The following is a 70705-nucleotide window of genomic DNA, read 5'->3' on the forward strand; positions in this document are numbered from 1 at the left end:
AATAAAAGGTCTGGACGTCTGTCCCCTGGTCCCCAGGAGGAATCCAACACTCACATTTATGCTCCTACATCTTCCCCACCTTGAATGGGAAAATTTGACCGCGTCAGGGGGCGATACCAAAACTGAGCCAAGACTTGCCGTGAGCCAAACCGAGCCTATTTAACCGAACGGAGCTCGGGGTAGCAGGGCCGGGAGTCCCAGGGCACCGGGCAGAGAAGAGCGGCCTCTGACCTCCCCACCAGTCCGGGTCCTGCGCTGGGCCGTGCGGCAGAGCTCCGGCACCAGCACCCGCAGCCCGACGGCAGTGAAGCACCGACCGCGGGCCCCGGTACGCGGGAGCGCCCGCATTCCAGAAGGCTGCGGTGAGGGCGGGGGTGACCCTGCGGCTGCTGGGGCCGCAGTCTCAGCTGTCGCCTGTTCCGGAGCTGGGCAGCTTCACTGCCAGCGATGACCGCCGGCGATGGGTGACTTGTATCAGGATTTTCTGCAGTCACGTACCCATCAGTCATCGCAGCTTCACGTTCTGCACCTGGAGCTCCCTGTCCCCATCAGGTAACGCTGCGCGTCCCGCTCCTCCCCTTCAGGCAGTGCCCCTCGCTCTCTCATCTACCTCCCGCCTTTCCCGAATCCCCGTGCAGCACCCGGAGCCTCACCTCGGCGGGCAGGCGAGAGCGCTTCCCAACCCCGGCCAGTCCGGGGGGAGCGCAGCCGCCAGCCGGGGTACGCACGGCTGCCCCCGCGGGCCGACCCCCATCGCCATCCCCGAGATCCTTACTCCCTCCCGCCTGTGGGCCAGAGGCGGAGGAGACCATGAGGGCGAAGACGAGGGGGGGTACGACACAAGGTTAAATATGCGTCTCTCACAGCGCCAAGGTGTAGTCGCTTGCACCGCCGGCAGACGCGCAGGCGGCTGCTCTCACACACCGTGAGAAGCCGCAGCGGGAGCACGGTCGCCGCCGCCAGGCCGCCCCGCGTCTCCCCCCTGCCGGCCGCCAGAGTTGGTGCCGGCCGGCGGTGCTGAGGAAGCGGGGGGCGGTGGGGGCGCAGGTGAGCCCACGGCGCGACACCCTCCCCCCGCGCGCCGTGTCTGCTTCCGGCGCGCTGGCGTCCCCGCTCCGCCGCGGCCGGGGGAGGCGACGCAGGCGGGCGCCGCGCAGGTAACGGGCCGGGAGCGCGGGCCGAGCCGCCGCAAGTCCCCTCTGCCCCCACTGCCGGGTGCCCCCGCACCGCCGGCCTTCGCAGGCGCTGTGGGAGAGAACGGGTCCGCCCTCCCGCCGAGCCGCGGGCCTTTCCCGCAACCCGACGCTGTTCACTCTGGAAGCGACTGTCGGCGGCGCGGGGGGCGGGCCCACGGAGCCGCGCCGAGGTCTCGATTGGCGGCGCCTCAGCCCTCCCGCCCCTCCCCGGTGCTAGGCCCGGGTGTCCCGCACCCCGTGGGCAGCTGCGCGGGTTCCCTGGTGGGTGAATCCCCACGGAGATGGGGAGAGCAGGTTGTGCCGGGGCTGGGCGCCGTTGGGCTGTGTTCATTGCCAGCAGCTGCGGAGTACGTGCGTGTGTTTTGGTATTGCCTTGTAACCTTTCAAGTAGAGTCCTGCTTGGGTTTGGTCGCAAGACGCGCTCTGGCAGAGACACGCGCCGTTGGTTCGTGTTCCGTGACCAGAAGTCGGTGTCGCAGGATTCTGCTCCTCAGTGAAACTCCTGCCTCCGGCGTGCCAGGTTTCCCATCTGCTGTGTGTGTCTTCACGCCGCAGACGTGCAAGCTGCTGAGATGACGGATAATGAGTACTGTCAATTTGCTTTTTTTTAAAAAAAACACTGAAAGCAAGCCAGCCTTTTAAGTTTGTTTTTGGTAATTCTTAGCAACTATAAACAAAATCTGATGCTTTGCTTTCTCACATCTTGAAGAATTGGAGGCGCATAAAAATAAAAGGGAACGCTTAACAGCCATATGAGGACAGGAGTGGAACAGATTGAGGGTAGTAGTGTCAGTTTACAGTCAACAGAGGTAATAGTTACTGTAATTTTCTGTAAGCTTGAACTTCACTTTCAGCAAACATGCAGGATTCTTCAGAATGAAGTGATTTTAGGTTGCTGTCTCTCTGATTTATTAATTTGCGTGGATTAGTTTGTGCTCCACATATGCAAAGTGTTGTGGCTATAAGGAAATAAGAGTAGTCAACCACAGCTATGTAAATGTAGGAAAGTTTGTGATTTAGTTTTGTTTTTCTTTTTACTCCTGTATTGCTTCACAAGTGTAATCACTCATGTTGTATTCACTGTCGCTACCACTATCATGTGGTATCACTGTGGTGTATGCTGTGGGCACCTCACACCTCTTAAGCATGTCTAGAATTCTACAAAGACACGGTGTGTGTTGTGATGTATCTGTAGAGGTATTTCAGCTTTTATTGTATATGAGTTCATAGATAAGCTTTCTGTATCTTTTATATTGATTGAGACACTTGTATTAACTTGTCATTTTCTTTCAGGTACCTTATCAATAGATTGCAGAGGCAATGGAGGCAATGATGCAAACTCTGTTGTAATTAAAACATAAAGAAAAAAAATATTCTTAGCTGTACCATACTCTTTTCAGTATCATTCAATGCCTACCATTTCAGAAGATGAAAAGGAGAATGGTTCTGGAAATAATGGGAACACTGAAAACAAACCTGGGAAAGCATCCCCAGAAGCTTCTCTTCATGATCCCTTGAAGCCATACTGCACATCAGACGCCTCCACTGCATCCTTGGTGTCCAGGGGAGATGGTCATTATCCATGGGGATGTCCTGTGACTCATACACGAGAGAAATTTTATACCATCTGCTCAGACTATGCTTTTTTAAACAGAGTACCATCTATTTGTAAAAGCCCAAGTGCTTCAGTTAGTGCCTGTCTGTCAGGCAGTGCTGCCTTAAATGCTGGAAATAACACACCTGGCTTACTCGGCATTCAAACCGGTGCTTCAGAAATAATATACAGGGAAGATGCTGACTTGGAAAGCTTGCCTGGCGGTCTTGGGAAGCTTCCCTTGGCATGGGAAATCGACAAATCAGAGTTCAATGGCGTGACCACAAATCTGAAGAATAAAGCAGGTGAGGTGGTGAAGATTTTATGTTGTGATACGAAAAGGCGTTGTGTTTACAGCTTCATTGTGGAGGGGGCTGGTCAGGACAGGTATCTCTTGAGGAATTGCTATAGAAGAGCCTGTATGTCATTTCAAACAATTTGCTTGTCAGGAAAGGAGAGGGTGAGGTAGGAGGAGTACAAGCCAAGTGTAGCTTCTGGGGAAGTGGCTCTAAACCAAGGCTGGCCTTTGCTTAACTGTCTGGGTTTTTTTGGGGGTATTGCTTGTGGTGGCTTTTGGTTTGGGTTTGTTTTCCTTTTTTTTCCTTGGATTTTTGGGGTGTTTTTTCTTTCATAGAGTGTGGCACGTTGTGCAGTGATTACTATTACATGTTAAGTACAGGTTTGTCACTTGCACAGATGTTTCAAGTACTTCAGACATGTATTTTGAAATTAAAGACATGGTTTACTTATGACATGTAAATGAAATAATTATAGTTATTTAGGAAAGCAGTTGTTTTCTGTAGTGAAAACGTATGTATTTTGATTTGATATATGTATACAGTGCTAGGGAGCCCATTTCTTCAAAACTGTCTTCTTTGCTGTTTCCTATGTTTTTTTCTCTGCCTGGTCACAAATTGCAACTGTGAATCAGGCACGTTCATATGCATTTGTGTTTTGTGTGGTGGGCTTTTTCGGTGTGTTTGTTTTTTGTTTTTGTTTTTTTTGTCTTTTCTCCGTAATCCCTTTTCTTATCTACAGCTGGCTGTAGCTGTTTTCCTTAATGGGTTGCCTAGCTAGTCAAGTTCCTGTTTTGTCTACTAGCCTGAAACCAGTTTAGCAGAACTTAAATACCATTAGTAAATTGCCATTGCCTTTTGATGTGTACATGTAGTGTCTTTAAAAATAAGAAATAAATGATAATATTTTACAGGATGATAAATTTTGCTAAATATTTGTGGTATATTTCATTTGGATATGATGGCTTTAAAATGGAACAGAAATATTCCTACTTTAGCATGTGGCCCAACTCTTTTAATTTTTCACTGTCTCAGTGACTTACAAAAAGGAAAAGACCTCGCGAGTATATTATTCTCACTTGATTTGCATTTAAGTTTTCATCAGGAAGTGTATCTGGTTACAGGACTTGGCTATGAAAAACAAGTGCTTCATTATATCTCCTTGTGCATTTAATGTTAGGAGATGGGAAGTCCATGAGGCCTGAGAGTCTATTTTTGGGATGGATGATTTAACGCATTAGAATAATGAGATTTACTGCTCTATCTGAACAGTTGGGCAGGTCACCATTAATTCTATTCAGAAAAACAAGATGTTGTTTATAGAGCTAATGGCAGCCTTACAAACCTGTTGACAATCTTGACTATGCATCTGAAATTTTTCATTCAATTAATGTTTAGTCCAAGTTTGGACATACTGACACAACCAGTGTCTCTATTGAGGTTCATGCTGTAAGTAAAAAATATTTAAGAAGATAGATACAAAAGGTAAACTAGGTATTCATTTGTTTCTGAAATCTGTTTTGCAGGCAACATGAAGAAGCAAGTGACAAAGAAAAAATCCGTAGACAAAAAAAGCAGACAATACAGGGAGTGTTCTCAGCGTTCTGCTCTTGAAGATGTGAAGGAGAGGAAAGTGTTGGACCTTCGGAGATGGTACTATTTATGAATTTTATTTAAGATTATCACCATACAGTTTGTTGGTAATCACTCTTGCTGGTTATCTGATTTCAAACTTCTTAGTAATGTCTTAATGCTTTTCTTTAAATTAGAAATGGGGATATGTTAAACACGTAAACTAAATCTCATACTTTCTACAAGAAGAATGAAAACTTTCCTCCCATTTTTTTAAATGCTAAAAACATTTTTCTTTCTAAACATTTTTTTTCTTTCAGTAATGGGGATTAATTGCTAAAAAACCCCAAGTTCATTAGCATGGTCAAGCAAAAAGTAACCTTAAACATGGTACTGATATGTGTTACTCCTAATTTTTCTTTTGACAAGGAAATACTTGATCAGAATCTGTCAGTTCTATACAAAATACATCAAATGAATATAGTTCACTAAATTAACTTAGTTTAATGAATCGGTCTGGTTCTTACTATATATCTGCGACATCAGAAAGTTTGTTAGCTTAGAAAATCTGCAACCTGGGATGACATTCATTAGTAAACTGATAGAGATGCGACTTACTACAAGTTCATGTGTTAGAAGAGAGTGCATCAAACTGTACATTATGTTAGTACAGAACCATTTTTTCCTACAGGATCTCTTGTACAGAACTCCCATGGGGCTGTTAGAAATTTGCCTGATTTACATGAAATAGGGTGGTGGTATTTGACAAACTTAAAGAAATTGTTAACGTATTTGCTCTTTTTTAATTGTTGTTAAGAATGTACTATTATTTCTTTCTCTTTTTTTTTAATACTGGCAAAGTAAAAACATTTAATATAACATGGCACTTCAATGGCATGACACACAGAAAAGTAGTTCAGGTTGCTCCTCTTATTAAATCAAGAATTCTTTCTAATGTGTTTGGGTTCTTGTTTGGTTTAGGTATTGTGTTAGCCGACCTCAATACAAGACTTCCTGTGGAATTTCATCCTTAGTGTCTTGCTGGAACTTCTTATATAGTACACTGGGAGCTGGAAGGTAAGTCACACACAGACCACTTTGTCTTTAGAGAGTCCAAAATATATTGCTAATCACTTCATAAAACAACTTCTTTTTGTTTTTTTGTTTTGTTTTGTTTTGTTTTGTTTTGTTTTGTTTGTTTTTGTTTTAGTTTACCACCTATTACTCAAGAAGAAGCTTTGCATATACTGGGCTTTCAGCCCCCATTTGAGGAGATTAGGTTTGGTCCCTTCACTGGAAATACAACTTTAATGAGGTATGTCTGGTGCTTTTGATGTAGCTTGATTGTTAATGTATGCAAAAATAACATAAAGCTAAGAGACAGAACCTTTATAGTAATAGTTCATTTATTTAAAAAAAAAAAAAAACAAACAAGTGGCTGACATGAGTTAGTCCTCTTAAGCTTTAGAATAATGAAGCATACCTGGGTATTCTGACAGTGTCCAAAGAAACCTTTCAAAGAGTTTTTTGTGCTAGCTGTTTTGCGTAGTGCGATGTGGCTACACAGATCAGGTGAACATGAAATTCTGTTGGATTTTTGGTTCAGTTTGTGTAATGGCTATATAATAGTCTAATGAATCCACTCTCGTGGTTAGGACATTTTTTCTTCACCCTCGTTTTCCTGTTTCAGAAAATGCACATTGAATGTTTGTTAATGTCACTGAAACAGCCTGAAAAGGTGATTGATATACTGGTAGCTTTATGTAAAACTTAATTTAAGTATTAAAAATGACATAGTGAATGCTGCACCTTTGCTGCTATGGAGCTGTTCAGGAAGAAGAGGGGAAAAAAAAAAGAAGATATGGGGCTGGAGTCACAGAAGACTTGGACTTTCAAATTCTGTTTCAGTTCTGCTCTGCTGTTTCCTGATCTTGATGAGTTGGGTCTAAAATCTTTGTCCTTATTTTTCTGTTTTATTAAACTCATAAAGAATTTTAGGATTAAATGGGGCTAGGAGCATATTGTACTTGAGTGCTGAACATCTAGACAGGGCTTTGGTGTGTTACCTTCTGTGAGATTCCAGAATTTTGCGGTGTTCTTGCCTGTTTCATGATTTGCATTTGATATATTTAGTATTTTTGAAGGCAATATATAAGGTTTGGCGCAGAACATGGGTGCCGGATTTGAAAATGTGGCAGCAGTCTGTACTTTCATGGTAGCATACTGGTTAGATCATTGCAGAGTGTTACAAAAACTTCCTTCTCTGCCTTAGGAGACTTGGATCCAGATTTTGTATCTCTTTAGGAGTATGTCAGTGTATAGCAACCCTTACAGACTAAACTGATAAAATGTTCTGTCTCTTTATGTCAGTAGTCTATGCAGATAAAAGTTAAACTTGGAATTCTTCTTCCTTTTTCCCTGTGAGTGCCTTAAGTGCTGCAGAAAAGTTACCCTTCATAGGTGGTGTTCTTGTTTTTGTGTTTGTTTCTGCCTGGTTAAATTATTTTTAAGTACTTGGCAGAGTGGAAAACAGGAGGGCTGAGAGCCAACACCATCACCCAATGTGGCTTTGTGATTGAGGTATCATCTTCAGAGATGTGAATGTGAATCTTCTAATGTGGAAAAGTGAATATTTGAGGAAAAGCCTTCTTTGCCGACCTGTCCTCACTCCCTCCTGCTGTGAGGTGCTGCAGAATGGGACTCCTGTAATGCCTTGGCGTTGTGAAGCTCATGTGATAGAAGCCCAACATGATTTGCAGAAAGTCTTACTTGAAGGGTCCTGCCTTCTGGTGTCTTAGATTCCCTTGGTGTAGCTTACAAATTATGGTTGAAGCTTGGCACTTCAGAATTTGAGTGTAATTTGAAAAGCTGAGTAACTGAAAATTAGAAGTGACTGGATGGAGCACAATAGGAACTTTTCACATCCAGTCCTTTCGTTGTTATGGATATATGTTGGGTCTGAAAAAGCAAAGTGAAGAAAAAGCCTTTGCGTATTTACTTGTGTCTCTAGGATATGCTGAGTTTTGCTTGCGTGATGGTCCTCTACAATTTATATATCAATGTGGTAGGTACTTAGTAGGAGACTGAGACTTTTTTCCTAAACTGTCAAGAAGGGGATAAGTGAGAGAAAATTGCATTTAATAACTCTTGAGTTACTACAATCTCTAAGCTTATTGTTTCAGATGGTTTAGACAAATAAATGATCACTTCCATATCAAGGGATGCTCGTATGTTCTGTATAAACCTCATGGGAAGAACAAGACAGCTGGAGAAACTGGTATGTAGCTAATCCTAAAGCATTCACCTTACAGTGTATAAACTGAAAAATCCTGCAATATGTAGCATTTGACTGGACAAATTCTTCAAGTGGTATTTTCAGTTTGAGATAAGCTATCAAATAACGCCAAGTTGCCTGATTTTTCTGGTTTTACTCTTTCTCTTATTTTGCTAAAACTTAAATTTGTAGTTTTATTTTGATAAAATATATTCTGTGCTGTAAATTCTGCTATCGCAGAACTAGAATTTTAAGGTATCTAAGAGGACACGGCCCTTCCAGTTCTGTGTTGGTGTCCTGGAAGATGTGTTTGCTGTTATACATTGGAGGAAAAACACATTTTTATTTCAGCATTTTAGAAATCTATGTTGTATAAAAACTTAGAATGTACAGCATGAAAAATATTAATATCTTTAATAAAAGTTTTGTACTTTTAAAAATTTATTTTTTGAAGTTAGTGAACTCATAAATTCTGCTTGACTTCAGCAGCTGTATCTAAAAGTTAGGTGATTATTCTAAATTAGTTTATGAAGCTGCATTTTTATGTATACTTTTAAGTGTGTTGCCTAAAGAAAGTTTATATTTTGATACATGGTTTATTAGCCTTTGGTATAGTCTTGGTAATTATCTTCTAACTGGAGAGTTTTTAAAAGGATAAAATAATGCTGAAAATTTTGGGGGGAGATTGTTAAAGGGGAAATCTTTGTTGTTCTTGGTATCCCATTTGAGAATTCTGTCATGTTTCAGTGCCTTTTCTAGTCTTTTCCTGAAACTGAGCACTGCAGTCACATTACAAAATACTGTATGCCCGAAAGCGGGAGGTGTTCCTGAGATGGAAAGCTCCAAGAAGCTCACGATATCAATAAGTTTGAAAGCTTTCAGAGGTTCCAGCAGTATCATTGATGTGTGCTACATTTGACTTGGGGCAGTGGGACTGCTTTGTGTTGCAGTGTGTATTTCCTAGGTTGAGAGATGCCTTTTCCTTTTTTTTTTCCCCTCAGAGCAAATAACTTTTATGAAATCTTTGATCTAGATACAATGCACACTTTATATTGCATTTCCCTAGTACAGACTGTGTGGCAGATGTTAATTTTCTTGTACCGGGCAGGAAATTAAATACTAAGAAGTTTGAAATCAAAACTGTATTTTGTGCATGCCTGTCAGGTCATGTCCTCATAGTTTAAAAAACAGTGTAACTATTTTATATTATCAATCAGGATCCAGAGCACTCTGGGCTGTAACCTCATCTTTCTTTGTAGCTGCAGGGGCACTTGCAAAGCTAACACGTGGACTGAAAGATGAAACAATGGCCTACATCTACCATTGCCAAAACCATTATTTTTGCCCAATTGGATTTGAAGCAACCCCAGTAAAAGCTAGTAAAGCCTATAGGTAAGATACTGTGTTTATGCTTATTTTAGTGAAGGAAACATACAGAAAAATTTACTGGAAGTTAATAACCATTTTTCTCCCTAAATACCATTTCAGTGTATGTTGTAAAAGCATTTATGTCTGAACTAGCAAAACGCTACTGTGTAATTTGAAAGGACTTAAACACAACTAAGCAGACTAGATTGAAAGAATGTAAACAGAAAACTATGAATGGTTGGAAGGAATTGTTTAAAAACATTGTAGCCATATATAGAGAGGGTAGTTATTTACTTGAAGGACAAGTGAAGGTAACTAGTCTGACAAATAAAACCAAATGGGCTGAGAAATCCCAGGTATTTTTTAAGAAAAAAAAAAAAAAATTAAAAGCCAGCTAATTATGGCGGGAGTCTGTTTCCAGAGAGTTTGGGAGAAACAAAAGAAGTGTTTGTGTCCATTGACATGTTTCTTCATAAACTATAAGCAAGAGGCCTACAGTTATATTAATCCATTACGACATGGATGTGAGAAAAATCTGCATTTTCAGAAACCCATGTTTGTGTACAGTGAGAACAGGGGACGTGTAGGTATTGCAGGATGGTAGTTATATACTTTTTTGCAGTGTTGACTAATGATGATAAACTGCAACTACTGGAGTGCAGGACTTTAAAAAAGTAAAGATATCTGAGTAATTTGTTACCAAGAATTGTCGGCGGGCTGGAGGAGAGAGAACCTCTGGACTACCACAGTATGATTGGAATGCTGGAACACTTCTCAAGGATCAGGAGAAAAGTTAATGTGCCAGTTGTTTTAGAATAAAACTACAGTTACCTAAATAATTTCAGATTTGTCAGGGTGACATTACTCATGATAAAATAATGGAATAGTTTATATAGGTGTCAATTTAATGTAGGTTTTAAAAGAGGATAATAGCGTTGATATTCATACTGAGTTTAGGGAAAGTCTTGTAATAAAACCACAACATTTTGTGGTTTGAAAAAATTTGTAATCTTGAGGCAGTGTATCTTAGCTTTTGTAAGGCCTTTAACTTGCTGCTATATGATATGCTGAGAGTAGTTTGTTTTACCTCATTCACACAATCGTATTAAATTAAACTGTGTTTCCTCCCTCAAAGTATTAATAGTTACAAACACAATATGTGTTGGAGGTTTCTGTTGGACCTTCTCAAGGTTCAGCTGTTGGTCAGTATTTGTTTTTACTATCATTGAGCATAAGAAGACAATCCCTGACAAAACTAGCAGATACCAATAGCAGGGAGTGCTAAACAATGAAAAGAGTAGGTCACTGGTGTAAGGTGAGCCTCAGTCTTGCACTTCTCTTCCCAAGCAGTCTACCTTTGGCTGTGTTGAAGATGTAGAGTCACATTAAGCAATGGAGAATTCTAGCTCTATTTTAGAGTTCAAAATGGTAATTGTTTGGAGGGAATAAAGCGTAACATCGGGATCTCATTTGTTCCCAGTGTGAGTCTGACCATAGGGTTAATGAAAGCTTTTAATAGATGAACAAAAGAATACAGAAGGTGTTTTAAGATTGCATTGACTGATATGCCAGGTGAGTGATAAGGATGTGGAAACTATGCCCCAAACAGAAGTCCAACACATCAGGCTGCTTAAGTTTACCAAAAGGTTCATGGCTTGCTTGCTTACTTCATAAGTTACTAAGAATCTGCACTGAAAGAGCAAAGTGGGAAAAAAAAAAGTTCACTAGATCAGAAATGCAGTTTGATAAATAATACAGCCCAATGTGTGGAAACTTAACATGCCTTATATCTAGTTTGAATTTATATTGTTTAGTAATGAGCAAGAGCAACAATTTAAATACTTTACCCGTGGTTGAAATGGATTCTCAGTCACTAGTGATTATATTTCTAAGTCAGTATCAGATTTTCTTCCTAACAACAAATCTCTTCTAACAATCTAACATGAAGTAATGACTTCAAGGAGCTTTTATAGCCTTATTGTAGGCTGGAGGCCAGACCAGAAGAACACCCTGTTCTCTTCATATCTTTTAATAAATTACTGGGAAAAAATATGCTTAGGTTCCAGAAGCACTATCAATAAATTCTGCAGCAGTTCTTGTTTACCTGTTTTTGCATTCTAGTTACAAAGGCAAGCTTTTTTTAAAAAAATGAATCTAAGAAATGTAGTAAATTCCAAAAGAAATGGGTAGATAGGTTGCTAGGCTAAGTTTAGGAGGCAGTTCTTAGGTCACCCACAGACTTCCTGTATGATCTTAGGTTGCTGGATTTGGACTCGGGAGACCTGGGTTCAGTTCCCAGTTCAACCACAGACTTCCAGTGTGACTTTAGGTAAGTCAATCTATCCTGTGTCTTGGTTTCCCATCTGTACAATGATGGCATACATTGTTATTTTACAGGGAATTATAACTAAACAAATTATGGCAAGCAGTAAGACCTTATGCTGTCTAATTCCCTAGGCAGAAAAATCTTGGGTTTTGTTACAGTTGAAACTGAAGTACTTTTTCATAGGATAATTATACACAGGAAGTCATAGAACAATCATCTCTATCTCATTATTCTGCCCTGATGATGGTCACAAATTTTCCCTGACAAGGTTACTGCAGGCTTTGAATTTCTTGGAAGCTGCTCACAAACCTGAACTAGCATTGGTTGAGGGTTTTGTTTTTCATAGGTGATAATGGATGCTTAGGAATTGTTTCATGCAGGTTACAGCTGTCTGTAACCATGGTCAGCTGAGGCATAGCTTAAAAATAGCAGAAGAGACTCTTTTGTGACTGTGTGGGACATCGGAGATGGGGAGGAAGATGTTTGTTCCACGTTTATGTGGCTTTCCACGGCTCTTATTTCCATTGTTATGTTTATATTTGGATCTTACAGTAAACTGCCTTTCATCCAAGTAACGCTGTTTTTCATGAAGATCTTTTTTTCCCAAATAATAAGCAATAGCTTGTGTCTTGCTTCCAGGCCTTGTGAAACAAAATGTTTCCCTGTATGCAATTGCAAACACTATTTATAGCATAGGAGCTCTTTTCTAGTTTGGCTGAGGAGACAATTTTAAATGTTAGAAAATCCTAAAAAGAACAATAGAATGTTAATCTCTCTTTTTCTTTTTAGTATGCACAATAAATCTTACTAGGATTGTATCTTCTATTGAACAGAGGTCGTGTCTTGCAGCAAGAAGTAGAATATTGGATCTTAATTGGAGAGCCAAGCAGAAAACATCCAACAATACACTGTAAACGGTACGTTACTTAGTAAGGATATAAACCAGTATGTTTTCTTTCAAAACCATTTGTATTTCTTTACTAAGGGTCACCAAGTGACTTCTTAATTCTTTTGAATGAATATACTAAGATATGCTGGGCTTGGATAGGTGTAATCTTAGATGGGTAAAAAAGTGGCTGGATGGCTGGGCCCAAAGAGTTGTGGTGAACAGAGTAAAATCCAGTTGGCAGCCAGTCATGAGTGGTGTTCCCCAGGATTCAGAATTTGGGCCAGTTCTGTTTAATCTCTGTATCAGTGATCTGCATGAGGGGATTGAGTGCACCCTCGGTAAGACTGCAGACAACACCAAGTTGGGTAAGAGTGTTGATCTGCTGGAGGGTAGGAAGGCCATACAGAGGGATCTGGACCATCTGGATTGTTGGGCTGAGGCCAGTTGTATGAGGTTCAACAAGGCCAAGTGCTGGGTCCTGCACTTGTGTCATAACAACCCCAGGCAGTGCTACAGGCTTGGGGAAGAGTGGCTGGAAAGCTGCCCAGCAGAAAAGGACCTGGGGGTGGATTGACAGCAAGCTGAACATGAGCCAGCAGTGTGCCCAGGTGGTCAAGAAGGCCAACAGCATCCCGGCTTCTATCAGGAATTGTGTGACCAGCAGTACCCAGGGAACAGATCATTCCTCCTGTACTCAGCGCTGGTGAGGCCCCACCTTGAATCCTGTGTTCAGTTTTGGGTCCCTCACTGTAGGAAAGACATTGAGATGCTGGAGAGAGTTCAAAGAATGGCAGTGAAGTTGGTGAGGGGTCTGTAGCACAAGTCTGATGAGGAGCAGCTGAGGGAACTGGGGCTGTTTAGCCTGGAGAAAAGGAGGCTGAGGGGAGACCTTATCACTGTCTACAACTGCCTGAAAGGAGGTTGTAGCATGGAGGGTGTTGGTCTCTTCTCCCAAGTTGCAAGTGATAGGACAAGACAAAATGCTTTCAAGTTGTGCCAGGGAAGGTTCAGATAGGATATTAGGAAAAAAAATTCTTCACTAGAAGGGTTGTCAGGCATTGGAACAGACTGCCCAGGGAAGTGGTTGAGTCACCATCCTTGAAGATGTTTAAAAGACGTATAGATGAGGTTCTCAGGGACATGGTTTAGTGGTGGACTTGGCAGTGTTAGGTAGCAGTTGGACTCAGTTACCTTAAAGTTCTTTTCCAACTTAAATGATTCTATGATTCTATGGTATAAAGTTGGTATGCAAATTAGACCTACAGACTAGGAGGGCTACAGGGCACTATGTAGAAATTTCATTTATTAGTTATATTTGCCATGATAAATTAATAAAATAGTTTTCTGAGCTTTACTTTACATGCTAGTTCATAATGCTCAATATTAATTTCTTAAATGATGCAACACTACAAAAGAACAGCATTTCTTGATAAACTAATTCCATGACCAAAACATAAGTTTTAGCAAATAGATTCTCTGCCACCTCCTGAGTTTATTATAGAGTGATTTTTCTTGATATATTAGGAAAAGACCTGGCGGGGCGGGGGGGGGAAATAACACAACTTCTTTGTTCTTCTCTACTTTCTAATTATTTTGAAAAATTGTTTGAAAGTGCTTATCTGGCAGTTTCATAGCCACTCAGATCTATCCCAGTACGTTAAACTCAAAAGTTTTTTTGTTTGTTTGTTTTGTCAGTGGTGTGACTATGTCAATAACTGTAAATATCTGGATATTTTTGGCTAATGAGATTAAATGCAACAAAATAAAAATCACATTATGCATGCGGTTGCTGTGCTGAGAAATGGCACACTATACATCCCACTGGCAGAGTTTTGTTCTGTGGTATATGGGCTACAAATGGCACAGGAAAAGATCTCTGGATGTAGAATCCAAACCTTTGTAATACTATTTTTGATTGTAGAGACATTATTTTTCACAAAATTTTGTGCTTAAGGTAGGAGGGCAAAAGTTGGGCTAGAAATGGATTTTCTGAACTTATAGAGCGGTGTTAGAGATAAGCAAGTAATTAAACATTAAAAGAACTGAAAAGGCTATATGTAGGCTTAAAGAGGTCTGGAGTATGGGGATATTGGTTTCACTGGGGCTAGAAGGAGCTATGAAACTCTGAAGAGATGAGTGAGTGGGGAATGACTGAATTAGTAGTTTATTACAGAAGGGAATTAAACAGAATGGAGGAGTGAGTTATGATGAGACCTGTCTGATAAAACTGGATATACTGGGTGAGAAAAACAGACAAGAGTTCAAACAAAATAATGTAAAAGGGTAAGAGAGGATTAAATAAAGTAAAAAATAATTTTTCTCCTTGCTTAAACCACACTTTGGTTCTTCCTTTCACAAATGGATGAATTGGTATGGGTAAACAATGCAACTAACGACTCGTGGTGCTCTTACTTGAGCACCTGAGAAGGGAACATCTTACCTGAGAAGATGAATAATCACTGTGAATGCTTTGATTAAAAATGATGCTTTTATATCTATCTGGATGTATCTAATACTGAGGGGTTTATATCTTTACGCTTTCGTTTATCTTTAAATCACTGCTAAGAGTATTTAAAGCTGCAAATCTGTATTTGCATGTGTATGTACGTGAGTCTTAGTGGTGCTGAGGTTTAATAAATATCAGCTGAGTAGTAATAATCTTATTCTGTAGGTGGGCAGATATTGTCACTGACCTAAACACCCAAAATCCAGAATATCTAGACATTCGACACCTAGAGAGAGGATTGCAGCATCGGAAGACAAAGAAGGTAAGGTAAACTTACTAAGATGGGAGGAAATTCACTGTAGACTTTTGGCAAACTTATTCATACTTCAGCAGTTTAAGATCACTAAAAGAAATTTGTTATGAGCTACTGTTGAAGACAAAAGTCAAATATGGGGGTACTTACATATCAGTCATTTATATTTGCTTGCAGGACAAGATAATATACAGCTGTAGCCTGGCATATACTAGGATGAACCAGGGTATCTGTGTATACAATATGTTTCGTCACAGTATTTAATCTTGTTGGCCTAAAATGTAGCTGTAGCAAGTATAGAAGTACTGTACAAATTACCTTTTGGTGCGTGGCCTTCTAGCTACATGTAAGCAGGAAAGTACAGTCAAGTAGGATCAAATTTAAAAGAATGCCTGTGTCTCTGTTGCATGGACTTACTGCCAATTCACATAGCTTTCTTTCCTATAGATAGGGCTATATCTCGTGATTGGGGGATGGATTTTTGATTTGCAGATTGAAATTCTGTGAGAAATAATAGGCTGAAGAGAGAATATTTGAAATGTGGAGACCTATGAAAGAGCATCAGCAAGCTGAGAAGATGCCAGAAGAGATAACTTGAGTGAAAGTGGCAGGAGAGTAAAAAAGACCGACAGAAAAGTTACACAAGCCGTGAAAGATTGAAAGGATAACTTTAAAAGATGAGAAAGAAGGCAGTAATTGAACCTGGGAAACAATCAAAATGTATTGAGCAGAGTTGTTTGTTTGTTGATATGGTTTTGTGGAGGGTATTTTGTTTGCTGGTGTGTTGATTTTGGGGTTTTTTTTGTGTTGTGCTTTTTTTTGTTTGTTTGTTTGTTTTTTAAATTCTTTTACCTGCCGAGATGTTAATTTCAAATATTGATGTATGTTAGAAATGCGTCTGTGTGCATTTAACAAAGAACCTTTTTACTTTGATTAGGTTGGAGGAAATCTTCATTGCATCATTGCCTTTCAGAGACTTAACTGGCAAAGATTTGGTCCTTGGAATTTTCCACTTGGAAATGTTAGACAGGATAAACAATCCCAAACACAAGGACATGGAATTTCCAAATCTGAAAGTGAAGACAATATCTCTAAGAAACAACATGGACGACTGGGACGATCTTTCAGTGCGGGCTTTCATCAAGAATCAACGTGGAAGAAATCTAATCTTCGTGAGAGGAGGAACAGTGGGTATCAGAGTTATAATGATTATGATGGGAATGATTAAAATTAACTTTAGAGAATGGAGTTGATATATTAAAGTTAGTTTTAATCAAGACATATTAGGGATTATTAGTCCTAGAATGCATATGAATAGAAATTATGGTATAAGATACAGCTTCATAATTGTTAAATATAACTGATGATACGGTTGCAATGGATGAGATCTGTATAAATTCACAGAAAAGCACAGATTATTGTAGTTTTGCAATCAAAAGTATGACAGAAAAATCAATCATTTCTTCTGAAATAATTGTACTGTGTCCTTATCCATGAAAACAAAAGAGCAGATTGAAATTAGTCAAAGTAATAAACAGACTTCATTGAAAATACTTGGTATTCAAAAGCATGAAAATTTATTACATGACTTTATAAAAAGGGTTATTCTTCAAATGATGTAAGGATAAAGAAAACATTGCCTTCCAACACTCCATTTTATTAAGGCTGCCCATATCCAGTGAAAATTTAAAAATCACATAGGTTAGAAAACCTCATCAGATTTCTGAAGTGAATGTACATTCTCCATTTAGTTCCCAGTAGACTTCTGTCAGATAATCATATTTTGTCAAGTAGATCTCAGTTACTTTTCCGGTAGCTAGATGACTGTTTTAGACGGAGACGAATTGCCTGTAGCAGGGAAAGTCTGAGGACAGACCTTCTTTCTTGCTTTTGTTCTGTGGGTACAGTGGCTGAATTCTTATCATGGAGTCTCTTGAGAGCAGAGACTCGCTTAACACAAGCTCGTGAAATTTGGTATTAAAAAGCTGCGTTTACCATTAACCAAATGAGCTAGCTGAACACTGTGTTCTGTTGGCAGTTCTTTTCCTTGTACGGTCTTAAAACCTGTTGTCATTTTTTTCCTGCTCTTTTAATTGTGTATGAAGAGGGATGCAAGTGCCGAAAACTGCTGGCAGCCCTAATGATATACCTCTCAGCCAGCAAACAATTCAAGCTTTTTCAGTCTCTTTCTTATTTTCACCCTCCTCCCCCAGTTTGAAATTCATTCAGTTGTTTGCCCAAACACATCTCAACAGTTGTAGCTTTATGCGTACAGATGTTCATTCATACTTGCTCAACTATTAATTTTTTGACATTAAAAGATTTGTCATGGAATGTGGGGGTTTTGTAGGTTGCTGCTTTTGTTAACCAAAAATGGGAAACTTTTAGACTTTTGTTCATTCAATAAAAATTGTTTTCTATTTTGTTGTTTGCTTTTCATTTGTCTTGGGAATGGTGACCATATGTTTAGTGAAGGTTTTCAGGAAAGCAGGTAAACAAAGGATCAGATTTGCAAACTCTGCTTAGCAAAGTAATTCTGGAGATAGGATCTCTTTGCACGTAAGCCTGTGGAGCTTTCATGACTTAACCTCTGATATTTAACTTCCCAAAGTCTACAGGCTGACAATTGAATAAAACCCACGGGTTTTGAAGATGTAGATATTTTCCAGATAAACTATTTTCAGGCTTCATTTTTGCAAGCTGAGGAGTCAGATCTTTTTAGAATATTTCAGTGGTGTTCTTTAGGGTACTTCAGGCTTAGATGAGTTGCATAAATGTCTCCTACTTTTCCTTAATAATGATAGCCGCATTTAGGAACAGAGCGTTGTGTCTCTAGTATCAGCCTGCTGCTGTTCTTTAATAGGTGTGTTGTGAGGAACTTAATCTTTACCATCACTTTGTTTTGCTCTTAGGTTGGGGACTCACACTTCATTAAGCAGGTGGCACTGATAAGAAGAACAAAAATCTTTTAGAAACCCCTAGGCATAAGCTAGCAAGACTAGGCCTAATGTAGCGAGAACAGGCATAATGTTAAGAAACCTAACAGAACAACAATAGCTCTATAGAGACTGGACATGAGGCAAAGCGGGATGTCCTCGGTTTGCAAGCTGGGAAGTGTAATGTTCTTTTAAATGAAGAAAGAGTTACATGGCTTTTGCTGAGTAGCAGCACAAAATGGCAATATGCATGCTCAGGAAATCAGGTCAAGAAGCTGATGCTGGGCGCGGGTACCAGGCTGTGACGACACCGGGGACCACTAGAGACCCCCCATGAAGACCCTCGAATACCAAAGAAGGTCTTCCGGCAAAGGGTGGGGTTATGTAAATAATTTATGTTTAATGCATTAACTGAGCAGTAGAAACATGAATAGGTGTATGCAATAAATACCAAGAAGTGTGAATCACACGCATGCTCGATTAGAGGAGTAATCTCCGAATGTCTGGTGCGCTGCAATGAAAGCGCCTGCTTTTTAATGTTTTCAAAACAGCATTATAGAGTCTTTTTGCTGACTTTTTGATATCAGCATCTCTAACAAATGAAAGATGTGTATCCTTGGGGACATGCTGCTGGCACCCGGCAGACTGCCTTTCCATAGGGACTCCTGGGTGGGAGAAGCGGGTGCAGTGAGGCGCACGGGGGAGGTGCTGGGAGGGGAGTGGGAAGAAGGTTGGGCTGCAGGGTGTGTATCCTTGGCATCCTTCTGGTGAATCTTATGAGAACCATGCAGCAGCATTGCCAAAAAACCCAAAACCAACCAACCAAGTGTGTTTTTTTTCTTTTTGCAACGTTGTGTTTGGTACCTCACCTCTGTGCAGGTGAGGATTGGGGTGTATTAGAATGGGGGTGGTTAGTATGTCGAGAGAGGTTCTCCTTCCTTTCTACTCTGCCCTGGTGAGACCACACCTGGAATATTGTGTCCAGTTCTGGGCCCCTCAGTTCCAGAAGGACAGGGAACTGCTGGAGAGAGTCCAGCGCAGAGCCACGAAGATGATGGAGTGGAGCATCTCCCTTATGAGGAAAGGCTGAGGGAGCTGGGTCTCTTTAGCTTGGAGGAGACTGAGGGGTGACCTCATTAATGTTTACAAATATATAAAGGGTGAGTGTCACGAGGATGAAGCCAGGCTCTTCTCAGTGACAACCAATTATAAGACAAAGGGTGATGGGTTCAAACTGGAACACAAGGGTGATGGAGCACTGGAACAGGCTGCCCAGGGGGGTTGTAGAGTCTCCTTCCCTGGAGATACTCAAAACCCACCTGGATACATTCCTGTGTAACCTCATCTGGGTGTTCCTGCTCCAGCAGGGGTATTAGACTGGATGATCTTTCGAGGTCCCTTCCAATCCCTCACATTCTGTGATTCTGAGGACCTGGCGGGCAGCCGCCGGTCTCCTCACTGTGGCCCCTCCGCCTGCGGTGTCCCACAGGCAGCCACGGGGGTCCCCCGGGGAGGGCAGATGGAGCCGCGGGAGGGGTGGCTCCGGGGCGTCTGAGAACTCAGCTCCCCGCCCGCTCGGCAGCGCGCCCGCCATGACAGCCCCGGCCCCGCCCCGCGAACTGCGCTTCCCGGCGGGCTGCGGGGCAGCGTTGGGAAGGCGCATGCGCACACCGCGTGGGGACGGGCCGGTGAGTCTCCGCGGCCTCCCCTGCCCTCCCCTCCCCTCCCCTCCTCTCATCCCCTCCGGGACGGGCCCCTCGTTCCGCCGCTCCGCAAAGCGCCTCAGCGTGTCCCCGGGGCGGGGAGCGGTTGTCCCGGGACCGTGGCGGTCCCTGGAGAGGGCGAAGCCGAGGCTCCTCTGGAGCTGTCGGCCGGCCAGCAGCTGTAACGCTGCGCTTGACGGGATTTTTTAATCGATTTTTCAGGTACCGGAAGGTGCGGGGATCGTCCGGAGCCGGCCCGAGCGGCTGCCGGGGCGTCCTCAGCAGCCCAGCTCGCCTCGGTATTCTCGTTAGCAGTGGTACTGCGTTCTCGTTAATAATGCATAAGTGGATTATCTAATCATTGGGATATTCTTTCTTTTCTTTCTCATAGACCACTCTTCTCTCAGAGTGGCTGAAGAAGGACAATGGGAGTCCAAGGACTTTGGAAACTGCTTGAATGTGCTGGGAGACCTATAAACCCAGAAACGCTGGAAGGAAAAATTCTTGCTGTTGGTATCCTTTAACAGTATAGCTGAGGAAACAGATTTCTGACGGAGATTACTTTAACTCTTTCCCTTATTTCTACACAATCTATTGTGTGTAGTTGTTTTTTTTTTTTTTTTTAAATTAAATCATGGCAATATTTTGATTAGCTTTAATGCTTTATAGTATGTGGAAGATACATTTTTTATAGCTTACTTACACAAATGTTGGGCTGTAGGGTATTGCGCTTTAAAAATAAATGTGCTGCTTTCAGTAGGATTATAAGATGAAAACGTTTAAATAATTTTGCATCAACTTTCCTGTCATATGTACTTGGTTAAATGCTGGAAAGCTGTGGAAAGGGGTTACCCTTCACTTATTTGTGAAAATAACTGGGGAGGTACTGCTTGCTGCACAGTTGTTTCAATTCTGCTTTTCTTGTTGAGGATAATAGTGGCAATAATTTTTCTCTGAAGTTTACAAGTGTTTGGATAACTTTGGCTTTGATAAGCCAAGTCTGGAACAGTGGGCAAAAGCCAATCAGTCAAGTATGTACACTTTATGGAAACTATTAATATGGCATATGCAGAAGATAGCACGTTTTTTTCCTCTTAATGGTTCTTTAAGATATCAGTATTTGGTTGAACCAGGCAATAAAGGGAGCCAGAGATCGTGGTGGTAATTCCGTACGAAGTGCTCACCTCCTCACTCTGTTTCATCGACTCTGCAAGTTACTGTTTTTCCGAATTCGGCCTGTCTTTGTTTTTGATGGAGAGGCACCGCTTCTGAAGAGACAAACCTTGGTAAGTACCTTTGCTGAGTCATTGCAATACAAAATAGGATGCGTGTCTGCTGATACTAAGTAGCCGTTTTCAGTTTCCTTCTTATTCTGCTTGTGATTGATTCTGAGCCACAAGGATGGAGGGTTTGAAGTGCGCTGCTGTGCAAGTGTTCTTTGCAATCCTAGTCTTGGTCAGCTGTTGGAGATGCGGCAGCTCCTTTTTGATATATTGAGAGTTAATTTGCCCAGAAAACAAATTGCAGAGAGGTAGACGATGGCATAAGCCTGAGTCTTGCTTCATAATGGACTTGAACACAACTTTCATGACAATTTGTACTCAGAAGCTGAAAACTGCTCCCAAGTCCCAGAGAGGAAACCGACATAAAGAGATTTGGAGGATCCGAAGGCTGTGTCCCCATTGATGTAGGATGAGTTAGGAGTTGTTCGTAGACACAGCGTACAGAACTATATCATAATTCACTGGATATGTATCTTCAGCGTTCAGCAAAATCTTGTTCGTGTTAATCTTATTTTCACAGGCTAAGCGAAGACAAAGGAAGGAAATTGCCATCAGTGATTCTAGGAAAACTACAGAGAAACTCCTGAAAACGTTTTTGAAGAGACAAGTTATCAAAACTGCACTTAAAGGCAAAAGGCAAGAATAAAAATTATTTTCCCCTTGTTTGTAGGTGGCAGGTGAGTTTTTACGTAGCTGTTAATCAACATTGTATTTTTTTTTTCTTTTTCTTGCCATAAGCAATGAAGCTTTTCCTAGTATTACACAAGTTCGAAGAGAAGAGATTGATGACATGTATGTATTGCCTTCTTTAGAGGATGAAGAGAAGGACAGGTAGGTAGAATTAAGAAAAATAACTGAAACAGTTATAATAAACTCAGGTAAAAGTATAAGCCTCAGGTTTATATTCTGCTGAAAGGCCTTTGACCCATGAAACTCCATAATATATAAAGTATATCTCTTTAATTTATGTTTTCTTTTGGTTTCTTTTTGGATGGTTTGGCTTATAGCTCTGAAAACAGAAGCCTTCTGGTTATATATGGGAGGGTTACAGAAGAAGCTTTCAGCCCACAGATTAAATTTCTACACTGGATTCATGTTTAAGGATGAAAGTGCTACCTCAGTCTCTGTGGCCGTATTTATATGGCTGCATGGAACTGATTTATGCAAGCTTGGGTAGCTGGTCTGGAAATGCAGAGCTATCCATTAGATTACTCTTTGCACAACTTGTAAATACTTTTCTATACTTCATGTGCTGACCATGTAAGAATCAGTTAATGATTTAAACAGCAACAGTTGTCTTCATCTAGTTCTAACTGAGATAAGTCTGCCTTTTTGCTTTCTGTTCAGATCTTTTTGACTTGTGTATGTGTTTGTATGTATATGTGTGTATATGTATGTGTGTGCGTGTGTGTGTTCTTTGGTGTTGTGTGTAGATTGTTATACTTACCAGTGAAGGGTTGACAAATGTCCTTTTACTTAAAATAGGACTTTTACTTTCCTAGCTAAATATCTACATTTTTTTTCTCTTTGTGATTTTTAGCTCAGAGGAGGAAGAGGAAAAAGAATGGGAAGTGAGAATGAGCCAAAAAAAGATGTTGCAGGCAAGTGCATCCTGATTGCCCTGTTACTGTGAACAATCCCATCATTCATGAACTACGCTTAAAAAAAAACAAACAAAGAAGTTAGAAAAAAGTGTTTGGAGGTATAGGTCTTACTATAGCATTACTTATCATGTGAACAAGTTAATTTTAAGTAGTGAATGAACTCCTGCTAATGAGGAAATACGGATGTAATTTTTTCCACTAGAGTACAGCAGAATAGGCATTTCTTATGGTACATTTTTTTTCTTCTTACTGCTTTCTCTGGATTTGTAAAGACAAAATTGTTTTTTGTAATGATATAAGTGAAATTATTCATTTATGCACGTGTATGCACATATAAGACCACATATTTAACAAAATTCCCATGCTTCTCTATATATGAATTGATATTGAAGCACTTTGATCTTTGCATTTTCTTGGATAAATTCCATATTCCCTTCTGATGTGCTGATCTCATGGCAAGAGGAGGAAAGAAATATTTAATCTAAGAAAAAGGCATCATGAATAATAAAATTATCTCTGCTTTCATCAAAGTAAAAAAAAAAAAAAAGAGCTCTTGTAAATGCTGTTTATCTCTGAAGTAGTTCACATTCAGAACGAGAACCTCTTTGGAAAGATAAGATCAGACTAGCTGAGGCTGTAGGACCTGCTTTTGCAATTTATACTAAATATCTCTATAAAAAGAATAAAACGCAGTTTCTTATATACGGTACATCAATAATTATGCACTCTGTTAGGTAGTAGTTACCTTTTTTTTTTTCCTAACTGTTGTTATTTCAAATGACGCTCCAAATGTTTTATTGTCCTTGCTGTACTGTGATATAAAATACATGTTTGTGGTGTTGTCCATGTTTTGTAGGAAGAGTTATGTGAAAATCCTAATTCTGTAGATATTGAATCAGAAGATTTCAAAAAGCTGCCTCCAGAAATAAAACATGAGATCCTGACTGATATGAAAGAATTTACGAAGCGAAAAAGAACACTATTTGAAGCAATGCCAGAGGTAATATTTAAAATAGTTTTCAAGCCTTCGGAATTGAGTGATTACAGTTAATATAGATGAAGACTATGTAAGAGTATCACATCTGAAAAGCTTTATTACCTCTGTATTCAGAATCTTATCTCTTGATTTCCACTAAAATTGGCAGACCTAATTCAGTTTGACAATAATGGAAAAAAAAAATCATGCTCTGTCTCATGCCTCATCAGCATTACACCCAAGATTTCAATTTCAAGAACATTTGACTGATGTGGGTAAACCAGACAGAATGACCACAACTTGGATTCCAAACCCTCACGTTGTTTGAGGAGCTGGCAGCTGTGAAAAGGCTTTTGTAGCTCAGGCAGGTGTGTTACTGAAGCCATTCAGAGACAAATAGGAAATCCCATAATGTCACTTCTGCAACAGCTTTTCAGAGCACAGTTGGGTTTTAAAGGTGTAATATATGTTAGGTCATATGATAGCTTGTGCCCGAGTGTAAGCTAACGACTGTCATAATAAAACCATCTACAGGTGGATTCTGTTATAATTGCAATGTTATTAAGATGGGGACCTGCTCCTTTAGCCAGCAAATTTCGTTGGTCATGTCACTAAGACATGATTGTCACCTCATTGTGTTTAGCCATCATTCAGAACTACTTAATAGTACCTGTCAAAATTGTTGTGTGTTACCAGGCTGGTGTTGCTATGACTTGGCAGTACAGCAGTCAGTAAAAGACAAATGTTACCTGCTTAAAGGAAGCTCTTAAAATTCACTCCAGAGCATGGTAAATGAACTTGCTCAAAAGGCACAGCTGGTGTCTTTTTATTTTAATTGACTGGATTATTGTGTGTGTTTTTTGTTTTCTTTGTGTTGTTTTTGTTTGTTTGTTTTTTAAGGAGTCCAATGACTTTTCCCAGTACCAACTTAGAGGCTTGCTGAAGAAAAGCAACCTCAATCGATGCATAGAAAATGTACAAAAAGAATTGAGCCAACAGCACTCAGGTGAAATCCAAACACAATATGAAAATGAAGGTGGTTTTGTGAGAGAAGTGGAATCTAGCAGGGTATTCTCTGAAGATACTTCTCACTATATCCTAATAAAAGGTATGCCAGGTCTTAATTTTGTAAAACTTCTTGTTTAGTGTGTGCAGTCCGCAGCTATCAGTTTTAAGACAAACCTGAATATTGTTTACGGGTGCATGTAACCAATACTTTTTATGAAATGTGCATTATTCTTAGACATGATTAACTGTGATCTATAAATGTGTAGAAAACTGGTTTATTAATCTTTATATAATGATGTCCATTATGTAAAAAGTATAAAGCAGTTTTTTACTAAAAAAAAATAATGAACAAAAACCTTTCAGGTATTCAAGCAAAAGAAGCTACAAGTGGAGACCTGGAAACTACTGCAGGACCCTCATCCAAAATGTTTGAATTTACTAAACTGATGAAAAAAGATGAATCTCCTGCTAATGCAAAGACAGTTGCATCTGACAAGTTGCAGACGGAGAACGATAACAATGTGGTGACAGCACCACCCTCTCCTCGGACTTTGCTTGCCATCCAGGCAGCTATGGTAGAAAGCAGCTCAGAAGAAGAACGGGGGGATGAAGATACAGGACGATTGAATGCGGACCAATCTGTAGAGGAAGGCAGTGTGTCCCCAAGAACACTGCAGGCAATTCAGCAAGCTCTGAGTGATGGTGATAAAAGGGAGGAAGTTGTTACTGTTAGAACTGATGGAGTGCTACCACAAAGATCAGAAGCGAAGGATTTTCTGCTTAGTAGCTCAGATGAGGAAGATCAGATTCCTGAAGTTAAGGAGGGAAAAAAATTACCTGCATCCACAATTCATTCATCAAACCAAGTGACTATGCAAGGCACTGCATTTGAACAAAAGAATCAGGAGTTGGAAAAAAATCACATTACACCCAAGGACACCAGTATATCCAGAACTGATAATTATTCTTGTATTGACAATACTAGAAAAGGCAAAGATGATGTAGACAAAGAAGATAGTTCCAAAATGGACTTAAATTCTTTGGGAGATAAGGATATAAACTTGTGCACACAGAAGCCAAGCTGTTCCCCTGTACAAACTAGTATAGGGGCTTTAATTAATGCCGAAACAACAGACTTGTCTAAAAAAGAAGAAAACTTGAAAATTTCTGAAAATACAGAGGAAGTAATTTCACAAACAGAAGGGAATGTATCTGAGGTACAAAAGGATGTTAGATTTTTTCCAGAAGCAAAAGGTCTTGAGGAAGAAAGAAAAGTGAAATCACAGTCTGAAGACAGTGATTCTGATGGTATGTGCTTTTTAATTATGTAAAAATATAAGCAAATAGGACCTAATTGTATTTGTAACCAGTTGAAGTTAACCTTTTCTCCTAGTAATAAATGCTTTAAAATACATCTATTCCTACTGATGTACGAGGTGGGAAGATAATCTGATCTATGTTTTCCCTTTGGTGTTATGTTTTGTTATTGAAATCTGAGTATAGAATATGGAGAGTCAGGAAAGCATGCTGTTCTGTACATTGAACTTAACAGGTGTATTAACAGTGAATCACTTAGTTTCTGTAATTTCATAATTCTTATATCTAGTTACTGCATATAGCAAAACAAAAAATCACTGCCCAAGTTAAAAATGCATACAAATACCTCTTTTGAAACAAACTGAAGCTTGAAATCTTTGTTTTCCTTCAATAGGAAGCTTTATTGAAGTGGATACTGAAATCAGTAATGAGGCTGAGTCTCCTCCTAAATGTGATGAAGAACTTGGTGATAAAACAGCAGTTCTGGAAACTGAGGCAGAGAGGCATGATATTGTCACACAGGACTTGCTGAAGGAGTCTGAAGTGCAGTTGGCAAACGATCAGAATGTTGAAAAAGAAGATGGTGGTGAAGATGCAGCAGATGAGTGGCAAGACATCAGTTTGGTAACTTCTTGTTATTTGTTTTGGGCTAGTAATCAAGTGCTCTGTCCCGAAGCAGTTTTTAAGGAAAACTATCGGAGAACTTACTGTTTCATTGCTTTCTCGTGTATGTATTTAAATCTATAGGAACTGATTTTTCTTTAAAGATGGTGGTTAACCATAATCTCTCTGAATTCAGAGGGAAACTTCAAAGTTTTAGTACTCTGATGAAAAGACCTATCTCTGGTCTTATAATTTACTGCATTAGGGAAGCTAATTAATAGAGTGAATGGAAGTGAATTAATGGAGCATATACTACTAGAATAATTGTACTTGGAGACTTAGTGCTTTACTTAACTAAGTATACCTGAATTTTTGAAACAATGAACACCTTGTTTTATTTTTCAGGAAGAGCTGGAAGGATTAGAAAATGACCTTTCTGCTGAGCAGAATATGCTTCATGCGCAAAAACAGCAGCAGGAACGCGTTGCTGCTTCTGTAACGGGACAGATGTTCTTGGAAAGCCAGGTAGTATTTGTTGAACAATTTTGATTTCATATAGGCCAGGGGTGTCATACTCATTTTTACCGGTGGCCCTATCAGCCTTGCAGTTGCCTTTGAAGGACCAAATCTAATTTTAGGACTGTGTAAATGTGGGAATAATTATATTTATACAGTCCTAAAATTACTTTCTGGCCTTTGAAAGCAACCATGAGGCTGATGTGGTCCATAGTGAAAAAGAGTTTGACACCCCTGATAGAGGATGATGTGGTCATCTCCTCTACTCCAGTCAAACATTTTCTCAAAAGCTGTTCGTAACTTTGCTTAATTATAGGTAAGGGATATTTAACTGGGGTTAAATAATGTATTCCATAAAAGCAAATTGTATAAAATGCATCAAAATGTATGTATATCAAAGCATCATCTAAAGAATAACTAGTCTGCCCAGTGTTTTCTACTTGATAAGAAAGTTTCTGATGTGTTCTCATGCTGTTTTCTAAGCTAAGGTGACTTTTTTTATTGGTATTTGTTTTTAACCTGCATCTTCATTTCATGGAGCCTACATAATTCTAACGCATGGACTTTTCTCCATGTTAAATCAGTGGTTATGGAAAGCACAATATTTAAGTATGCTTATGTAATTAAGCTAGTAGATTCTCAAACTGTGTAGCAGCAATATGATCAAGTAGTGCATGAGTTATGAGGCACTGTCTACCCGAGAAAAGTGGGATTTCCCCCTTGACTTAACTGCACTTGGTGCTTTTTAGAGGAAATAAAGATTTTCTATGAAATACTAAATACCAGTGTGAATCTAGCAGTTAGAGTCAAGCAGAAGTATAATCATTGAAGTCCATTTTTCAGATGAAATACGAAGTGATTTTTCTCTATCCTACAGGAGCTTCTCCGTCTGTTTGGCATTCCATATATTGAAGCTCCGATGGAGGCAGAGGCACAATGTGCTGTACTGGACCTTACTGATCAGACCTCTGGGACAATCACCGATGACAGTGACGTGTGGTTATTTGGTGCACGACATGTTTATAAAAATTTCTTCAGTCAAAACAAATATGTGGAATATTATCAGTATGTTGATTTTCAAAACCAGCTAGGTAAGCCTCAGGTGCTGGTTTGTTAGATACAGTCTTTAATAAGACAGTGCTGCCATGTATCTTTTTGAAGTTGTATTTCCTACAGAATTTTGTGTGTTTGTTATTACAGTGCCTGTTCTTTGGAGAGTCTCTAAAGACATTCCATTGGGTTCCTGTTTTTACAGCCAGATGACCCCTCTGATTTAACAGCTATTAGTTCCACTTGGATTTAATATACTGACTTAGTGTGATGATCATCAAAGCTAGAGGTGTTAACTATGGCATCACTTTCTGTGTAAATGTCAGCATGACTTTTCTGACATGGTGGAAAAATTATATTCCATTGTCATCAGATTTATACACTTCTGGAAATCGAAGTTAATTTGGGCATGTTGACGCATAGGGTATTAGAAGAGGATCCAGCATATCCACATCCAGCTGTGTAAAAGGTTTTTCATTTAAGTAGTACTGGCAGCTTTCTTCTTCTTTCAGATTGCTCTTGTGCCAGTCTAATCAAATTGTTGCTAATGATGTTGAATTATTAAACTTCAGTGTCACGTAGTATATTATGGGAAATATGAGTCAATTTTAACTTATGCCTTTTTTTAAGCAGAACTCTTAAAGTCGGTTTTGACATTCTAATGTCTTCTGCATGTAAAATTTCGCAACATTTTTATGTGGTGAAAAAGATGTCTTTGGTTTATTCTCCCAGCAAACTGATTGAAATATCTTTCTCCTACTTATACCTATTTAGGTATGCTCCAGTACTTTACTTGGAAAGGACTGCTGTAAAAGCATGTGTGTGGTTTTTGTTTTGTTTTTTTGTTTGTGTGTGTGTGTGTGTGTGTGTGTTTTTTTTTTTTTTTAAGCTGTTATTGAAGTAATAAACCAGATGATTGATTTATTTATTGGGGAAAAATAGTCACAATCGGTCTTCATGTCACTTTCCTCTGCAGTTTTGTGCTTCTACTTCTTTTCCATGCGTTGTACAATTCTTTCTTGACAGTTGATGGATATTGCTTTGTGTGCTTAGACACATGTCCCTCCTTTTCTCCACTGTTTTCTTATTTTTTTTTTTTTTAATGATTATTTTTTAAGTCTAAACTCCTAAGGCTAATCACTGAAAATCAGACTTGGATCTCATAGTGTACCAATTAGAAGTGGTCAGCTGCGTTCTTCCTTCTTTGTAGCTGTTTCACAGGCTCTTTAAGTCAACTTAATGACTGAAGTAGCACAGAGCAAAAGGCTTCCAGTTTGGGAATGCTTTTAAGATGCAGAGATGTTGATATTATGGCTTGGAATTCAAAACTGAGGACTTGAATGTTTTTATTTTTGATTGAGGTGTTACTAAATTCAGCTCAGAATTAGATGAAAACAGGACAGTAACTGGAGAAACATATGTAAAATAATATCTCTTAGCTCTTTAAAACCCGGAATTTCCCAATGGTCTTTATATTGTAACATTTTAATTTAGGCAAGATGTATTTGCCAATTTAGCATAGTTTAGCACAGCTACTGGTGCTTCTGATGCTTGAGCTAGCTGCAGAGTATCGACACTGCTCCAAAATATAATTTAGCAAATTCTGATGTTGAATTAAATGTAATTTTACAGAGTTAATACCTTTGTGTTCCTTTTGTTGTGCGTGTGTGTTGGTTTTTGTTTGCTTTTCCTTTCAGATAATATATTATTTTTATAATTTGTAAGAGAACAGATGCTGAATCCCCTGGTTTTATTTGGTTTATGCACTTTCTTTTACAGGGTTGGATCGAAGCAAGCTAATTAATTTGGCATACTTGCTTGGAAGTGACTACACTGAGGGCATCCCAAATGTTGGCTTTGTAACAGCGATGGAGATTTTAAATGAATTTCCTGGGCGTGGACTGGAACCTCTCTTAAAATTTGCGTATGTTTCATTGTATTTTGCTTTTTTGTCTCTCCGTAACATGAATATTAGTGAATATACTTTTTTGTGGCTTAAGCACGCAACAAAACAAATTAGCGTTATTAAGGAGACTACGTTAACTGTTAAATATCTGACTCCATTATATCATTATTTGAAATGGCAGGTAAATAAGGTGACATGTTGATACAGCAATTACAGTGAGACTAATGAAGACGGTAGAACAGCTATAGAACTGTGCAACGGCCTCTGAGTTCATTGCAGAGCTGGATCCCTAGTGGAGTGGAGGTTGTTTATCCCTGAATTTGTGAGAAGGTGCTGTAGCTTGCTCGTAGAGAAAAAGACTTGATGACTTGATGAGTGAGGAATGGATGACCTGGAAAGAGACAGACAGGTAGGCTGTGGGGAAGAACAAAATTTGAAGAAGGCCAAGCCAGTTGTATTAGCAATGGCGAGGATGGTTAGAAGCCTTGATTTTGTTTTGATTTTAACCAAAAAATCTCCAAAATTATCATTTTATATGGAACATCCCTCCCAAGTGAGGCTGAATTCAGGGCCTTCTGAATGTAGGGCTTCTGGCAGCTTACGGGGAATCCAGGTGATGTTTGCTACTGTGGCTTACAATGGCTGCATTTACTCTATGTGTTTTGTGATTTCTGTTTTCAGATTATATGTCCCTTTGGCCATTTTTATTTGAAATTTCCCACCTCATCTCATGCAGTAACTGAAGTAGGGAGACTAATCAAGGCTACTGAAATTAGCATGGTGGCTCTTGATAGTCCAAATTGTATTTTATGTAGGCAAATAAATACTTTCCTTTTTTTTTTTTTTTTTCCCCAGTGAGTGGTGGAATGAGGCTCAGAAGAATAAGAAATTGAGACCTAATCCACATGACACCAAAGTCAAGAAGAAGTTGCGGGAGCTGCAGCTTGCTTCAGGTTTCCCAAATCCAGCAGTGGCAGAAGCATACCTGAAGCCTGTGGTGGATGAGTCAAGGGGGTCATTCACCTGGGGGAAGCCTGATGTAGAGCAGATCAGAGAATATCCTTTTACTATAGGGCTGCTTTACTTGGCCTGCGAAAAGAGTTTCATAGCTGGACCGACTAGTTTGTTGTGATGTTACACTTCTGTAACTGTGCTGTGTCTACTTCTAGACTTATAGTGGGATTGTTTGCACACTCCTGATGTACATTTGCTGTCTTTCACAAATGAGTTTCAAAACCTAGTCAGAAATGGCGATTCAGTCTGCGCCTTGTCCCTAGTCATTCACTGCATTTCTTGCAATTATGTCTGTCTCTTGCATCTGCTGCAGCTTGAGCTGCCGTGGATTATTAAAAAGTAGATGGCAATGCATGCAGAGCAAATAGTTTTTTAAATGGTAAATAAAACTTCTGATGTGTGCAAGTATAAAAGTAAGGTTTATTTGTAGCTATTTTGCCTTATGGCAGTACTGTATAGCCAGAATGAGTTCTGTGTTCACTGAGACATGCTTTTGGAAATTATGATATTAGAGAAGTTCTATAACTAATAAAGATCTTAGAATGTCCTGAGTTGGAAGGGACCCACAAGGAGAATTGAGTCCAGCTCCTGTCTTGACATATGACAACCCCAAAATTCACACCATGAGATGTAACAGTGTGATTAAGATACATAGTGTAATATTGGAACCACCCCTGTAAGTCAGCTGTAATAAACTTAGAGTGTTTTCTCTGGTTTTGTAGTAGAAAAAACTATGAAGTAGAGTAACTTTCCTCCAGACATTATTTGAGGAATTTTCATTTATGTGTTTACAAAATACTAGTAGTAATAGCCATTTTGTAAAGTTCCTTAACTTTCTGCACATTCTGTCAGGATCACTTTGGCTGGACTAGGACAAAGGTAGATGAAATCCTTTCGCCTGTGATAAAACAGCTGAACCTGCAGCAGGTAAAGCATGTAAAACTATGTATAGTTTAAGGGTAACTGGAAAACTGTAAGAAGCATTTTAAAATGAACAGCAAAACTTTAAAATACGTTTCTCAGAAACTGGGATTTGGTCGTGATTTTTTAATTTTAACATTTATATATTTTTAGAAGTCATTAAACTTGCTTCTTTACGCTTCATTTCCATATGATTTGGATGTGCTGTGAGGCTCTCTACATAATTTCAATTGTTGGTTGCACATTTTGTTGTCTATCAAGCACCTGTCTCCAGTCCAGGATGCTGGTTGTTCTGGATGTAGCTGAAACTACAGGTACCTCAAACACCTTTAGTACTTTTAAAAGGCACTGTGCTGTCTCTGGAAATTATATATAAAAATGCCCTTAAGATTTTGGTGGAGTGAGACTGCCCATTGGGTGCCATGTGTATCTTTAGAGAAGGAGTGCAAACTGCACTGTTGGTTAAGTGTCCATGAATAATATTACTCTGATTTCCAAATAACTGCTGTCAACTTTATAAAATTTTGGAGTGAATAGTGGTGCATTCTGTGATAGTGTGAAAGTCAGTTGTAAAACTGATCACCAGATTCTTTTCTTCTTCTGCTATAAGCAAGATAGATACATGGTCTAAACCAGTCTTCTAGGTTCTCTCCATCGCTCAAAGGAGTGAAAGGTACCAAAACCTGTAGTTAAGTCAGTATAGTTTGACTGGAGCATCTTTTGTAAGCATCTGTCTCTCTTAGACAATTTTACGGAGAATATAGATGACTAGCTTAATCTATACAGCAAGCCTAGCTGTGGCTGGGTAACACAGACCCATTGTGTGTAACTAGTACTAGTTCTCCTGTCAAATCTTGATACTGTAATAGCATGTGTTACCATGAACTAGAGTAAAATTGACCGAATTTTGTTGCACTGGCATATGCAAATGTCAAGTGCACTTACAACATTTGCTTAGTAAACATTCTGTTGTTTTAACAGCTTGAAGCTAAGGATGTATTTGAAGGACATATTTAAGAGCACTACAGACATCACTGTTTTAGGGTTGAAAATAGCAACATATGTCTGATCATTAGTGCCACAATGTTTATAAAATTTCACTGGAGTTGGTTTATTATTTAGTTTCTGTAAAGGTTTTTGTTACATAATTTATAATAAAGTATAGGTATTACTATAATAATGCATCTTATTGTTCACATCTATTTGCATGCGTACTAATTTTATTAGTCCCTTGTCCTGCTTTATTTTGGCATGCTTTAAATTATAGCTCAGATAACAACTGAGTTCCCATCACAAGGCATCCAGAGGTGTTTTTCTGTTTTATTTTTGGTAGACTCAGCTTCGAATTGATTCATTCTTCAGACTAGAACAGCATGAAAGACAAGCTATTAAAAGTCAAAGGCTACGCAGAGCTGTGACTTGTCTGAAGAGAAAGGAAAAAGAAGAAGCCGATGAAATTCAGGAGGCTGCTGCTGCTATGGAGATTGAACTTAAACAGGATGAGGAAAGGAAAGAGAAAAGTACTGCAGGCTGTGCACATCATCAAGCGCTGGCAACAGAAGTCCAAGGTGGAAAGAGAAGAAGGAAACATTCAGATTCTGGAAAAGAACATTTATATGGAGGTGGTTTTATTGGGAATTTGCATCTTTCAGAAAGTTCTAGTGACTCCTCAGTAGCGGAATCAGAAAGCAGAGGTTTAGGCAAAAGCAAAAGGAAGAAAAATGTCTCTACAGTTGGGACAGCGGACCATAAAGAGAAAAAGGGATGTAGTAGCTCAAGTGACGAGGATGAACTGGGTAATGTAGTCATGGTGACTGCCAAACCCGTGTTTGAGGGCAGAAAAAAGAGATCACGGAGTAAAAGAGCAATAAAAAAGAAAAAGTCGTAAAGAAAAAAAATCTTTAAAAAGACTGTGTTTTTATGACTTAAGCTTTGTAAATATACTGATGAATTTTTGATTAAAAATAATAAATTATCCCTATGTGTCATGCATTTTGTGTCCAGAACTTAAATAGGAGGGATTTAAACAAAAAAAAGCAGCACATTTGCTCATGCAGACATAGATTAGACTTTGAAGTTTTCCGTTTTGAGATTTTAAAACTGAGCCCAAACGTCACGTCCACTCATTTGTATTCTAACTGAGGCGAGAAAGCTGCTAAAATCATGTGCAAGCTGTTGCTCCCTTAACTTCAAACTTACACGAAATTTTGAAAACTACTTGGATTGTTTCTAGCTACTGAGAGAAGGAAAATCAGTCGAATTAGTGTTGTTTTCCTTATTCCCTGTTCATTGTTCCTGTCTCACAAGTTTTGTGCTTAAAGTAATGTTGCTTATTGAAGGATTCATGAGACAATGTAAACCCTTCTAAATTCTCATGGAAAAGCACACAGTACAGTAAGTCCTTATAGAATCTGAAGTGCAGTAATTGTTTATGTTTGAAATGTAGATGTCAAGTTTCTAGACGTGGAGTTACATGAGCATGTCCAAAGACAGAATTTGTCTGCAAAAGTGATTTTCAGAGGCAGCACTTAACACTGGATTAATGTGTGAGAGAAACACTGTGTTAAGCTCAGAATTCCTCCCCACCTCACCTGTCTCTCTGAACGGTTGTAGAATTTACTTACAGCTCCTGTAGATTAAGATGGAAAAGCACTGAATGCTCGCAGTTGTACTTGGGCTCTTACGTTACCTTTTAGACCTCCTTGCTCCTTTTGTCTTATTTAGTGTTTCTACCTCATATCTCATTGTTACATTGTCTGAAAGTCTGAATCCGTACAATTAAATTTTGTATGAAACATTAGCCTCCCCTAAAAGGACTGAGGTGAACTAGGTAGAATTTGGCCCTTACAGCTGCAGAAAGTCTAATACTTCATGCACAGTGTTTACTGGGATATGACTTTTATAAAAGATTATAGTATTTTAAGCAAATTCTCAGCCTGGTTAGCCAGTTTACAGCAGTGTTTTCTAAATCAGTTATTAGTATTACTGAATTTTGCTTTAAAAGTGTAGCTTGGGTCTCGGTGATGTGTTTGATAGTTTCTAAATGTAGTAGAGATCCTATTAATTTATTCTGCCAAGAATGGTAAAGCACAGAGACCTTCAGTTCTCTGTAGGGCTTATTTAGTGTTCTTGTTCAATAACTTACTGGTTTTCAATTGCACCTACAAACTCCTGTTGAGGTTGGAGTATAATTTTACTAAAAATTGTGTAACGTAAGACACAGTTCCTGTGCTGAATTGGTTATGGTCTAAATAAGAGGAGTCTTAAAGATATACCTGTGTTTGTTCCTGTTCTGTTGAGAAAATGCACATCTCCATACGTGCAAAAGAGGAGGGGTACATGTGTAATTATGCATGTTGACAGCTGACTCCTCAATATTTGGCTGTAAAGTGGGCTAGGATTTGGGGGGGCGCGTTCCTTCTTACAGTTCTGCATTTCATTGTGCATTTATAGGTTCCTGTCACACCCGCGCCCCTGCCCCTTTGCAAACTGGAAGACCCCTTTCACTCTGAACAATGACTATTGGCTCTTTGTTTACTTTTTAGTAACAGTGAGTGGTTACTAATCCAGTGCCACCATCTAATTATTGTTAAAAAATCCCCCAAACTCGGTCCCTTCGTAGGTTGGCGCTCCCTTGCGTGGGCGCCCGTGGCTGTTACGAAATCCGCCGCCTGACGTCAGGGCGGGGGGTGCGGTGCCCGCTTTGTGCCGGTGCTGCAGCTGTCGGGATTTATTAGCGCTGCTGGTGTGGGGATGTTGGCTTCAGAGCAGGCGTCTGCCTGTGAGAGAAACCACCGGGCAAATAAGGACTTTTCTCTTCGCCTGCTGTCTTTGGAAAGCTGCAGCACGTTCAGGTAATGTCGGTGAAACATAGATGCCAATGGTATTTCACTTCTCTCTTGTCTTTCACTAAAAATTACTTTGTATTATTTACTTTAAGCAGCATAACTCAGCATCTGAGCTTTTTCTGTGCTGTTTGGTTGCTTGCAGTACTCCTGACTTGGTGTGCTTAAGTCAGACAGGTTGTTGTGTGGTTCAGTGTACCTCAAAGGCTATTTTTACAGAGAAAAAAATGTGAGAGACCACAGAATACTAAGTTTTTTCCTTTTAGGGTGATTTTATAGTGCAACGTTGCTTGTCCTTCAGAATGCAAGGGAACTGATTATTAACCCATTCTTTTAATCTTCTAATGGGAAGAAAATTTGTCTTTTTTATACTTCTGAGGTAGATGACAAGCTGATGGATGTGTATAACACTTACTGCTTAATGTCCCAGTAGTTTCTAATGCTGCTTATTATTCTGAAGATGCATACAAAGACTTTGAATCCCACTGAATCTCTCTTCTGTTCCCCACGTGAAGGTATTGCTATTGCTAAGCTTACACATAGGCATAAACCTAAGAGCAGTATTTTTGTTCTACAAGTTACAGTGATATGTAGAAGCCCCCTAAGTTATTTTCCACCTTCCAGCAGGTTAATGACTGCTGGCACTGTGGTGATGAGGTTACACATCACACCCTTGTGCCTTTTGCAGGGGGAACTCAGTAGAGTGTAGGGTGCATCTTGTCTCAGCAAGACAGGGCTTTTCTGCACTGTCCTCTTTCACCTGAAGCCTTGAGAGGGAAACCTGCCCAAGGCTTTGCACTTTGAGGAAGTTTTCTTGATATTCAGCAGTTTTAATTTGATTTTTTTTTTTTTTAATAGATACTTCTTTACCCACTACCTTATTTACTTGCATCCCTATTGGGTTTTTAGCCCTCAGTAGATTAACTGTTTGTTGCCTATAACCACTCCTGCAAAAATTAGTCAAATTTCCATAAAAAGTACAAATGTTTTAAAAATTATCAGAGCACTGATTTTTTTTTTTTTTTCCTATGAACTCTGTATTTTTCTAATTGTAAAATATCAAGAGTTGGAGACTATTGGTTGTCTGCCTGCTTTTCTGCAGATAGTTGAAAATTGTGTTGTCCTCTGTCATACTTTTCCCATTACTTTTTTCTCCAAAGTCTGCATGTTCTGTGCCTGATTATATAGGCACATACACATTCTGTTCTGCATGATGTCTATAGATCCTGCTTCCTACTTATTCTTACCTACAACTTTTACTAATAGATCATTTCCTTCCCTTCCAAGCCAATCAAGATTAGATCCTTTTTTGTGCAATTTTTCTTCTTTCAGACATTTGTTGCTACCTTTCCTTTCAATCATCAGTAAGCCTACTGACCCTGATTTGAATTGATTCTAATTTTAATATTTCATAAAATAGAATGAAACATTTATCAGAGCTGCTTTTTTTTTCTTTTTTTTTTTTTTTTAAATCTACTCACTTTTTCACCTCTTTGAGAGTAGAACAGTTGAATTGGTTCTTTTATGCTTTGAGTATTGACATTTATATCTACATGTCTTTATTACCAGTAGAAGTAAGTTACAGCATAATACATGTAAAAGTAATTATAATCTTTTTGTGAAGGAAAAAGAAACAAAATCATTTTATTCAGACAGGCTTGTATTTCTCTGTCCGAGGTTTTGTGGCACAGTATGGATTTGACATCTTCACAACATAACCATCTACAAAATGAACTCATAAGAAAATTGGAAAGACCAGAAGGTAAAATATTTCTTATTTCAGTACGTTTTCTTGTTGCACTTAGAAGTATTGTTAAGTATAAGGAACGAAGTGTCTTGCTGACAATGAGCAATCTTCTCATTAATTTTTCTGAAGAATTTTGTTTATGGGATTTGTACAGAAAATGCAACAGATAGCGCTGTTATGGTATTCCAGCCATGCAGTCAGTATATGCTGTGCCAGCAGACTCTGGTCCCAGCAGTTTCCTACCAGTGCCTGGCATCTTGCCTGCGACTGGTTCCAGGGAATGAAGCTGTGACTATGATCAAGCTATTCAGGAGATGTCTGTTTTTAGGAAATCAATTAGGGAGAATCGGTTATTACAAGATTGACTTCTGTCTAGAGAGCCTGAAACCTAATTTTCAAATAACTTCAGGGGCTGCTGGAAGCTTTTTCTCTTAAGCAAGTTTATGGCTGTGTATCTTTCTAGTTCATAGAATAGTTTGGGTTGGAAAGGACCTTTGACGGTCACCTAGTGCAATAAGCAGGGACATCTGCAACTAGATCAGGTTGCTCAGAGCCCCATCCAGCCTGTCCTGGAATGTCTCCAGGGATGGGGCATCTACCACCTCTCTGGGCAACCTGGGACAGTGTTTCACCACCCTCTTTTAAAAAAACTTCTTCCTCATGTCAAGCCTGAATCTCCCCTCCTTTAGTTTAAAACCTGTCACAGCAGGCCCTGCTAAAAAGTCTGTCCCCATCTTTCTTACGGACCCCTTTTAAGCACTGAAAGTCTGCAATAAGGTCTCCCCGGAGCCTTCTCTTCTCCAGGCTGAACAACCCCAACTCTCTCAGCCTGTCCTCACAGCAGAGCTGTTCCACCCTCTGATCATTTCTGTGGCCTCCTCTGGCCCCTCTCCAACAGGTCCATGTCTTTCCTGTGCTGAGGGCTCCAGAGCTGGACATAGGACACCAGGTGGGGTCTCACCAGAGCAGAGGAGCAGATCCTAAAGCATCAGGAGCAAACTCCTTTTTAGAGACAGACAGAGTTTTAGGTCAAGTGCATATGGTGTTTTGGAATGGGGTCTAGTTACATTCTACATCTGAATGCAAAAGAAGATGATGTGTTTTTTTTGGTTTGTGGGTTGTTTTTTGGTTTTGTTTGTTTGTTTGCTTTTTGTTTTTGTTTTGTTTTGTTTTCTCCAGAATATTTTTATTTAAATTCTCAGCTGAGTCTTGGCCCATGTAGAGCCAGGCTTTTGGGCTTCTGATTTCACTTTGCTCTATGTTCAGAAAGGCAAGGTGGAGCTTTGGGCATGACTGCAACACTAAAACTAATTATTTGCTTATAGAAACAAATATGGTTTATGTTTGTTATTTTGATTTCAAATACTTTTAAGTACCCTAAACTGATGACCATGTCTGGAAAACTGATATTGCACAAGAAGATGACCGGTAGGGATTGGTTGAGATTGCTATTCCACAAAGCACTGTCCAAGTGCCTTGGTTGGGAAATTTTCTTTAATGCAATTCCCTTCCCTGTTGTGTAATGCTACCTTGAACAAAGAGCTCAAGTTGATCCTACGCGATGAAACATGATTGTTGAGCAAAGAAATATCTAAAAATATAAATATTAAACATAGAACTACTAAAGACTGAAACATTGATCACTGCCATTATGTAACCTGTAGTACCTGAGGACCAAGGTGAAGTTGTACAGGCATTTTAATGCTTCTGCAAGCTTGGTTCTCTAACATTGATACTGTCTTCGTGCAGGATTCGGGGTGAGGAGGAGTGAGTCTGCATGTAGTTTCTTTAGCTTTTGGATTGTGAAAATAAATTGAGTTCTGGGACATTATTTTGATGTATGCAAAATTAGCTGGTAGAGAAGAATCTTAAGATCAAATGCAGGAATATTTCACTTAGCTGACAAAGTAACTGTTTTGAAAGCAATAGCAGGTGGTTCTCTTCCATGTCTAGAAACACTAGTTTAAGAGGATTGAGGGGTCATGAATGGGAAATGGCGTAACTTCACAGTTTAATCTGACACCAGGCTTTGGCGTATTAAATTCCACAACAGGTTCTGGAGGTGAATAGTGCTGAACCTGCTGCATGGAGACTTACCTGCTCGATCACTCTGAGCCTATGCCTTCCTTGTTCTCATCCTTTTCCTCTACTGCCTTCCCCATTCCCATTTCATTAACTTCCCCTACCCCATCTCAATCTCTGTTTCTCAGGGTTCTTTATTATAGTTCAGTTTCTCTGCAAGTTCCAGTCTGAGCTCTTTATATTTGGTGCCTTTTCCCTTTCCTTCTTAATTGGCTTGTCACAAGTTGTACAGGTTAAAACTCCTTATTCTTGTTCATAATTCCCATTACTACTGTCTCTCAGCTTACAGGTAGGTCCTTATCTGGTCTGATCTTTCCTCTGGTGTCATTATCCAATAAGTTCTTCATCCCATGTGCATTGTTAGATGTTTCTTTCCTTTCATGATTTCTCTTCATCATTAGCTTTAACTATCCTTGGCTAAACTTTACTGAGATCAAATTCTGCCACTCCCATCTTCATTTCTTGGGATACTAATTACTTTACCACAGTTACACTATTTAAATTTACCCCAGAATAATTTTACCTCTGAGACAAAAGGGGGAGAACAAGTTTGCAAGGCACACTTGTCCTTGAGACTCCATCGTTTCACTTCACTTGGCCAGAGCTCAGTTTTTAATCCATAAATATCTGAGAAAATGCTGACCTGGTAACCTTCGCATATCTCCCGACATTTTAGAAGGGACACACTCCTTCTGCTCACCCTGCCTGACAGATGTCCTAATTGGTGGCAATTCCTGCCATCATTTCAAGTGTCTGAGTGAAGTCCAGAAAGGTGCCCTAAATGGGACACAGTTGGAATGGAGGCAAGTGAGAAGCAGCCTAATCCTGTAACTTAGAAGTTCAGATATTCAACTGGGAAGAGGGAGTGACTTAGTGTCTCATTCTGATTTTCTGGGTTACTTCTAAAGACACTTATCTTTTTCACTCCTTTCCTCACTGACACTTTTCCATTAATTTCAAACACTTTATATAAAAAAGTGAAAAAAAGTCCTGGAACCAGAGTGTGGAGCCCATGCCTGCCTCTTCAGACCTGAGTATGCAGTTGAGAGGTGGGCTTTTCTTTGCTTGTTGTCCTTGTGTCATGATTCTTGCAGTCCTGGTTTCCTGATGGCCCACCTCTGGTAGTGATGGATGGAAGCACTTGGTTCTGTAGGGCACCTGGAACTTGCCCTTCAGGTGAGTTCTGAATTTCAATCCTTCTGAGGAAGATCCAGCACCCAGTTCCTCCATTTTTTGAGCACGTAAATTGCTGAACCGTTCTTTATATGGTGGACTTCGATATTAATGGTGTTGGTTAAAAGATTAGCCTGTTTATACTATATATAAATGACACTTTTGCTATATCTTCCCGCCATCTGCATTCTCTTATTTCATCTTCCTCTTTTTTTTTTTTTTAATTTTAAAAATTCTCTTAGCTTTGAATGATGCTTCTATCTTAAAAACAAAACAAAAACAAGCAAACAAAAAACCCCAAACCAACCAACCAAAAATCCCTCAAACAACAAAAACCAACCAACCAACTTCTTCTGTTAACTCTTGTCTCAAAATTATTAAACTCCACTCCTGCCCCCAACTCATGGAAGTCACACCATTAGTTACCTATATGTCCTTTTCTTCACTGCAGGTTTGACCTGAAATATCAGAACTCAAATTCTACTCCTGTTAGGCAAGAAGCTGTCTTCAAACAACAACAAAAAAGACTAAGAGAGGTAGCATGGAGTAAAACTTGAATATAATCCAGTTAAGGAGTGACTAGAGCTAAACTTCACCTTCATAGAAAATCAGAATAGTCTAAAAATACCTCTTCTCTGCATTTAGATCTTGGCTATCTTATAGTAACTTATCTCTGAGCTCTTTTGTTTGAAAGTGGCAGAATTCAAATACTACACTAAATCTGTTGTACAAATCTGAATTAACATGTGTTTGTCCCTTTTCTGCCCTCCACAATAAGTAGACCTGCTTTTGCTGAAGACATTACTGAACTCAAATGGAAACTTGTGTATGGATACAGCAGAAGTCGGAGGCAACACTCAAACAATCAAAGCATGTATTAAGTCTTTAGAGAAGTCTAACATATTCTTCCCTCTCAGCCATGTGGCTAGCTTTTCTGTTTTCACTTCTTTTCACTTTGCAGTAGCTGCATTTCAACAATAAATAAAATATTTCTCAACTGCCACATGAGAAAGTTGGTATGTTTGCATGGATTGGTGGTGTTAGGTTGCTTTCAGGTCCTTTCCTCAAAGAAATATTTTAGAAATCCAGAATTATTGGTAGGGGAAAATTGGCAGGTGTTTTGTTGAGTCCCTTCTGTTATGCTGGCTGTGGTACTTGGCGTGGTCTGGAATGTCATTACAGGGAAATAAGAGCTTTGAATGGCATAAAGCCCTCTTGACCGGGCAAGGTAAGAGATATGAAAGATTAGACTAGTCAGTGGCTACACCTGAAGATGTTTTCAATGCCAGAGAACCATGACAAAGTAACAAGGGAAGTACCTGACCTATTTTAATTCAGTCTGTGTTCACAAGAAAATCTGACTGTGGTAGTTCTATTTTCATCCTTCTAATGGTTTTGGATGACCTGTCACTTGGATGGGGCTGGGATATCACTGGTGTGAATTTCAAATTGAAAATGCCCCTCTTAAGCCTGGTAAATACATAGACTGAATACTGTGAGCATACACCCCTCTCCTGTTCTTGTCTCTGAGCTAATTGCATCTTGTCTCTTGGCGGAGAAGAGGCTGCCCTTGGGTGGCAGTTCTGTATTTCTGCATTTCAAAGTATAAGGTTTCAAGCATTATATAACCTTGACGTCGTATCTCAGGTTAATCAATATAATATACCCCATCATTGCCATTGGTTCAGCAGGTTGAGCTTGTAATGAATGTACTGGAATGCCTACAGTGAGTTACATGATAGTTTCCCTTTTTGTAGGTAGGGATGAAGTAAGGAAAAATTAATAGTGTAGTTTAGATAAGTACTGGAACAGAGCTTTGCTTTATATTCTTAGAAAGGTGTAGGTTACATCTGACTTCTGGAAAGTCAAGGGCATGATTAGATTTCCCTCCTAACCCTGTCCTTTAAGGATCCTTAAGCTGTAATGGAACAGAATGAAATAGAAATAGGTGGAATGAAATAAAGATACTACAGTGATTCGACCTGGAATTTGGGGACTAGTCTGTGATTCAGGATTGTTTATGTTTCCATGGAGCTATCTGTAATGCTTGCAAGACCAGGGCTCTGATCCTGAGATGTCAGTAGCTCATAAAAAAATCATGAGACTTCAGAGTCCCTTAGAAATGTGACCTAATGTAGATTTGAGGTAAAGATCTTCTGAACCATTGAAAATACCCATATTGATTCACAAGGCTACCTTTTGAGAATTTCCATCAGCACAGTATTTAAACTCCTCTCCAGTCATCTCTTACAGGTACAGAGCTAGGTACAGATCTATTCCACAAAATCACAGAGTGGCTGGGGTTGGAAGTGACCTCTCCTTGGAGGTCATCTAGTCCAACCCACCTGCTAAAGCAGGTGCAACTAGAGAAGATTCCTTTCTGATCTTTCTATGGGTGTCTTCCTGACACTGAGATAAATACATAACTATATATGTGGAATGTATCTTATATCTATTATGTATATGTTATATATATAAAATATGTCTTGAATTTTCACTTTGGATGACTCCATTTCCATGTGTCCAAAGTGGGCATGTCTGAAGAGTGCTGACTATTATGTATTCTTGGAACTTTTGTGCATTACTTAATCAGTAATATCAGCAGAGGTAGTCCTCCTGTGTTCATCAAACTCAGAGGAAATCGCTGAGAAGTCTTAGAGGAACCATGTACATCTTCACAGCTGTTGATACATGGTGCTTAAAGTATTTTTAAGTACAACTCTAAATGGTATATTTAAAATGTAAACTCTACAGGTGAGAGTACACTGCTTTGAAGAAGGGAGAATATGTTGCTGTAGGGTTGAACTTTGTCAGGTCAAGTTCATGCTGAAGGCTTGAATTTCATTCTTTTTGCCAGTTGGAGAAGATCCATCAAAGCAGGAGAGATGCAGAAGACAGCTGTGTCTTATTTCCTTGTCACCTTGAGCTGTGACACAATTTGACCTCAAGAGATTAAGTAAGGTCAGGCCAACACTTGAGACTAATCTGTACTTTTCCCCTTGTAGGTTACTTTGATGAATCATCATATGAAACTATTATTTCAAAATTAATGCTGTCCTAATCCATTAGCACAAAGTACTTGGAGGATGTTTTGTTTCTCTGTGTGAATGAGTCTTAAAATGGAGATATTGACTGTTAGTATATTCTTCACAGCTTTTACGTGGAAGGATCATTTACTTCATTTTTTAGCCATGTTTTCATTCAGGTATTTAGACAGTGGAATCTATTTTTTTTTTTAATATTATTTTTATTCAGGACCCTTGTCTTTACTGCTTTTCCTGCATTTGAAGTGCTGTTTAGCAGTGCCTGTCTCTGTTCCCTTTTTATTCAGTGGAGAATGCACTACTGTAGGCAGTATCATTAGTTATGCAGTAAGAGATTTAATATATGCTATCAACTGGTGGAAGATACACAACTGAATTTTAAGGTTACTGTCTCCCAATGGAGCTGTATATTCCCAAGCGTGCTTTTATGGGACAATTGGTGTAAAGGGAACAGCTGATCATGTAGCACATTTCCAAACAGAGGTACAATTTCTACTCATTTCAGGCAAAAAGTGTGCAGATAAAGCTAGCCTAAGGTGTGATTTGCTTCATTGTTAAAGGGAAAGATGGTGCAGTTTGAAACTTGTTCCATTCTGACCTGGTCTTTCTCTTGCTTTCCCTTCACCACTTAAGGACTTTTCCAACTCTGTCTCAGCAGAACTCACCTGCTTTTGTTTCTTTAGGTTTTGTTCTAGTATAAAACTTTTCATTTGACATTTGAATGTGTCAGCAAAATCCTCTGGTTCCCTACACAAGGTTTTGCAGCCTGACATGCATTTCTCTAACTAATATGTCACTGACTTCACAACTCCAGTCTTCCATGTGATATAGTATGTCTCTTTGGAAAACTATATTCTCATTTCAGTTGTAATAATGATGATTGCTTTGTCTTTGAGAATGATGTTTTTGGTGTTTTCTTAATGATGTGGTTGATATAGTGCAAGGTGTGTCAGCAGTATGCGACTTTTCTCCCTCAGCCCCGACATTAACTTAAAATCAAGGAGTTTCAAAGAACATGCTCCAAAGACATCAGACTTTTATGAAAAACAATACCTGAAATATTTCAAAGAATGCTATAAGAAATTAATATAGTAGGCAGAAAGTTTTAAGAAACTTAAAGACACTCAAATTCTGTTTCAAGAACAACTTGGGGCATCTATACATGAGAACTTTGTGAACCCAAGTTCAAGGCCAAAGATGAGCTGTCTGTTTCACTAACAAAAATTACTTCAGTTTCTATATGTTACCTGAACAGGATGAGACTATCTCATCTTAATATAAATAAAGTTCTAGCACCTGAAATTCCAGTGGTTTCTATGTATACCTGCTCATGCAAAGAGATGAACAGACTGAGGAAATTCATTCTATGTACATACCACCTCCATGCCTCTCCAAATCATGGAAGAGGAGTGAGGGCAAACCTGCCAGTTCAAACCCAGGCAAATGAGAAAGGGAGGAACCAAACCAGTTCTAGCAGACTTTCAAGTTCTTACAGTTTAGTATGGGTGATTGAGTAGTATTGCTGGCAATCACAGAATGGTTGGGGTTAGAAGGGACCTCTGGAGATCATCTAGTCCAACTCAACTGCTAAAGCAGGTTCACCCAGAGCAGATCGCACAGTAGTGTGTCCAGGTGGGTTTTGAATGTCTCCAGAGAAGGAGACTCCACAACCTCTCTGGGCAGACTGTTCCATGGCTGTGACACCCTCAAAGTAAAGAAGTTTCTCCTCATATTCAGATGGAACCTCTTGTGCTTCAGTCTGTGCCCATTGCCCCTCATCCTATCGTTGGGCACCACTGAAAGGAGTCTGGTTCCATCCTCTTGACACCCTTCACCCTTGAGATATTTATAAACATTGATGAGATCCCCTCTCAGCCTTCTCTTCTCAAGGCTGAACAGCCCCAGCTCTCTCAGTCTGTTTTCATAGGAAAGATACTCTAGGCCCCTAATCATCTTTGTAGCCCACCACTGGACTGCCTCCAGAAATTCCTCATCCTTCTTAAACTGGGGACTGAGAACTGGACACAGTCCTCCAGATGTGGCCTCACCAGGGCGGAGTAGAGGCGGATGAGAACCATTATGTGTTTCCATTCTTAGAAGAATTGAAAGCCAGGTCAGTCAGGTCACTTCTTTTCTTGTCTGACCCTATTCTACTGATGAATCAGCTCTTGTTTTCTTAAAATGTCATTAAAATCATTAAAATACATTCATTGAGTCATAGTTTTAACAATTTTTCTTCCTGAACAAGAGGATATGGACTAACAGAGAGATAAACACTCCCAAGAGAGTAACTTCCTATCAGCTTTTTACATCTATTATCAAGAAACTAGTTTGACCAAAGTATCAGTAATGTAATGTTTGCAGATGTTAAAAGACTTAATCTCACTCAGATTTTCCTTACTCTGCTAACAATTTTCTTGTTGCTTGAAAGATTTCCCACTACTTTGTTATTTTTCTGTTTTGACTGCTCTGCAGGCGGTTACAGAAAAAATAACTTCTTTCCTTTTGTGCAGTCCCATAAAGAGCTCAGTTATTCTGAAAGTTATAAAGTGGAAAATAAGGGTGCCTTTTGCAGTATGGAAACTTGTAGGTAAGTAAGCAGGTCTGTTTAAAAGTATGTACTCCTTATTTTGTCAGCACTTTTCATTAGAATCATTAGCATCCTGGTCCTGATAAAATTTCTCATTAGAATTTTGAAGCCTGTCTACCACATGATGTCTCTGATGAAACAAATACTCTTTCTGATTCTCCACAATAGTAATATCTTCCTAAGGGAAAGACAAAAATATATAAAAATTATGTGAACTTCTCCAGATGACCCACTTGGGGGATCACTAAAGGGGTAAGATTGACGAAGATTTAAGCAGTATTTTTAATTAGCAGATTTTGGATTCTTCTTTCAGGGATGTGGACAGTTTAGCTCAGATAGGGAGCAGTGGTCTGAAAACTCTGTTAGTGTAGGTGCTCTGCAAGGCTTAAGTAGAAATATTGCTGATAACGTAGGGAATAGGTGGGAAATGTTTATTGATCACTAGAGGGGTAGCTGTAATACTGCTAAAGTTTTATAGATCTTCTGGCAGAAACTTTATATGTTAAGACTTAACAAGTTATGGCTTCTCAGCAAAATTGAATCCAAAACAGATGTCAAGGGAGGAAGAATCAAGAAAAATAGTTGTAATTGGAAGTAATAGAAGGAATAGCTTTTTACTTCCACTGCTAGTAGTGATCACAGAACAAGATCACTGCTCTAAGCAATTGGAGAATATTAAAAGCAGGCAATATATGGTATGCCTGGAAATGAGATGATTAATTAAGTACACTTATGATCTGTGTAATAAGACAGCTTCATATTAATTCTTTCATAAGAAAAGATTAATTTTGCCCCAGAGTAGCATTTCCCTGACACTTAACTCATGTTTGTGCAGAGTTCCCTGTTAGCAGGCACAATGATGCATGTGTTTTCTCTCAACATTTGAGACTTGCAGAAGATGTAATGACTTTGCCACATGCTACTTATTTTCTAATGTCTAAAATATAGTTTCAATTACCTTTATAAAATTATACTGTTTATATTTTTTTCAGTAGTATATGCATTATGCTCTTTTTAATTTTGCTCTGTCCCATGATTAGGGTTCCACCACCCAATAAATTCTTTGAGCAATGTGGGTTGGTTAGTTTTGTTTGTTTGTTCGTGTGATTTTTTGTTTGCTTGAATTTCAGATTATGTCTTAGCATCAACATACTAAGATTAAACATGACCATTTTTGCCTTTTCATCCTTGTTTGTCCCTATTCTCTAGTTTCCTCTGATGCTCAGAGCAAGTCGAGTTACAAACAGCATTGGTTTACAAGCTTGAACATCTTCCTGATGTGTTTTTGTTTGGTATCATCACTTTCTTTGTTCACCCCTTCTTTTGTTCCTTCTGTCACAAGGAAGGGAGAGAGACTTTGTCAATAGGTTATGGCAATAAAAATACTGAGGCATATGGCAGACTGAATGTCAACACTTGAGGTCATCATGTCCTGTGACTGCAGCGACTTGAAGGGGGAAAAATGTGAAGAATCTTCCATAGAACAATGTGTATTATGATGATGAAAGTATAAATGTTTTAATCTTTAATAGTCATTGGGCCTGCAGTTTCTGTGCAGATACTGATCTTGATATCTGTGATTTTGATTGTAACTGCAGGCTTGATACAGAAACTCTACTTTGGACAAGATGGTAACCCAGTTATCTAAATCTCTAGCTCACTCTCCAGGAGGTGTAGCTTGTAAACATGTTTTGCTTTAGTGAATTTGCCAAGAGGTCATAGTTGGCTGTGAAAGTAAATTTCCTGTGAAAACTTGGAATGATTCTAGACGTTGCTAAGAAAGTGCTCTTGGAAGCTTAATTTACATTTTTTATATATATATATATATATATTTATTTTTTAATATTTTTTTTTGGTAATATTGTAGTTCATCTTTGTGTGATGATGGCAAAAACTGAAGCTGGCTTGGTATTCAGTTAAAAAAGAATGAATCCTCTCTTGTTAGAAGAGTTATCCGGATTATGTTAGCTATCATAAATATCCTTCGCTTAGCAACAGGGATGGCATTCAGGATATCAAGCCAACTGGAAAGAATCCCTCTGACAGGGCTCTGTTGGGGTGGGTGGATAAGCTTTCCTGACAACACTAGTGCTTGCGCTCCTGTCTGTCATAATTTGGGTTGCTAGGATCTGTTTCACAAGTTTTGTGACAGACTTATAAATGACAATGTGGCTCCTTTTGTTTACTGTCAAAAAGAACTGTAATGTGGGGAAAGTGAACAGTAAAAGGATATGGAAAATAATAAAAAAATCCAGGCATGTAAGATCATGAATGTCTATACTATGGCAGCTGTTCTTGAAGGGAAAAAGAAGTGAAGAAATTTCCTTTAGATCGATGAAATGGAAAGAAATATATGGTAACATTCCCCTCCTTTCGTTTTTATGAACTTGGCTTCTTCAGCAAAACAGGAAAGAAATTATTTAGTCATGAACTGAAAACCTCTGTTAGAATTCAGGAGATTTCCCATGAGTCATGCAAGCCATTAATGGTGAAATGTATTTTTATTCATAGATGTAATTCATATTCTTGCTTCCAAATCAGCTTTTCAATATAAATTTGTAGTTTCATTATCAGTCCACTCAGCTTGTTTGACCTTTTATACTTTTGCTTCCAGGGGAAAAAGAAGATGAACAGATAGTTGCAGAAATCATGAGAAGACGTTTTTTTCCTGCTTTTATAACTTATAAGGCCTGGGAAGGCTTTCACTTCGCTGGCCATGAGATAAGAATTACAGAAGCCACTGATTGCTACGGAGCAGTCGTCTGGCCATCGGTACAATATTTATGCAGTATTATTATATTTCAGTTTTATGCAGTATTATTATATTTCAGTTTTTGAGTCTTCTAGCACTTCTAATTTCTTTTGCATGATAAATATGTTTTGTTGTATGTCATACCCAAGGTAAACATTCTGTGTTTCTCTGTTTCTGTTCTGTAAATCCCAAACATGAATTTAGCCTGGCTTCATATTGCTTCTTGATTCTCAAAGCTCAAATGGTAACTCGTTTGTGACCCTATCACACAAGATGTTTGATCCCTTGTCCCCTCCGCACCTACCAGTAACTTTTGATCCTATTGGCCAAGCATATTTTGAAGGAAATATGGCAGTCTTATGGTGATCATATTTCTGTACATTTTAGAAACACGGATGGCTGTATAGCAGGCAGAACCAGGTTGCAGAAACAGCTGTGATATGAGCTCACAAAGTATTAGCACTCATAGAAGCTACTCAACCTACTCATGCGAGAAACAAATTTACCTTGTAAACATGCAGAAGTGGGAAAAACTCCAGCTGGAGCTTCTGGTTTCTTAAGCAACCAGAAATCTAGTGGGAGACAACCCTTGTCATTGGCTCTTGATATAAGAATCATCAACCTGCCTACCATACAAAGAACCTTCTTCAAGATTTTGAATCTGTGCAATGCAGCTGACTGTTCTGAAATAATTCAGAAATAAAGAAACCACTGTGGTCCACTGAGGTGCCACAATACACCATTGACGCTTCATACATTCAAAGAACATCCCTGCAACAGAATCACCTCCAGGGCCCCACATAAGATGGAGAGGACTAAAACCCAGGAGGCTTCATTTCTGTCTCAGTGGTATCAACCACCTAGGATTGTACTATTTTTAAGAAGTACAGCCCTAGTTCAGCTGAGTTAGCATACTCTGCTGTTTTGAACTCAAAACAATTTTACTTGTCTTAGCAGACCTGGACAAGTAATTTCTGCTATATCTCTTAGTGGCCTCAGTGCATGTCTTCAAAGAAAGGTTGGCTGACAGCCAATTATTTTCACAAAATCATGGACTCTACTGACAAGCTTGATTTATTTATTTATTTATTTTTCCTGGAAGGATTTAGCCAGTTTTGCTGTGGAAGGAAGGCAACCTTTCTGTCTATGTCTCTTCATGTTCTCCCTTCCTGTTTCGTCCAGCAGTATTCAAACTCTTCTGAAAAATACCAGTAAAATTTATCGAGATGGTAGAAACTTTGTTTTCCTTAAAGTTTCCGTATGTTTAATGGAAAGGAAGTCAGATTTCAAAGTTTTCCTAATTTAACCTACAGAAATTTTGGTTCTGCCATCCAGTTTCTACAACAGAATATGGCAAAACACTGAGGGAAGAAATTATAGGGATATATGGAACTAACAGGAAATCTTACTATAATGTGTTTTTAAATGTCAGTCAAACATCAGACACCATCTTTAGGAACCTGGCTTTAATTAGTCCTGGTGCTCACAGACTTACTTCTATATCAAAGCTTTGTTGATTACAAGATATACATGTGTTTGCATAAAAGACTCTGTTCCTTTTGCTTTGATTTAAGAGGTAGAAAGCAAAAACTTTGCTTGAATTTCTAGCATGTTAACATTGGGTCAAAAATCCTCCTGTTCCTTTCCTTCTACTTTTTAATTGATTAAAAGCAAAACTAAGAACATAATTTTGTTGCACCAGACTAAGGCACTATTTGTCTTTCCAAACGGTCATCTGTATTGCTAGAAGATGTGGTGACCATTATATGTATTTGTCAATGGAGACTATAGAATTATCAAAGTCAGGGGAAAAAATGTGGAAGACAAGCTGGAAACTATCTTTGCCAGGGAAATAAAATTAGCAATTTCTATTTAAACAGTGAACTAAAACTCACTGGTCAGTACGAGACAGGGCAGAAAAACTGAAGAAGCTTCTTAATTACAGTTTATATAAGGAGATACATATATATACATATATATATAAGGAATCTGTTGTAGAGGGCTCTTTGTGACTTTGTTTGTTAGGCTTAACAAACTGAGCTGGAAGAAAAAGGGTTAATCTATTGGTCCATTTTGAATCATTATGGTAATTAATTATTTTTAGAAATAATTAACTATTGGAAGAGTTTAACAAGGGTTGTTGTGGATTTTCTCTCACAAGCAGACCTTATATCAATATGTCTTTGTGAAGGACACATTTTAACTCAACCAGAAGTAAGTTCAGTAATAAGCAGGAATTGCTGACTGGAATTTCATAGCTCATGTTATGCACCGTGACAGATTAGATAATTGCAGTTGTTCCTTCTGGCTGTGACGCTTTGCAAGTCTATATTGAGGCTTGTTGTGGCATTTACTTTGCCAGCCTATAGAGCTCATAGTGAACTGTGATCCTACAGGGACGACACTTGAATGAATATTGCTCATTTGAACAGATATGAATTTTTAAGAAACAAGAATTTTTTTTGCATGTTTTTCAATTACAATGCATATTTAGTGAAGGGATTTTTAAATTTGTTTTTATTTATTTTTTATTTATTTATTTGTTCAGTATGTTCATGGGTTCCCTCCCCTACAGGCTCTTGTTCTGTGTTATTTTTTGGAAACTAATTCTAAAAAATACAACTTGGTTGACAAAAATGTGATTGAAATTGGAGCTGGAACTGGGTTGGTCTCCATAGTAGCCAGTTTACTGGGTGAGTACATGCCATTGCTCTTATGCTCTTGGGCCTATATCTCAGATGAATGCTAGAGGACAAAGAAAGTTGCTCAGTTCTTCTAAAAGACTATTGTTTGAAAGCTTTGAAGAGCAAGAAAAAGGAAATTCCAAAAGCCTTGTTTGGAAACCTGTTTTGTTTTTTTATTTTTCTGTAAAGCTGTGAGAACATTGATGCAATAAATGACGTCTCAGTAGATGATGTTGTCATTAGGAATGTTAAAAAGGGGACCAAAATAAGAAACTAGTGGCCTCACAGGATATTAATGGAAACCAGGTGAAGGCAGATGTAGGTATGACCAAAGAGCTCTTGGTTGCCAGCTCACTTTCTTTCCCTTTGTGTTCCTCATTTTCTTTCAGCAACTGATGAGCAACTTGATTTTCTTCTGCTACAGACACTGTTGTGTTTTCTCTCATGGTAGCCTATTCTTCCTCAAGAATAATCCAGATTGGCGACTTCTGCATTTTAACAGAATTTTAGCTTTCTATAGTCTGAGAAAGCTTTTTCCTGTGCGAACAGGAAAGAATCTGACACAACACTTAATCTTCATGCTGACTTCTTGGAGTCAGTAACTGGTATTCTTCAATTCCTAGTTGCTCACTATACTTTTAACCAATGTGATATCAAGATGCAGTAAACATCTGATTTCTTCCCACCCATGCCTAGCTGCATTTAGATGTCAATCTGTAGATTAGAACCACTTGGAACCAAATATTTATTTTAAGCACAAGGGGTAAGAGTTATTTGGAGCATTTATGTTGTTCTGTTTTCCCTCAACTAGAGCTATCTAGTAAAATCAGGTCCTTGTGCATTGGCTCTTGTGAATGGGCTTTTACTCAAGTCTTGAAGTATATTCAAAGATTGTTTGTTTTCTTGCTGTCATAGGTGCACTTGTGACTGCCACTGATTTACCAGAACTGCTGGGAAACCTTCAGCACAACGTTCTACAAAATACAAAGCTGAAGTGCAAGCACAAGCCTCATGTTAAGGAATTATCTTGGGGAATTGATCTGGAAAAAAACTTTCCTAGGTCTTCCTGTCACTTTGACTACATTATGGCTGCTGATGTAGTTTACAACCATCCCTTCCTGGATGAACTCCTCTTGACTTTTGATCACTTGTGCAAGAATGATACTGTAATTCTGTGGGCCATGAAATTTAGGTTGGACAAAGAGAACCAATTTGTGGGCAGATTTCAGGCACTGTTTGACTTAGAGGTGATTTCTAATTTCCCCAGTTTGAACATAACCTTGTACAAGGCTATGAGGAAAGGCAGGATGAAAGCCAGACCTTCCAAACTGATGGTCTGAAAGAGAGATAAAGGGAGGTGACAGTTTCAGGTCTTCTGCAGTTTGCTCTTGTTTTAATAATTTCCATGTTAGTAGTTGTTAACACCTGCTTGAATGACATTTTTTAAGATAGCTAAAACAAAACATTGGATTCCTAGTAAATCCCTAACAAATGCCAAAAGTTTTATACACGAAATAAATGTATCTATCTTAGACATTTTCTTGACTTTTATGTGCTATGCTGCCAATACCAATAACTTTCACAAGTCTTACCATTATTGTTATGGGTTGTATAATGAATATTTCCAATAGCTTTCAATTGCAGCTTTGAATGCTGTCTTATCAGATCAACCAATCATTTAAAACTATGATAAATTTTTTTGTGATAAATCTTTGTATTTAAAAGCTGTGATGTTAAATCTGGTCTTTCCCTGTTCTCACTATCGTATAAATCTTTTGAGTAGCCTTTAGAGGACATTAAATTAGCTGAAAAAACCAACTTGGGAAATATATTGTCATAATAAAGGCACAGAATATATTAGTTACCTTTTGATTTAATGATGTTTTCTTCCCCTTCCATTTTTTATTTAGATTCAGGGATTCTTCAACAGACAGCTGCACATGTGAGGCAAGAGGGAGTTAAATGCTTTGTTGCTTGAACAAAGCTCTTGGATGAGAAGAGTACAGCATATCACCGGCTGCCCTTTGCAAAGACCTTAAATTCTTGGAGGACTGTTCCTCCAAAAATAGATGTGTATCTGGACCTCAGGGAACAATGGAAAAATGACAGTGGCCATCAAAAAAGCAGTTTTGCACTGCCAGCTGATGGTGACTAGGGGTAAAAACCTAAACCAACATGACATGCTGTGGCTGAGAAATGGGCAGGTTTAGATATTTTTTTTTTGTAGTTTGGGCAAACAAAATACTTTTCTTCCAGCTGCTCAGTACTGCTTGTTCCTGTTTTCAATGGTCAGATTAATGTCCTTGAAAGACTGTCAGAGAACTGTTTTTTGTGTAGATTAATAAAATGATTCTTTTCACACCTCATATTTTCTGGTTCTCTTTGTAGTTCAGTGTAAGGGATCCTCAATTCCCTTGCAAGCTAGAGAAGCTTTACCACCTCTGTTGTAGCAGGCAATTGCTCGAGTAATATGTAGGCTTTGGGGCTGTCAGTTCCCTCCAGGATCTTTTTTATGTATCGTCAGATTTGAGCACTTTTTTTTAATGATGACTTCCAGAACATACTAGTGTGTGTTTGTACCTCTTCTTGTGACAGATGCATGTTATTTATTCTGCTGCCTGGCACAACTATGGGGCAGAACTATGACAAATGACTGGAATAACTGGAATGTACTCTTACATTTGGTTTTCTTGGGATGAAGGTGCTCAGCATTAAAGATGAAGTGTTGCAGAGAAGACAATCGGAGCTGCCAAACTTTTCCAGTGAGAGGTGGGGATCCCATATGTGAAAGGAGGTAGTGTAGAGGATTTTGGGTGGAGGATGAATGATGATGTGGCAGGAGGGATCTGGAGTTGGAGGGAGGATCACAGAATCACAGAATGTCAGGGATTGGAAGGGACCTCAAAAGATCATCTAGTCCAATCCCCCTGCCGGAGCAGGAACATCTGGTAGAGAAAAAGTAGCTATAGGGAGAAGGTGAGAAGGAGGAAGAAAAAGAGATGGAGACAGTGAGACTGATTTCAAAAAGGGTTAAGAAACATAGCAGAAGTGTAGAGCATCTTTCTTGCTACCAACTGCATAAGGAAGGCATCCTTGGTGAGGCATGGAGGATGACTCTGTGGTAGCACTAGAGCAATCAGTACGTCTTAGCCCAGGACAGCAAAAAGGGAAGAAAGGAAGCCATGTACATTGATTCTGCTTTCTGGCTCTCCTGCTGGGACATCTCATGTGAGATTTTAGCTTGGAAGTTATTAATTAAAATATTTTAATCCTCATCAGTCAGTTTTCTGGGACAAGACTTGTAGGTAGAGGTATCATCTTTTATTGAGTTAACCACTATAGCTAGAAAAATAGACTGAATGCCAGCTGGTATGGAGTATTACCTCCACTTACAGATGTTATTACACTTATGTCCTTAGATCATTACAGCTCTAAAAAAACACAACTACACAATGGATTTTTTTTTTTTTTTTACCATGCTCTGTAATAGAAGTAGTGCAATTTAAGCGAATAAAGAAACAAACATGGATCTCTGCCATTTCTAGATTTCCTTTCCTTGTTTACTTCCTCCTAACTCCCTTGCAACCATCCAGTCCACTGCAACTGAAATTCTAATCCTTGCATCCTGAAGGGCATCTCTATCTAGAAATGTTTAGTAGATAAGTGGATTTGCACTGTAATTAATGGGTGAACTCCAAAGTGGTGAAGGCTAAAGAGGAAAAGGAAGACTACAACATAGTTAAATGCGATCGCTTTTAAATAGCTGTTCTGCCAATTAGCTCAGGCTGTCCCCTCCTGAGCTGCTGCTGCTGAAGTTAACAGAAGACCTACATGTAGAATTGGTTCAGGATTGGGCCGCTTAGGCCCAACAGCTTGTTAATATTTGCTGTAATGCAACATTAGTCCTGTTTCTTACAAGTCTGTCCAGAACTGCTGTGTGAAGCTTCCTGGGAAAGCTCTAGGGGCTGCTCTATTGTACAACCACCTTTTGTCCTCTGGTATGAGGGGCATATTATTAGCCACGACTGATGGAGGGTAAGGTTCTATGTAGCATTTGCGTACGGACTTTATTTCTGCTCTTTGAGAACAGGTCTCAGATGAACCATTCAGTGATTCTGTGAATGGCAAATATTACTGACTCCTGAAGTCAGTCATAATTGTAATAATCACTTATTATTTTTTCCAGTATTTCCAATAAAGAATCAAGTTGTCATTCAGTACATGATGTTGTTAATACAAATGGCATTTATATCTGTAGTTTGTGAAAGGTGGAGTGAAAAAAAAGGTCATTTAAATTTGTTGATGGAAGAGCTCCACCTATGAGGAATGCCTAAGCTTGTCAACTTTTACAGTGTTTCACAGGGTGTTATGGTAATCATACTAATGGAAGAGAGAAATTGGGATGTATGGTACGGGTTCAATCTATTCCTTGGATTTTCTGCATTCCAAATTAAGAATAATTTATTGAGCAACAATGTATTTAAGTAACATGATGGTATTTGTTATATTTTCTACAAACAATATTGTTTTCAAACACTAATGTTTTCATGAAGGATTGTTCTCACATGAAGTATTTATAAAATCATTATAGTGATTTATTTTGCTGCTTATTATGTAACATCTCCATCAAGGTATTTTTCAAATAATTACCTTTTGGTTCTCAGAATTAAAATAACAAACACTTTCAACATTGTACAGTTTCCTTATGGTCATACTGAGTTTTTGAATTACGATGTTGCATCTCTGAGTAGTTTGGTTTCATTTGCATTATTAAACCCACCAATTTGGGCTTTTGCCTCTTGTAACAGCTATAGCTACTGAACGTTTAGAAAAAGCATTGAAATGACAGTATAGATCTACTGTGTAAACCTTGTTTTCATTTAGAAGCAGTACTGGACACCCAGCCTAAGAAATGCAATTGCCGAAAAATACTCAAATAACTACCCCTGGCACAAATGTCAATTGAATGCTAAACAACTTATATTAGCTGTTGAGTATGTCAGCACATGAGACACAATCATCTGAAGAAATACTGCATTTACCAACCAAGAGAGGATCCTGAAACCTGAATAGTTTTAGAAGACCCAGATTTAGTTAAAAACCTTTGAACTCTGGAGACCAGAGAGGTACGGGATTTTTGCCCACTCAAAGCCACTGATACTGCACTGGTTAGCTGTGAGGTGATCTCAAGTTCAGTGAAAGATAGATAGATAGATAGATAGATAGATAGATAGATGCTGTGAAGATGTCATTGCTTCATGGATGTACTTCAGAAATGAATATGTTCATTCTTATAACAGCTCTGTGACGTCAGGGAAATATTGTTACACAGGTGTAAAGCAAAGAGAGAACTGAGCTAAATGTCAAATAATTTAAGCTCAGTCACAGTGGAGAGTCCAGTACTAAAATTCTTTCACAGTAAAAATAACATTTTTTGTGCTCTATCTTGTTTGAATTTGCTTACATTAAGGAAAAATTTAAATTAGTTTTATTATTTCATTTAAAAATGTTTTCTGTGCCACTCTGAGAATAAACTATAAAATTCCTAAGAGTATAAACACTCATCAATAGGTAAGAATAAAATCTCACATTTCCCTTTTGCATAGTTATGCCAGCCAACCATACAATACATAGACTGTATCGGCTACTGTGGAATTTCAGAACCATTCAAGTTGGAAGGCACCTCTGAAGGTTACTTAGTCCTACCTTGTCCTAAAATCTGGGCCACATTCAAAGTCTGAACAGATTGCTTGGGTTCTCCAGTTGGTACATGAAAATCTCCAAGAAAAGAGATTCCACAAGATATCTGAGCAACCTGTTGATGTTGACATACCCTGTCACATCCTGTCATCTAATCTAGCTGAGTCTTGGCCTTCCTAAATCCACCACTGGATGTTTTAGCAAAGGCTCTCCATTCCTCCTGGGTAGCCCATCCTTACTTTCACTTTCTTGGTACTTCCTTTATTTCCATTTGAGCTCAGTCAGGATATCTCTTTTTCCTAACAGCTTTCTTCAGAGCTTTCCTAACTTTCTACACGATGGGATAGACCAGCCTTCTTTGAGGAAGTTGTTCCTGAAGATCAGTCAACATCTTGGCCCCTTTGTTCTTCAGGACAGTCCACAAAGGCATCCCATCTACTGATTCCTTGAGCAGTCTGAAGTCTCCTCTCCTGAAATCTAACATCTTTATTCTGCTACTTGCCTTCCTCACTTTTCTCAGAATCTTCAACCACCATCTCAGGGTCACTGCAGTCAAGGCAGCCCCTAGCTGCATTCCTGACCGTTATTTACGAGTATCAGATTCAGCAGAGCACTTTCCCAATCTGACCAGTCCAGCAACTGCATCAGAAATATTGACCTCAAAGCACTCCAGAAATGTCTTGAATTTCTTGCAATGTTTCAAGTTGCCTTTCCAACATGCATCAGAGCTGAACCAGGGACCACGATCCTGATGTTTCCTCAGATTGCCTAAAGAAAGCTTTGTCCACTACCTTGTCTCTACCAGATGGTCTGCAGCAGATGTCTCTGTTGGTGTCCCCTCTGGTACTTCCCATAAGCTCTTGGCCAGCTCACTGCCTCATAGATAGCAAGGCGCCACGCATTTGAACCTCTACCTCACTGAGTGCAATGTCTGCCCTGCCCTGCCGTCTTGTTCTTCTCTTGCTGATATTCTTAAAGACGTGTGGATCACAGGACTGCATCTGAAAGACAAGGCTCTGAAACATACCTGTGTGGCTTTGTTACTATCTCTGAGGAAGAATGGTAATTGGAAATCAAGAGACAAGTCAATCAGGATTACTTAAGAGATGCTTCAGACTTTTAGGAGCTATACGGATATTATGTCTGAACGCACTGAAATCCTGAGGGCTCACGTTCTGGGAGGTCCATAATTACATGAGTTTTCTACAGAACATTATTCATAAATTGTTAGACATCATTAATCTCAACTATCAGATTATTGTATTATTGAATTACCCAGATTATCTATTATCAGATTATTTTTATTACAAATTAGCTATAGACCATCTGTCCTCTATGTTATTGACTCGGCTCACGTTGGTCTCAGCCTTGAAAGCAGTTCATCAAAACAGAAAATGTTGTTCTCATGATGCTTGTGATTATTACACCCATGTGTGCAGCAATGACTGTTGCATTCCTAGGCGCTCAGCCTTGGCAGTAGAGTAAAAGGGTCATTAGATATTGGTTGCCTCCCTGCCAGGAGTCGATCAGCTTATAGTAGCATTAGCACTCCTGTATTAATTGGTAGAAGTGTATGGGCAATCTGGGTAACTGAAAGGATTTCTTGATGGTGCAGGAGACCATCTTTGTTTGAAACACATGATTTCTCACGATTTCTTCTACTGATCTCTCAAAAGAGTGGCCTGAACAATTGCAAAAGGTGGTGCCAATGCCCTGACAATGAAATCCTGGAATGGTCTGCTATCATGCTGCTGTAAAAGGTAAAAAAGACACACGGCTCCATTCCAGTGAATTGAATCTTGGACAGTGTTTTGATTTTTGTTTGTTTTGATTTACAATGGGAAGATACAGATGGATAGAGACAGTAAATCTGATTTAGAGGCTCAGAGACTACAAGCAGAAAGAATACTTTCTTGGACAGTTCAGCCTGATATGATGAAAATATTTTAATGTGTATTTCATAAGAACTTTCTAGCCATTTCCAAAATGGAGTTCTTCATTAAAGAAAGGAAGTTTTGGGGCAGTGTTTTAGTCCGAATTAAGATGAGAAACCTCACTGTTTCAGAGAGTCATCTGGGATTTGGGTGGTGACAGTGAATGTCTGAGGAGCCCTGTTAGTGCCCTGTCTCCCAAGATGGGTGGTACCAAACGCTCTAGCACAGGCACCTGGAAGACTTTGGCTCAGACTACTTGGTGGACAGAGACTCATCAACTTTTGAAATCTGTTTTTCCTAGCAGCATGGTAGGCAAATCAATAGTTTCAGTCAAAATATGTTTGTTGAAACTGGTATGTTCTGCAAAGCCTCTGTTTTGTCCTGTAAGACAACTCTGTCAGAAGGGTCACAGGTAATTCTAATTAGGAAAATGCAATGGGAAGAAATCTGTTGAAGAAACTGTGCAGAAGGTTGCAGAGATAAGAAATCACATGGAAGTTATCACTGAGCTATGTAAAATAGCCCAGCTTTATTCAATACTTGTTTTTGGTCTAGTGCCTATTTTTCAGCAAACTCCCAGCAGATAGGCCATATAGTAGCCACAAGCAACTGAATAATAGAGCCACAGGAAAGCTGATACAAGAAAAGCTGTCTAACACAGCCCATGAAGAGAAATTTGCCTTTTAATAAGTATATAAGGATCCCCATTTGTAATCTTATCACTATCTATATAAAATGTTTAGAGGCTTTCTAGGGTGTAACTACAATTTAGTAACATGTAGTCAGGGAGAACAAATGTCTCTTTTGTGAGGGTCTCGTTGTTGGTCTCACATTAATAACAAACACAGAAATTCTTTGTTTCTACCCTTTCTTTAAAGATGTAGTTGGTCCCCCACATTTGTTTATCTCTTCCTCACAGGTTGTAGTATTTGGAGAAAAAAGAGATGACAGAGTATAGAAAGAGAAGGAAATAATAGATTTGGGAATCTTTTTTACACATATGGCATTATTTTTTTTCTGGCTCATTTTTTTTTCTGGCTCATGAAAATTAGATATAAAACGTCTACACATTTTAAAGTGTGGTCTGAAGCCTCCTTGCTGCACCTTCCCAGCTGAAAGCCCTTTGCCATTCATACAGGATTAGGCTTACCCTTGGGTCTTTGGGTTCTGGCCCCATGCCTTCTACATTCCTGGATGCAGAGCAGTCTAGACTCAGAAACAAAGCAGAGATTGTTCCCACCTAACCCAAGGATGAGAAAAGATGTTCAACTTCAGTCTTCATCTTCTTGAATAAGTGCTGTAACCACTAGACAATTACACAAAATTTTGTACCACCCCTTCCCAGTCTGGATCCATAGACATCTTCCACTTCTTTCAGTGGGAAGAGGAGATATACCTAATTTAAACATGTTAGATCATTGCCAAAGTGTTTAAGTTCTGTGTAACATAAATGGAGAGATAGAGGCATTTGAAGACTCAGAGGATCTCTGGAGGCATTGTCTCTCTACTAATTGTCTAGGGAGTCTTGATAATAATACTGAAAGGACTGGATTTGTCCTTGTACCTTCAGACAAGTATCTAATACTTGAATAAGATGATGCCTAAGTTGAGCATGTAAGTTAGGAGAACAAAATTTCACTCTTTTTGTTTGTTCATTTGTCTGTTAGATTTCTCTTAATCCTTAAAATAATTTACTGGACTAGTTCATTGGATAATTAGTTTTTTTCTTCCCGAAAGGTCATATCTCCAGGTAGCACAGCACTTCAGATACAAGGCCCTGAGTTCGGTCTGCTGTGGTCCATAAGCCAAGTACGAAATTACCACAGGAGATGCAGATTCCTTATTCATATAAAACAGATAACCCCTTGAAGTTTTTGCTCTTCCAAGTAGATACAAACGACAACAATTCTGTTGTTAAACCATCTGTGAAACCTGGTGCATATTTGGCAGTTGATATTTCCGATATCAACATAGTTTCCCTCAGCATATAGACAAGTGTTTTGACTACTAAGTCATGTTTGTGAGGCTTTTGCTGTACTACATATAAGCTTTGGATATATGGCAACTGCTGATTAACTAGAACTACATGCAATGCTGCAAGTTCCATTGGATGCAGCCAACATCTTCAGTCTACGTATTTGGTCCTACTGTGATATGTGAATTTTCTTGACTGGATTCTTCCAGTCTTCTAAAATGTGTGAAGCTAACCACTTGTTTTTCAGGAAACAACCCATTTAACTTTCATATGAAGGAGGCTTATCCTCCATGGAAAACTTCCACTCCACATTTTTATCTCCAGACATCCTTATTTTACTTCAACTGATCTGATCCCTAAGACATCTCAGGTCTTTTACGTTTTCTTATCTTTGTCTTCCCAAAACCATGAAGTTCCCACACAGAATCAGAACAATGTGTTGCCTGAGCAACAGGTAACTTAAGCCAAAGCAAACACTAAGATACCTAGAGCTGTGAATCCTCTCTTCTACTCTTCTCTTTTATCTTCTACCTCTCCTCACTGATACCATAATCTATGATACACTTTTTTTTTTTTTTTTTTTTTAAATGCAAGAATCTAGGTGTTCCTTTACCTGAGAACTAATTATCACTGAGAAAAGCTACACTTGGTGTAGTATCCAAAGGTTGCACAATGTTATTTGTGTCTCTGATGAATGCCAAACACTGTTCTCCAGTCTCTTTTCAGAGGAATTCTTATGAGGCTCCCTGCAACACCTCCCTTGTGCAAATGGTCCCACTTGATCTTGTCTCAGTATGTGGAGTTCATGTCACCCTTCTGATTTTCCTTGTCATTCAGGTTGACAGTGGCAGGTGTCTCTTCCTTTAGCCAAAAAGTTCTTTCCAACCAGCTAACAGCCTGTGCTCTTCCTTGAAAGGTTATCCCCATATGAATGTACTGAAGCTCTGGGAAGTAAGAAATAGGAATTGTGCCATATTTTTGCATGTTTAGGGCCACCTTGTGTCATTAGAGATGCCCGGTACCATCGTGGTCTGAACCTTCCCTCCCAGTGGTCAGCAATCCATCCATACAGGGGACCAATACATTGTACAGTGGGTGCGTCTGTCACCAGTGTATTTTCCCAAAGCCAAAGTGACTGGCCTGAATGATGAATGGAAAAGTTATGATAACATCTTACAAGCAAGGGATGTAGGATGGGCTTTTAATAATGGGAGAACAAGACCGTGCAGGAAGACTCTGGTTGTACCTGTCTACAGCTGGAAGATCTAGACAACTTGGGACAAGGTCCTTGGAAAACCATTTATAGAATTAGAAATGGAGTTGGTCACTGTCTAAACAACTTTTCTGCCTCCCTTTTGGGCATTTATGGGCTGCTACTTGGACCTTTGTCATATTACCAGAATGTGTCAATTTGGTGATGCCTCTGTTAGGTTTATTCTTCAGCCTTGTTATTCAACCAAGAATCCCCTTGTCCCTCAGGGGTGTGTGCTGTTGGGAGTCACCTTAACAGTGAATGAACCTATAGGCAAGTTCTTGAAAGAGAAAGAAGTCAAAGCTACCCCCTTTGAAGATGTAATCTCTGTAGTTACTCTGATACATGTCCTATCAAGGCCTAGAAAATCTGAAAATCTGACACTGAGATGGAGGGACAAGAAACAACGTCTTCATAGCTGCAGGCACTTCTGTGGAGGGGATTGGGAGCCTGCATATACCCCTACAGATATTGTGGAAGAGGAAAAAAAAATGTACTCCCACTGTTTGTGACTACGTACATGAACTCAATGGCACCACATCGAAAAGGGTCAGTTAGAATTGCTTTTCAATGACTTGATCTCATCTTAAACCCACAATTTTTCATTTATGCCTATGAACAATCAGACCACTGGCTGTACCAGTGTATGTTCTTGAAAACCATTAGCCTGACAGTATTTTCTTAGCTTGGAAACCACAATGAAGAGTGTCACCTACAAAAATGAGTGCTGGGTGAGAAGGTAGCTGCCATCTCAAGCTGAGCCTGAGGAGGCTGAGCTTGCTGGCTTGGCAATGAGTGTGCATGTGCATGACAGTACACGCAGGGGCTGTTAACAGAGTAAGGTTTGCCATACTGTGGGCTATATAAGGGGCTACACCATTACATCTGTTCTCCCACAACATTTCATCAGTCCAGTGTGGGAAAGGTTTATCACATAAACAAAGCTGTTGCATGCATCAGAAGCTGAAATACATGAAATTGTTGAACTGTAGTATCAGAAAATGTTTAGCCGATTAGTGTGCACGTTTCTGCATTCTTCTGCCATACATGAGCTGTTAATTCTTCTTTTATTTTGCTTTTCCGTATTTTACAGTATTTGATTTTTTTAATAACTTGTGATTTTTTTTGTGTTTGATAAGGACACATGAAATTTATCCCGCTAAACTCTCACTGCAGATATGCTGTTAGAAGGATTTATAGATAGATAAACAAGCCTTGTTTAATTAAAGGCATACCAGCTAAAGAAATGGCTAGATAAGGAATTGTTTAAACTTCTCTCTTGTTACCTAATTCGAGATAACATAGTTAGTCTTCAGCTTTGATCCAGAAGTACATGGATTCAATTTCTGTCTCCATTTCCAGACCCACCTGTCACACATAGATAATAATCAGGGATTGTTTTACCTTTCCTAAAATAAGATTTGCAGAATGAAAGACTCATGTTGACCACTGGAGGTCACTGTAGTTCTACAAAAAAAAGAGACCCGTTGATTAACAGCTGACTGGAGACAGGTTTAAAGATTGAGTGTTCCGGGACTTTCTGTGTTTACAGTGTGAAAACCGTGGGATAAAAACAATAAAATCCTCTTGCAAAATGTGACATATTTTGGCACATATTTTCTAAAATTGTGCATGTTTAGGATTTATTTTGAGCAAATAGTGTAGGAGTCCACTTCCCATGTGCTCGTTCTCTACATGCTGTGAAGATTTTGAGGATGCACCAGACTACTGCCTATCTTCTCATCTTTACATAGGGAAGGGATTTTCCTATCAAGAAGTATTTCCAGCCTCATGCGACTGTTATCTGAAGCTTCTGCTTCCCTTAGCTGGCCACTTCTTTGGGAGATGAAAACCATGAGGATATAGGAAATGTAGATTACTGTTGTTTGTTTTATTTTATTTTATTTATTTTTATTTTATTATTATTATTTTTTTAACGATTTCTTGAAATGTCCCGTTTGTCCTTCTCTGTGCTTTCCAGACAGTGAAGTGCAACATCTGCCTCCCAACAGGGAGATGAGTTGCTCAGTCACAGCAAGCCCTTCTGCACCCAGGCTCCTGGGGCAGGACCCAAAAGCAGCTCTCATTACTCCTGGTCACTGACGAGTAAGCAAGCATGGAAACCAGCTATAGCTGCTCTGTGACCGAGCTGCCTTGACATAAACTTGTTACCTGCTGTGTGTATAGCAGTGACACAAAGGGAGGCAACAAAACCTCCCTGAAAAGGTGGTTTGACTTTCTGGCCTTTATTGTGCCCTGAGCTCCTTGCTGCTGCAGCAGTGCTGCCATCAGCTGTTGAGCCAGCCAATTTAAAGGCAGCTCGAGAAGGCTGACATTTTGGCAGTAATACACAAAGTACTTTCCTGCAGCAAAGCACTTTAGCATATACTTATGCTCAGGCATAGCTATGTCCCTAACTTCAAACGATGCATAATAATAAGGTTGGAGAATGTAGAAACTTTTTAAAAGACACAGAATCAGTTAAGTTCTTGTACTAGGGTGCTTATGGAGCTTCCTGTCTCTTGTACTCTTAATAGTTGCTCCTTGGAGATCTCTCGCAGAAATACAGAGATCTTGTCTCCAAAAAGCCTTCATGTAAAGGCGATCAGTCAATAGTTAACATGAAAACTACAAGTGATGGAAAATGCAGAGGGACTGAGATTTTTCTCCAGTAGATACACATCTACCAAAAGCACTAAGGTTGAGGTTCATCCTACTCAAGGTGCAGTTTCCCATTAAAATTTAGATATGAGGGGATTCCTACCTCTCTGCCTCCTTTGAACTGTGCAGAAGAAACCATATGAATGAGTGAGGGTTGACACCTTCCCAGTATGAAATGCCCACCTTGAGGTGACAGTCATGCCTGGTGGTGGGTGAGATAAGCTGTGCTGTCAGCAGCATGAGAGACTTGGCTTGGAGAAGTCTGCCTGTTTCACTGGGAATAGGCTTGTTGTGAATGAGGCAAACTGACAGACCAAATGGCAGAAAAGGTCACAAATGTGCTCTGTTGCAGAGAAGGCAAGGTTACTCACATCTCTTTCTCTTGAGGGACGTGGCAACAAACCAGTTGAAAAGAAAATTCATGCGTACTTAAGTGTTGGTTGCTTATGATGTATATTGACATCTGATAGTTTATGCAAATATCTCTCATACATGTGCCTGAACACTGATAATGCAAAGGGTGGCTAACAGGCTTGGAAGACAAGTATGTTGCGAATTAAGATTAAAGATGACCACATCTTGGAATGGAAGCCTATAGATTATGTGTCTGCATATATATGTATACTGCATGTACTTAGTGTGTCATGCTTGTGATGGGCTCACGAAGAGAAAAACAGCCCTGCAAGGTATGTGGGGTATGTAATATGTCTGTTACTGTATTGCAGCTGCTGGTTTTATGTTTGTAGTGCAACAGAACCACCCAGTCTAGAAAGGGCTTGAGATTTTGATGCTTCCATTTCAGATCATGTGTTGCCTCCTTTTCCCTGGTGACAGTATGTCCAAAAAGCCTCTTTGTTACCTGTTAGAGATGCCCAAAATGACTATGAACAGGGCTTTCATGCGTGTCCGTCGACCCCTCCCTTAGGAGTATTGCCACTTAGGTCACATATTTTTAAGGCTGATGTTATCTGTTAGAATTGCTTGATGTCTTCGTGGACTCACACGGCATCTCTCATTTGTCTAAGGAGCTGTTAGGATGTTAATATTGACATATTTGACTTCACTATGTGCATAAATGCAATCAATACGACATTAGAATTGAGTCCTGGGTGAGAGTTTGAAGAAGAATAGAGAAATACTATTCCAAGATAGCATGTGGCCCATGCACAGAAGATAGCTAGTTTAAAAATGGTTATGAAGACATTTGGGGAAACCGGAGAATAGGGGAATAAGCTCATAGCTGGTTTTGTTGCTGGGCAATGGTACCACAAGATGAACAGACCCTCCAGCACAAAGGTGCTATTAAATCCTTGTCTGCACAAGGCTTGTCTCGACAGTATTATAGACAGAAGGGAGAGGCTGGTGCAAAGGACACTATGTGAAGGGTCAAGGTGTGTGTTCTGCTGCTTCCAGCTGGCAGAAACTGGAGAGGTTTAAAATGCTGACTTTGAAGTTTGATCTGATTTACTAGCCTTCTGAGCTTGTTTCTTTGAAAGTTCAGTGATGGAAGAGAATTTATTTGGGGGCTGCAGGTTTCCTTCCACTGTGCGAGCCTACGTTTGAGTCACATCAGAGACAAGCAGAGAACAGTGACACCAGGCTTGTTTGGAGGGGCCCAGGGAAGGCTGCCAGAAAAAGGTGTCTGGGCTGAATGCAGAGGGTGGGCTGAGTCTGGATGCCGTACCTGGGTTTCCTAGACAGATCTGGAGAAAAAAGGACAAAGAAGCTGCCAGGCACAGTGGTGATCCCCGCATGTGCCTGTACCCATCTTTGGGGCATGTGCAGAAGGGAAACTCCCAAGGGGAGGTGGGAGCTGATGCCCCTGATCACTATTGAGAAACCTCCAACATTTATTTTCATAAAGAAAATGGAAATCACGCAACTCATCTGTCAACTCAGTTGTTTCCAAAATGTTTTGTGTTTAAATCATTTTTGTACTATTCAATTTGAATATCAGACAGGGACAAAGATTTCAGAGGAAGAGAAGGTAGTTTCCAAGGGATTTACAGGAAGGATTTCACCATAGGGCTTTTCAAAAGGAAATTTTTTAGAAAAGTTACTGTTTGATCCTGACCTCCAGTGTAATTTGGAAAATCAGCTCTCTAGCTGCTGATTATAAAGTGTAGCTGACAACTCTGTAAAAACCAGCCATGCTTTAAACAGGAGACCTGGCATCTGAAAGACACTGTCCATCAGTCTGTCCATAACATCACATCAGCACCTCCAGGAGAAACAGGACTAAACACAGGGTGATGTATCTGAAGCCCAGCTTCTCTTATTGTTTGTAACTGAGTGATTTTGGGTAATTCTCTGCACTTTTGCTTCTGTTTTCCTATCAGTCAAACATTGTTTTCCTGCCAAGTGCTATGATGCCTGCATTCTCTCAGACATTACAGCATTTTAGTCTGTTTACCGGTTTCTTCCTCTGTTTTTCTAGGACAGTTGCTTGACCTGTTACCATACATTTGACAGGGATATCTGACAGCCATGGCATAAGCTACCTTTTCCTCCTAGATCTTCCAAAGGAGCCTATAATACATCTCATTTTCTGTAAGGCTGTGTGACACCTTCCGTTTCACATGGACACATGTCCACCAAGGTGGCACGTCTGAGAACAATAACCAAAACCTTCTGGGTCTGTGGTTTCAACCTGCTCATGGTCTCCCTGCTCTTTCTACCAATACCAACTCTAATGTAATGGTAGGTGTAACTTCTACCCACCCTTTAGCTTAAGGAGATGAGCAGATTAAAGAAAGTCATCTTTGCACAAACTTGTGAGTCTGGTTCAGTGAAAAGCTTTTGATATCATGGATCATGAAACATAAGAGAGTGAGGTGGTAGTGACAATCACATGTGTCAATCCATGCCAAGAGTTTCACCAAGTCCTTTCTTGGGTCCTTCACGGCAAGTTGCCTTCAGAGGAGCAGTTCAATCTCTGGCTTTCTCTTGCCCTTTAGTAAACTCTGTCATGTGTAACCTGATGTGTTGTTTCCTTTCATTCCTCTGAAATTTCTGAGAGTACATTGTCTCCACTGGGATGATTTGGAAGCACAGATAGGTTGTGGGGATGTCACTGTCATCCAGGAGAGGTCATGGTCAGATCCTCACTCAGCTTCAGAGCTCAGGCATATCAGTCACACAGGCTGCTTGAAGTCTTCTTCTTATCAAAACAGGTGAGCCTTATCTGCTGGCTGCTGCAGATGCTCAAAGCATTGCCGGCAAATGCAGGAACTCTGTAATGGTCTTTGCCAGGACATCTCTGCAGTAACAGTGAACCTGTTTCTGTGCTTCACGCTCATGCAGAGGTGGAAGGATTGCACTCATTGTCTATTATAGCAGCTTTATACGAGACAAGGGAAGGGGCAACTGCCTCTGCTCTCTAAGCCTGGCTTCCTTTCTGCTGGGACAGACATGCCAGGACAGACTGCCAACCTCCCTGTTGTCCTCCTTTTCCTTGCCTGCTGAGGCTGTTCTCAGGGTCTGGGCTTTTTTCCCAGCCAGCAAATGCTCTATTGCACTGGACCTTGCTCCTCTGGAAGCTGTTTCTGCTGGGAGCTCAGAGATGAGGTCATCCTCTGTAGCAACTTGTATATTCCTATTTTTAACATTAAAAATTAAAAAATAACCCCCAAATGCCCCCAAATGAACAGTTTCTGAGGTCTGAGTCATCCACCAGTGAAGAAACACCATTGTCCCAGCAACTTGATGTGATTTGGCCATGTGGCAGTGGGTGCGACAAATACCCAGAAAGAAGGTGGAGATGGACATGTACATGCAATCATTCACATGCTTATGTCATGTGTATCATTGCGTTGGAATAGAAGCTCACTTCCTTGCTTTGCTTATCTTGCAAGGGCAATGGAGGCATTTTCTCTGTTTGTTCGTGGCGCTGTGTGTTCTTAAGCCACCAAGGGTGGGCAATTAGGAGGGCTTATTTCTAGCTGTTGGGATTTTAGTTGCAACATGCACAATTCTGGACATGCCTCTTAAAGGTCCTCTCTTGGAATTAAAAGATCACAAAGGAATTTCATATTTTATTTTCATTTCTTCTCGAAAACAAACAAAAACATAGGTCTTTTTGTTTTGTTAAAAAATTTCTAAGAGGTATATCCTGGACTGCTTTTCTCACTTCTCCGTGGTAGATACTGCAGGAACACATGATCATACATATCCAGCCCATCTTTCACTACACATTGTACAGGGTGAATAATAATGTCTGACTATGGTCCACAGTTTAGAGAACATAAAGTTGGGCAATTTGCAGTAAAATTTGGATTTAGACACATTACTGCTAGTCTCCACCATTCCCAGTATAACAGATGGTGGAAAAAGGCATTAAAATAATAAATCGTCCACGGAAAAAGCTGTAAATCCTGACTTTGCTATGAATTCGGCATCGCAGAACTGCCTTAATGAGCCATGGGCTGCCACCTACTGACATGCTGTTCAGCAGGAGGCTGAAAACGAGAGTCTGTAATGTTAGAAATGTTACGGGATTCACTGGCGAGCCGCAGAGGTATGAAGAAATAGGTAAGGAGGAAAATCATTAGTCTGTTCATGTTCAGAGCAGGAAATAACAGCTGCAGCTCAGGGAGGTGGTGTTGTCATACTGTAACTGCTTTAACATCGCATAACTTTGTGATAAAATTTTTCCTTAGGGTTTATTTGCCACTGGCCTTCACCTTGCAAAGTGGGCAGGATATCTGGTTGGTGCAGTCACACCAGAGGAATGCATACTGCAATGAAAGGTGGCAGGCAGGCATTCATTTGGTGCAGTACAACCTGAAAAGGTTTTTAGACAAGTCTCAAGATCATGAGGGCTTGATTTAGCACTGTGGAAATCTTCAAATTACCAATGCCTTAACTGCCCAAGCAATTAGATGCAGCCAGAATTGTTGAAGAAACTGTACTCTGAGCTGGAAATCAGAAATGTATATATTACTAAGGGAATTGTTATTATTTAACATTGTAGATGTAATTAGCTTAATAAGGGAATAATTATATAACGTACAATATCATTTTGACATTAAGAAGCACATAGATATTAATATTTAGATATTAAAAGAAATGCAAAATTCCCCTGTCGAGTGGGCAGTTTAAAGAATCACGCTTTTTATACCACTAGGGGAATTCAGCCTCTGCATGAAAGGACCCA

The 70705-nt window shown here is 39.4% G+C and overlaps 3 protein-coding genes across 20 annotated transcripts; all 3 read left to right on the forward strand.

Annotated features, from left to right (window-relative positions):
• The first annotated feature begins 364 nt into the window (after nt 1-364).
• BIVM (basic, immunoglobulin-like variable motif containing) lies at nt 365-17694 on the forward strand. Of its 9 annotated transcripts, none has more exons than XM_065058065.1 (11): nt 365-552; nt 2490-3095; nt 4613-4739; nt 5640-5735; nt 5869-5973; nt 7841-7935; nt 9192-9324; nt 11558-11629; nt 12460-12543; nt 15187-15283; nt 16212-17694. In XM_065058065.1, the coding sequence occupies exons 2-11, from the start codon at nt 2606-2608 to the stop codon at nt 16500-16502; spliced, it is 1590 nt and encodes a 529-aa protein (XP_064914137.1). In that variant the 5' UTR covers nt 365-552; nt 2490-2605; the 3' UTR covers nt 16503-17694. The 9 variants fall into 9 exon arrangements, with proteins under 9 accessions (XP_064914137.1, XP_064914178.1, XP_064914155.1 ...); XM_065058083.1 differs by lacking the exon at nt 365-552 and adding an exon at nt 1019-1047; XM_065058052.1 differs by lacking the exon at nt 365-552 and adding an exon at nt 1022-1157.
• A 2144-nt stretch (nt 17695-19838) lies between these two features.
• On the forward strand, nt 19839-34088 carry ERCC5 (ERCC excision repair 5, endonuclease). 6 transcript variants are annotated; one of them, XM_065058035.1, is made up of 16 exons: nt 19839-19898; nt 20305-20426; nt 21024-21199; nt 21717-21832; nt 21935-22027; nt 22737-22797; nt 23657-23800; nt 24677-24884; nt 25148-26092; nt 26496-26725; nt 27110-27229; nt 28098-28311; nt 30050-30194; nt 31032-31232; nt 32033-32117; nt 33445-34088. In XM_065058035.1, exons 2-16 carry the CDS (start codon nt 20339-20341, stop codon nt 33997-33999), a joined length of 3381 nt encoding a protein of 1126 aa, XP_064914107.1. In that variant the 5' UTR covers nt 19839-19898; nt 20305-20338; the 3' UTR covers nt 34000-34088. The 6 variants fall into 6 exon arrangements, with proteins under 6 accessions (XP_064914107.1, XP_064914084.1, XP_064914116.1 ...); XM_065058012.1 differs by having other exon boundaries at nt 19853-19898; nt 22737-22801; nt 23661-23800; XM_065058044.1 differs by having other exon boundaries at nt 19883-20135.
• Nucleotides 34089-35782: 1694 nt separating this feature from the next.
• Nucleotides 35783-54394, forward strand: LOC102091826 (protein-lysine methyltransferase METTL21E). Of its 5 annotated transcripts, none has more exons than XM_005509984.3 (5): nt 35783-35965; nt 37609-37718; nt 49207-49364; nt 51920-52037; nt 52944-54394. In XM_005509984.3, the coding sequence occupies exons 1-5, from the start codon at nt 35865-35867 to the stop codon at nt 53366-53368; spliced, it is 912 nt and encodes a 303-aa protein (XP_005510041.1). In that variant the 5' UTR covers nt 35783-35864; the 3' UTR covers nt 53369-54394. The 5 variants fall into 5 exon arrangements, with proteins under 5 accessions (XP_005510041.1, XP_021153488.1, XP_005510042.1 ...); XM_021297813.2 differs by having other exon boundaries at nt 35793-35965; nt 37634-37718; XM_005509985.3 differs by having other exon boundaries at nt 35796-35965; nt 37613-37718.
• The last annotated feature ends 16311 nt before the right edge of the window (nt 54395-70705 follow it).

The sequence above is a fragment of the Columba livia genome, chromosome 1 (assembly GCF_036013475.1).
Source record: "Columba livia isolate bColLiv1 breed racing homer chromosome 1, bColLiv1.pat.W.v2, whole genome shotgun sequence".
NCBI classification, from domain to species: Eukaryota; Metazoa; Chordata; class Aves; order Columbiformes; family Columbidae; genus Columba; species Columba livia.

Bases quoted from the DNA above. Each gene is read 5' to 3' on its own strand.
- BIVM (XM_065058065.1), top strand. From the start codon at position 2,606: ATGCCTACCATTTCAGAAGATGAAAAGGAGAATGGTTCTGGAAATAAT. The intron at 5,736-5,868 runs GTAAGTCACACA...TTTTTGTTTTAG, and splicing joins AGTACACTGGGAGCTGGAAG to TTTACCACCTATTACTCAAG. The intron at 15,284-16,211 runs GTAAGGTAAACT...TACTTTGATTAG, and splicing joins AGCATCGGAAGACAAAGAAG to GTTGGAGGAAATCTTCATTG.
- ERCC5 (XM_065058035.1), top strand. From the start codon at position 20,339: ATGGGAGTCCAAGGACTTTGGAAACTGCTTGAATGTGCTGGGAGACCT. The intron at 26,726-27,109 runs GTAACTTCTTGT...TTTATTTTTCAG, and splicing joins AGTGGCAAGACATCAGTTTG to GAAGAGCTGGAAGGATTAGA. The intron at 27,230-28,097 runs GTAGTATTTGTT...TCTATCCTACAG, and splicing joins AGATGTTCTTGGAAAGCCAG to GAGCTTCTCCGTCTGTTTGG.
- LOC102091826 (XM_005509984.3), top strand. From the start codon at position 35,865: ATGTTGGCTTCAGAGCAGGCGTCTGCCTGTGAGAGAAACCACCGGGCA. The intron at 49,365-51,919 runs GTACAATATTTA...CCTCCCCTACAG, and splicing joins GAGCAGTCGTCTGGCCATCG to GCTCTTGTTCTGTGTTATTT. The intron at 52,038-52,943 runs GTGAGTACATGC...TTGCTGTCATAG, and splicing joins CATAGTAGCCAGTTTACTGG to GTGCACTTGTGACTGCCACT.